The sequence below is a fragment of the Peromyscus eremicus genome, chromosome 1, assembly GCF_949786415.1.
Source record: "Peromyscus eremicus chromosome 1, PerEre_H2_v1, whole genome shotgun sequence".
In the NCBI taxonomy this organism is placed as follows: domain Eukaryota; kingdom Metazoa; phylum Chordata; class Mammalia; order Rodentia; family Cricetidae; genus Peromyscus; species Peromyscus eremicus.
Genome location: NC_081416.1, coordinates 38,920,153 through 38,991,623, shown reverse-complemented (window position 1 = coordinate 38,991,623; position 71,471 = coordinate 38,920,153). Strand labels below are relative to the sequence as shown.

The 71,471-nt window shown below is 46.0% G+C and overlaps 1 protein-coding gene and 1 long non-coding RNA gene across 2 annotated transcripts; one reads left to right on the top strand and one right to left on the bottom strand.

The window, feature by feature from the left end:
• Window positions 1-39,014: 39,014 nt before the first annotated feature.
• On the bottom strand, window positions 39,015-41,349 carry LOC131908658 (uncharacterized). The gene is made up of 2 exons (XR_009378641.1): window positions 40,508-41,349; window positions 39,015-39,241 (listed from the first exon to the last, which is right to left on the bottom strand). It is a non-coding gene; the product is annotated as an uncharacterized LOC131908658 (long non-coding RNA).
• On the top strand, window positions 40,649-65,969 carry Klf9 (KLF transcription factor 9). The gene is made up of 2 exons (XM_059259687.1): window positions 40,649-42,023; window positions 65,532-65,969. The coding sequence occupies exons 1-2, from the start codon at window positions 41,519-41,521 to the stop codon at window positions 65,759-65,761; spliced, it is 735 nt and encodes a 244-aa protein (XP_059115670.1). The 5' UTR covers window positions 40,649-41,518; the 3' UTR covers window positions 65,762-65,969.
• The last annotated feature ends 5,502 nt before the right edge of the window (window positions 65,970-71,471 follow it).

Below are 71,471 nucleotides of genomic sequence, written 5' to 3'. Positions count from 1 at the left end.
GTCTGTCCTCTTCATGATGCTCTCAGTGGCCAGGGGGCAGCTTGATGCTGGCATGATAGGCACACTTGTTTTTCCTGGGGTGTCCTGGCAAGAATAGAAAGGGCTGCCTCCTGGTTGACCAAAGGTACATGACCTGCAGGTCTTCTTTTTGTGGCTATGGATGGTTTTCAGCATGACCTTCTTGGCTTCAGAGCACGACCTTCAAAGCCTTCGTGTTGGCTTCAGCTTTGTGAGGACAGGAGCTTCTGTCTTCACTTTAGGTGCTATCTCTTGGCAAAGGGGCTGTCTCTTCCTTAAGAATTAGTAAAGCTTGTCTTAAAAAGAATCTGGTTCTGGCATCATTAAAGTGATGATGTTTAAATTGTCAAGTCAATAAGCTACTAGTTATTGCTGATTATTGTTAGTTTGCTTGCTTCTGTATTTGTTTTCCTGATGCTAGGTCTCACTATATAGCCCAGGCTGATTTGAACTTGCAATTGCTGTGCCTTGATGCCTTGACTTTTCAAGTGCAAGTCAGCTGGCTTCGTTCCTTCCTTCCTTTCTTCCTTCCTTCCTTCCTTCCTTTCTTTTTTCTTTCCTTCCTTTCTTCTTTCCTTTCCTTCCTTCCTTTCTTCCTTCCTTCCTTCCTTTCTTTTCTGTTTTTTGTTTTTTGTTTTTTGAGACAGAGTTTTGCTGTGTAACTCTGGCTGTCCTTCAATTCATTCTGTAGATCAGGCTGGCCTCAAACTCACAGAGATCAGCCTGCCTCTGCCTCCCCAGTGCTGGGATTAAAGATGCGCACCACCACCACCCAGCCAGCCCTCTTTCTTGATTCAATTTTAGGATGGCATATTTTCTAAAATATTGTCCATTCTACCAGTTTAGAAATTTAGAGACATGAGTTTGTTTGTACTCGTCATTTGCAATATTTTTTAAGACTTATTTATTTATTATATATGCAATGTTCTGTCTGCAGGTTTGCCTGCAGGCCAGAAGAGGGCATCAGATCTCATTACAGATGGTTATGAGCTGCCATGTGGTTGCTGGGAATTGAACTCAGGACCTCAGTCTATGCTCTTAACCTCTGAGCCATCTCTCCAGCCCCCATTTGCAATATTTTTAATCCCTAAGTATCTGCAGAATGATCTCAATATTGCTTGCAGCTTTTCTCTTTTATTTCTGGACTGAGCTTGCCAGAGACTTGACTATTTTATTAGATTTTCCAAGAAGTCAGCTTCTGTTTGCCACAGTTTTACAGTTTCTTAGTTTCTATTTTACTTCATTTTGGTATTATTATTATTATTTTCCTGATTGCACTCTTTTTAGATTTATACCACCATTTTTAATTACCCTCTTATCATAATACTTAACTAATTTATTTTCAAATTTTCTCAATATCTAGTAAATGAGGTGAATATGGTAATTTTTGACTGTCTAATTTTTTTATTTAAAAAAACTTTATTCGTTTTACATACCAACCACATATCCTCTCTCATCCCTCCTCCCACTCCCCCCCTCAACCCCCCCCAACCCATCCCTCATCCCCTCCTCCAAAAGGTTAAGTTCTTCCATGAGGGGACAGCAAAGTCTGGTACATTCAGTTGAGGCAGGACCAAGCCCTTCCCCACCCCACCCCAACCCCCGCCTCTCAAGGGTGAGCAAGGTGTCCGACCATAGGTAATGGGATCCAGAAAGTCACCTCATGCACCAGGGATAGATCCTGACCACACTGCCAGAGACCCCTCAAACAGACCCAGCTACACAACTGTCTCCCATATGTAGAGGGTCTAGTCCCGTCCCATGAATGTTCCACAGCTGTCAGTCTAAAGTTCGTGAGTTCCTATGAGCTTGGTTCAGTTGTCTCTGTAGATTTCCCCATCATACACTTTTTTTTTTCTGGAGCTAATGACCGAACCCAGGGCCTTGTGCTTGCTAGGCAAGCGCTCTACCACTGAGCTAAATCCCCAACCCCCAAATCATACTCTTGACCCCCCCTTGCTCATATAATTCCCCTTCCCTCTCTTCGACTGGATTCTGGGAGTCAGCCTGGTGCTTGGTTGTGGATCTCTGCATCTGCTTCCATCAGTTACTGGATGAAGGCAAATATGGTAATTTCAATGCCTATATGTCTGCTTCTATTTCATAGTTTCTTTTATCAAGTCAATATTTCCATTTTCCCTTTTAGTATTTTTTTAGAATTTTTAATTAGCATATATTAATTTTCATGCAATGGGTTTTATTATATTATTTTATACATATATAATCTATTTGAACATAATCATTCTCCACTAGCCTCTCTTGTCCTCTTCCCACTCTTTATGATTTCCTTCCTCTTCTTTTTTTTTTTTTTTTTTTTTTTGGTTTTTCAAGACAGGGTTTCTCTGTGTAGCTTTGCATCTTTCCTGGATCTTGCTCTGTAGACCAAGCTGGCCTTGAACTCACAAAGATCTGCCTGCCTCTGCCTCCCGAGTGCTGGGATTAAAGGCGTGTGCCACCACCGCCCTGCATTTCCTTCCTCTTCTCAACTAGTCCCCCTCTCTATTTTCATGGCTATTTTGTTTGTTTATTTGTTGTTTGTTTGTTTTGTAAACAGGTGACTTCAATGGGGGTAACTTAGAAGAATATGGGTAGTTGTGGAGGCCCACAAAGGTTCCTAGTAAGATCTGAGCTTGCTTCACACAGCAGAGCTGCATTAGAGGATTGTTGGATCATGTGTATGGTTACTAGGTGATTGGAAAGGTTTGCACTTGACTGTACTAGGGGGAGATCTTTGCTCCACCCCTTGGCATTCCTATATATAGCCCTTCAGAAGAGACAGTAAGGGCCAGTGAATAATCCAGGCCCACCAGAGGCTATCCTGTGTTTCTGTTTCTTTCCCCTCTATCCTTCTATCTAAATCTCTTATCCCTCTCTCCTCAAGAGTCCCTGGGGTAGAAATAAGTGGGAGCTGGTCTCTCACAAGTAGTGACTTAGTTACAGGAACATGGGCAAATTACCAGGGGCTACATACTAGAAAAACGTTTCTCCCTCTCCCAGCAACCATTAACTTCCTAAAGATTCTCAAGCAGGGGTGGGGCCTTATGAGCCCATTTCTCCCACCTTGATGGAACATTGACCGGTCCAATACTGTTCAGATGTTGTGCAGGTAGTCACAACTGCACAATGGCTACATCATACTCAGGGGACAGCATTCCATAACATTCCACCTCTTCTTCCAACTCGTACATTCTTTCTGCCTCATCTTCCATTATGTTTCCTGAGCCTCGGAGGGAATGATACAGGTGTCCCATTTAGGGCTGAACATTCAATAATCACTTATTCTTAGCATTTTGGCCAGTTCTAGGTCTTTGAAGTAGCCACCACCCACTGTAAAAAGCAGGCTCTCTAACCAAAGCTGATGGCAACACTAATGTTTAGGCATGAACATAAATATTTAAAAGGCAATTTGAGGGCGGTGGTGGCGCATGCCTTTAATCCCAGCACTTGGGAGGCAGAGGCAGGCGGATCTCTGTGAGTTCGAGGCCAGCCTGGTCTACAAAGCAAGTTCCATGAAAGGCGCAAAGCTACACAGAGAAACCCTGTCTCGAAAAACAAAAAACAAAAAACAAAAAAAACAACAACAACACACACACACACACACAAAAAAAAAAAAAAAAAACCCATGCAATTTGACTAGTACAGCGTGTCCATTTAGCAAAGCGACAACATGAACTTTCCCGGCAGGGCTTATAATTTTCCCAGTCACAGCTTTTGACCAGGCTTATAGTATCTGATATGAGTTCCCTTCTGTTTGTGGGGCTTCAAATCCAGTGAGAATGTGTTAGGTTGCATTCATAACCGTCATGCCACTATTCCACTTGCAGACTTTGTAGCTTCTTTAATTAATTAATCAACTTATCTTCTTGAAACAGAATCTCATTCTGTGTAGCCCACACTGGCCTCAAACTTACAGTAATCCTCCAGCCTCAGCCTCTTGAGGTCTAGGATTATCGGTGCGAGCCATTGCAGCTTTTTGAGTCTCTTAAACATACTTAAGTTGTTTTCAAATTAATTAATCTCTTCATTGTTGATTTTGTTGACTTTTTCTTAGTTTCGATTTCTTCAATTTTTTGCTCTCAGGCTCATCCTCTGTGAGAGTTTCTTTTACACATTTCCTCACTATTCCTAGTCTAAAAATGTTCCAACCACCAGTTTTCAACCAAGACCTGCAGGATTTCCAAACAACAATTTTATTTTATAATTTACAGTTTAGAGGAGATAGCCTGGGATAATAGCTGCATTATTGCTGTAAGTAGCTTGATTTAGATCCTGACCAAGAGTCTATCTGCTTGTATTGGCCTTATTTTTTATGCCTTATGTGACCTAGGCAATGGCTAGTTTAATTTCTTCCTGACCCCTCCTCCTTCCAAGGATGGGGAGAGGGAGTGATGCCTCCCCAGACCCTGGCGTTAAGCAGTGAACCCAGCTTTCATCCCTTGTGGTGCCTGCCCTCCTCCAGGCTCAGCTTCAAGCAAGGGAGGGTTTCTCAACTGCTTGTGTCTGGTTTTTGGACTCAGTTGGCCAGCTGTTTCAGTTCTACTCACTATTTGTCTTTCTGCTTCATTCCCAGAATGGCAAATGCTCATCCTATTTTTGAGCATGACTATGTGTACTTTATTTCCTCACTTTTTATTTTGTCTATCATTGATACCTTGGAGCAAAGATAGCAATTACGACATATACTTACAGTGCAATCATTTTTATGTTTTGTTTTGTTTTGTTTTTGTTATGTTTTATGTTTTGTTTTTTTGTCTGTGTAGCCTTTGCTGTCCTGGAACTCATTTTGTAGACCAGGCTGGCTTCAAACTCAGAGATCTGCCTGCCTCTTCCTCCCAAGTACTGGGGATTAAAAGCATGTGCCACCCTCGTCTGTCAAGAGTTTTGTTTGTTTGTTTGTTTGTTTGTTTGTTTTGCCTCGTTTCTACTTATGCTTCTGACAAAAGGAAATGGGAGTGGCAAGCTACCACCCATCATCACAGGGTGACCCACTGCTTAATGAGCCCTTGTTTGGTGGACTCACCCTCCTCAGTGGTTTGCAATTAAAGAAAGACAGAGCTGTTGGCAAGAAAAATACATGCTTAAAACGTTAAGATATAGTTCATGGGTCAATTTACCTTTGAACTTGTCATGGTGTGTATCTCAGATTATGATTATGTGGTAATGTGGCAATAATGGGGATGAGGGTTACCTTGAAAGACACCACATACATCATATTCAGCAAGTCTTCCTGGAGTGACAATACGATGAATAATTTGAGACTATAAAATTATTTGCTGGGCGGTGGTGACGCATGCCTTTAATCTCAACACTCGGGAGGCAGAGCCAGCCGGATCTTTGTGAGTTCGAGGCCAGCCTGGTCTACAGAGCGAGATCCAGGAAAGGCGCAAAGCTACACAGAGAAACTCTGTCTCGAAAAAAAAAATATTTTTACATTAAATATGTACATAAACATATATATTAAATTTATGTGAGTATATAACCCTAACAAGGTCTTCAAAGAAGTTCCTGTGTCCTTTGAATCAAATCCTTAGACTCTCAGTAGGTTCGCTCTTCTGATTGCCCAGGTATTATGGTAAACAATAGGCAGGAGTCATCATGAATGAATGAGGTGAACTACAAAGGAAAGAGACAGAATGAAAATGTTCACTACCTACTCAGCTGCTCTCTTCGATTTCTGATTTCCTGCTTTGTAACCAGGGAGGCTGGCGTCAAAGTGAGCCCCTAGTAAGGCACTCTGGAAAGCATGAGAGTTAGTCTGTCTTCTCCTCTGACATTTTTTTAGAAAAGCTGTACAAAGCCGTAAGTATACTGCATTACTGAAAGTACTCAAAGTACAGTAACTCAACTGCTAACCATTCTTTCTATTCCAACCCAAGTCTTCATAGTCTTTCTGTGACTACCACATTTTCCAAACTAAACATATATCTAACCTAATGATGAAACTGAATCTTGAAAATTGACTGTCTTGTAAAATATATGATGTATACTCAGTAGAATTGTGCCGCTGGAAGGCTCGTGATGGAGAGACAGAACTGTGTCTAGCCTTAGACAAGGGGTTTTCCTCCTGACAAAGCAGGAGATTGAGGTCTCAAAGGAGCCAATTGGACTAGTGGCCCAGCAGTGCAGCTGGAACGTTCTCATACTGGCGTTCTCAGAACTTGTCTTCTTATTTTGGTATTCCATCAACTCCTCCATCATGACATGCTTCCTTGACTCCTGGTCATCTCTCACAGAACAAGGCTTCCTACTGACAGCGGGCCTTGTTAATCATTCACTTGTCCAGTCACCCATTCATTTATCCATCTCTCCTCATTCAGCTTTCTTTTGTGTTTTCTTGTACACATTGGCAACTTTTCAAGTTAACAGCCCTTGAAAATCCATGCCACCTTATTTGCAGTTCCTTTTCCTTTTCTTTCTTTCATCACATGTTTATTTTGGCATAATAATCTTTCCACTCAAATATTCACTGACGTAGTGAGTAAGAAGTAATATGTCTTCACTGAAGTTTCAAGCAAAAATCTCACCAAGTGGGGTTGGCGAGATGTCTCAGCAGTTAGGAGCACTGGCTGCTCTTCCAGAGGACCTGGGTTCAATTCCCAGCACCCACATGGCAGCTCACAACTGTCTGTAGCTCCAGTCTCAAGGGATCTAACACTTTCTTCTCAATCCCCCCCCCCCCCAGGTATCATATGCACATGATACACAGACATACATTCTGGCAAACCACTCATACACAGAAAAATAAATAAATAAAATCTAAATCAAAAAAGCCCATCATCAATGTCTTCAACAAACAGCTCACTGCAGGGAACATCTTTTGAAACAATATAAATTGTGAACCATGTTTGGTTAACACAAACACTTTATGTCGTGTATCATCCATGGCTTTTATGTCACTATTGAGGCAAGTTCTTATTTTGTCACTCAGGATGGCTTCCAATCCCTTGTCTCAAGACCTCTTCCATCAGCCTGTGAAGTAGCTGGGACTCCAGACACACATCCCCTTGCCTAGCCTAGTGGCTCGTTCATTTTCCAAGCAACATGCTCTGTCTCCATATATTACTATGTCTTTGTCTCCCCACCTCTCTCCTCCTCCCTCCCTGCCCCCCACCTCCTGTCTTCTCTTTTGATTTTCTAAAAGTAAGGCATAATCTCTGAGTAATGAGATTGTGGCTTATTTATCTGCCTGTTTTGTGGTAGTGGGAACTGAACCGGTGTATGCTGAGCAAACACTCTGTCACTGAGCTACGGCCACAGCCCCCACGCACTTCAAAGCACTCACATGTTTAGCTTTTATGTTGACCTGGAGGTATTTTTCTCTGCTCTGCTTTATTTTTAGTTCAGTGTGAGTGTAAAAATCACCAAAAGGTTAAAAAAACTGAAAAAGGGGAGAAAGTACAAATTTGTAATGTTACAGTTTATATTAAAAAAAAAAACAAAACACTGCATTTAACTTTCAAGTTGCTGTTTATTAAGTTTGTTTTCAAAGCCTGGCATGCCCAACACTTGAAAGGCAGAGGCAGGCAGATCTACATTATTTTGAGGGCAGTCCAAGCTATATAATGAGTTCCAGGCCAGCCAGGCTACATATTATTTTTTTATTTTATTTTATTTATTTATTTATTTTTTTTTTGGTTTTTTTGAGACAGGGTTTCTCTGTGTAGCTTTGCGCCTCTCCTGGAACTCACTTGGTAGCCCAGGCTGGCCTCGAACTCACAGAGATCCGCCCGGCTCTGCCTCCCGAGTGCTGGGATTAAAGGCGTGCGCCACCACCGCCCGGCTCAGGCTACATATTAAGACCCTGGGTTTTTTTTTGTTTTTTGTTTTTTTTTAAAAAAAGACAAATTTTAAAAATTAAATTTGTTTTCATTGTTTAATTTACGTATTTTTGTTTATTCAAAAATGCTAACTATCTTTAAAATATATAGTTGTTTTAATTTCCTTTAGACTCAGCAGATGAATTTTAAGATACAAATTAGAATCATTCAGTAGAGATGAGTCTACTGTGTTCAGGGAATCTTATGAAGCACCGGGAACCTAAAGAGGAATTCGGCTCGGATCTTGCCTTGAGCTCATAACCTAATCTTCTCTAATTTTTAAACTGGGGAAACAGACTACCAGGAAAGCAATGAGACAAATGCTAAAGACACGGGGGACCTTGCCTGCAGCTGGGAGGAGCCATGGGTTTTAGATGAGTGTAGGAATTTGACGGGGAAGATTCTTTGCTTTGCCTTTGCTTAGTGTCTCCTGAAGCAATGCAAAAGAACGTGTGCTTGATTCCTTTAAGACTTGCAGAGTAACTAGCTTGCTAAGCTCCCCAGAAGTAATTTAAGGTTCTCAGTTAGTGGCTAATAATTAACATCCATCTACTAGACAACTCCACTTGATCAACCCACAGAGACCACAAACTCAACTTATTCAAAGGGAGATTCTTTATGCTTGCCTAAAAAGCCCTCTCACTACATCTTTTGAGACATGTTCCAGTCTGGCTTGGAATTCCCAGTCTTCATGTCTCAGCTTCCTGAGTATGAGTATCACAGACTAATGATGACTCGTACCTCATGTCTCTTTCCTGAGACTGAAGACAAGAGTCATTTGCCATTGCCCTTAGGGAAAGGTCATGAGTATTCAAAGAGCTAGCTTGAACTGAGTTCAGCTTTCTCTTTTTCCTTTATTCCTTGCTGTATTAGAGATCAGCCTAGGGTTTGTCTGAGGTAAGCAAGCAGGTCCTTTAAGATCTAACCTGCCCCTGCCTTCTCAGCCCCCTCCGCTCCATTGCTACCTCTCCACATTAGATTTCCTCCACAGTTCTTGCATGCAAAGTAAGCTGTCACCTCAGGAACCATGTACCGGCTGCTCCGTTTTCTTAGTGTCCGCCCTCCACCCATCTTTCCCTTGTTGCTTGGTTTAATGCTGCTGGGCTGCACTCCGGGGCTCTCCCTGATGTTTTAACAAGGTGTTATGTTTTCTTCAAGCACCCTTCAGCTCTCCTGCCAGACTACTAATCATGCCATAATGCTCCTGGTTATTTTCCTCCCTTTTCAGGCTGTAGGTCTGAGAAGGTTGGGGTTGTGCCTCTTCGGCCCACCATTCTGTCCTTGGGAACGGAAACCAGCATATCTTGACTCTCGCCAGATACACCCAGGCAGATAGCAGGGATTAAAAAAAAAAAAATCAATCTCTTCTGTTACAAGGAGTTCCAGAAAACTACCTATGGGCTCTGTGATTTAATTCAAAGAAACAGATGTCCAGAAGCACATTTTAGTTAACTGGCAGGTGTACCTGAAAGCTCCATATCTCAAAGTGAGCTTTTCTTGGTTCTTAAAGGGCTAGCTAAAGCAGTGGTTCTGAGTTGGTTCCCTTATGAGATTCCTCTGCTTCCTCTCCTGGTCACCTCCCCACTCCCCTCTATGACATAACATGCTCTAGTCCCTGCAATAGCTTACCCAGTCTACCAAGACTTTGGAATTCCTCTGCCTCTTCCCTTCCCTTACTGTTGCTGGGTAATTTAGAGCCAATCAAAGGCCATCTTCTTCCAGGAGATACGCTGGAATTAGCACCTGCAGAGCCTCACAGACTCCCAAGTGCTTAAAAAATTTGTTCTCTACACCAACATGCTAGAAGAAAGATATTAACAAGTAAATATGACGGATTTAAATACCACCGGATATACAAAAGCAAGGCAATGGTGTATAGATTTCTTGAGAACCAGTCGGCTCCCAGCCAGGTCTCTTCCTAAAGCAGTGAGACTGGAAAATGACAGATGAAAGCCTTATAACCCGACTCTCTAGGTTGAAGACCTAAGAGCCATTTGTTGACTTCTCCGCTGCTGCTTTCGGAACTATTACACGCAATGTGCGGGGGGGAAAAATCTTAGAAACTTGTCTATCAGCACCAAAATCCATTTATGGTTTCCCAGGCAACTCTCTACATTGCTAAGGCATTCAAGTTGTGATAAACTTTGAGGATAGCAATTTGGCATACGGCAGCCCTGGCATTTTCCTCTTGGCTGTCTGCTTCATCCGTGCCCCTCCGTGCTCCGGTCTGTGAGACCAGCCGCATAATTTGCAGGGTGAGTGCAAAATAAAAGTGCGAGACTCTGTTTTTAAATTAAAATTTCAAGGCGGTGACAAGGGAACATTAAACCAAGCACAGGGCTGTTTTAAGGGTGGGGCCCTGGGTGACCGCGCAAGTAGAATGCCCGTGGATGGAGCCGGAAGTTCTCCCCGCTTCCTGGGAAGCTGGACCTTGCAAATTCCTTTGCTGTCGGATTCTGGTTATGCTTCCTGGATAGGAGACCCTGACAGAGCTGCCTAGAGGGCAGAAAAGAAGAAAACGTTTTCTTCCTCTCCTGCTGCAGCTGTCTCTGAAGCTTCCCACAACAGGGAAGATCATTTTCTCACAGATTCAACAGCTGCAGCAGCCGGTGACTCCCGTTCCAGCATCCTGCAGGGATTCTAACCAGACTTCGGTCGTTTTTACAAGGGAGACATGTTCTCAGATCTTTTTAGCTGATTTCGTCTTTGTGCAAACATCGTACAATGTTCCTACACAAACCTGGGCAGTATAGCATAAGGCATACCTAGACCATACGGGACACATACATGGTACAGCCTATTGTTCCCAAGGCAACAGTGAATAAAACCCTAGATTAAATCAAGCGGAAGAGAAGGGACATCACCAGAAGACAGTAAACTCAAGATGTAGGAAGCCGTTGCTGCATCCAACTGGTTTACAGTGACTATTTTTCGATTTGGTTAAGACAGTCTCCCTGTGTATCTCCGTGTCGTAGAGCACTATATTGTGAGCACAACAGTGTGATCACAGCAGCTATGACTACCCCTCAAGAGCTGCTTAACAAGGGCAAGCTGCTCATGTTCCCTTGTAGAAGGAGAGATTGGAGAAGGTCATCACACCTTCACTTGAGATTCTTCCTACTGCCTCCTGAACACCGCCCCCCCACCCCAGATGTAGGTAATTCTGCCTCTGTGCTAAAGTAGACAGTGGTTCACTGAAGGGGGACCCTCGTGGTGCAGCTGTAGGGTGTCATCATCTGTGTTAGACTGGGACTTTCACTGCTGCTGAGGTCACCCAAGCTCCTGTCAGCAAGTCCAATAAATCTAATGGTTTGCCAAGCAGGACTTGGGCGGAATCATTTCTTTGGACTGACATTGGTGCCTGATCTGGGGTGAAAAGACCTTTGATTCCAAGTAGACTGTGTATCCAAGGCTACATTAAACTCATGATATTCTTGCCACCTCTACAGTACTGGGATTAATACAGGCACACGCTACCACAGCCAGCAACAGGAAACATTTTTCAAAATTATTTCATGTGTCTGAATTTTTGCCTGCATGCACGTCTGTGCACTGATGAGGGCATCAGATCCCCTAGAACTGGAGTTACAGATGTTTGTAGCTGCCATGTGGTGCTGGGAAGGAAACCCAGGTCCTCTGTACGAAAGGCAAATGCTCTTATTTGCTGAGCCATCTCTCCGACCCAACAGTAAACATTCCTTCATAATAAAAACACACTCTGAAATAATGACTAGACTACTGTGTAATGAATACATAAAACCACCAGCATCTTCATTTGCTACCACAGTCAAGTGGTATGTGGCATGAATAATGCTACATGCTATCCTTTTATAGCACTGGTCACACACACAGTATGTGTGCTTACATCAGAATCGCCACAGGGAGAAATTCATCGTCTTGCGATCATGTTCTTATGCTTAGAGAGGCACCAACCATAGGGACTTTTCATCTTCCTTATAATTTTTGGGACCCCTATCCATTGTTGATAGGAAGTGGCACTGTCCTTATGCAGTGTGCCACCATGGAGTCTACATTGCCACTGGTTCCAGCAGCAGGAACTGTCTTCAGCGGGACATCAATAAGTGCTTTCATGGCTCTAGTAAAACCAACTCCTCCCTATAGTCATAGGGCTAATAGCAGTTTCCTGAGGTCCCTGCCCTCAGGCTTATTTTACCTTCTTACTTTGCTCCTTCAGCTTTCCCGACAATAGCAATTATTCCTTAAATTAAGTCCCCTGGTTAAAACAATTAGTACCATTTCTAATTTCCTGATGAGACACTGGCTGACAAAATGGCTAGGTCCTTAAAATGGTGTTTCCCCACTGGCCCAGCTGTTCAATACGGAACATCACATCCCGTGGCCAGGACTGTGGAGTAGGAAGAGACATCAGAGACTAGCAGAGCCAGGGAACAGCCTAACTCCCGATCTGACAATGCAGCTGCTGTAAGAAAGGGAAGGTAAATGCCAATGGGACCAAGTGTAACAGGAAACCCAGAGATGGGGATTTTGTGTACGATTCAGGTAGTCTTTCAAGTCAATGTGTGGTAAGGACAGAAGAAGAAAACTACAGACCAATATCTCCTATGAACAAAGTATAAATTTAATTAATAAAGAATTGGTAAATAGACTCAATACGTACATTAAAAGGATAAAAACTCATGAACTGTGGGGAACAGATGATGTCCTAAGTGTTGTGTGTAGTTGACATGAGCATAACCATGTCAAGAACCCCAATGCCTTATACCCATGAGAACAGCAAAGCCTTTCCGAAGTCAGGCTCAGAGGAATGACAAAGCCTTCCTCTGGTCTCAGTGCATTTATGACCTATTGACCTTTAGCTAAAACAAGTGTGTGCAGAAGCCATTAGCCACAGCTCTCTCCTCCTGGATGATGGCAACCTGGGAATGCTGCCCTAAAGAGACCTCCTACAGAGATCAGCTAGCTTGCATCCTCTTTGTTCATGCTGTATGCAATAAACTGAGTCTCCAGGCTGCTCCACTGGAGCTCACAGCCCACTTGGTCCCACCTTTTGTATATTTGCCCATTGTTTCTTCATTTCCTGTTGTCCCAGTTAGATCTGTCCTTAAACCTCAAAGGTCTCGGCAACAATAGTTGAGCTTCCTTTTCCAAACAAATTAATAGTTAATAGTTAATAGTTAAAAAGAAACAAAAACTGCTGGGTGTAGTGGCACGTGCCTTTAGTCCCAGCATTTGGGAAGCAGAGGCAGGTAGATTTCTGAGTCCGAGGCTAATCTGGTCTACAGAGCAAGTCCTGGACAGCCGGGACTACACAGAGAAATCCTGTCTCAAAAACCAAAAAAGAAAAAAGAAAAAAGCCACTGAGTGCAGTGATTGACACTTAAAATTCCAGCACTCAGGAGGCCAAGGTCGGAGACTCTTGAGCTGAAGGACAACACGGCCCAATAGTGAGTTCCAGGCCAACCTAAGCTAAGTAGCAAGACCTTGTCTCAAAAAGAAGAAATAAATAAACACCGCATTAAAAGGATAAAGGTCAAGCAAGATGATTTCTACCAGTAAGGGAAAAGCACTTGTCAAAATCCATGACAAACACTCTCAACAAGCTAATAATAATAGGAGGGAACTTTCTCAGTATGATTGATAAAGGGCACCTACAAAAAACTACAGCTAAGCTCATACTTACTATTTATGGTTTCCTAGGCAACACACACTCTGAAGAATGGTTCAGGTTGGCAAAAGAAAAAGAAAAGAAAAAGAAAAAAAGCAGCAAACATTGTGGATAGCATTCTGAAAACACATAGCCAGGATCAGGGAGATGGCTTGGCCAGCAAAGGTGCTTGCTACCAAGTCCGATGACCTGAGGTTGATCCCTGGTATTCACTGACTAGTGGAAGGAAAGAGCACGCTCCTCCAAGTTGTCCTTTGACGTTCACATGTACACAAGAGCAAACACATATATACAAGAAAGGAAGGAAGGAAGGAAGGAAGGAAGGAAGGAAGGAAGGAAGGAAGGAAGGAAGGAAGGAAGGGAGAAAGAGAGAAAGAAAAGGAAGAAAGAATCAACGTAAGTAGTCATTTATTTACCTGCTTGCTTGCAGAGAGGTGGAAAACAAGCTACAATGCCCACTGCCTCTACACTAGTCAACACTTTACTAGAGTTGTGGCAAAGTCAACAAGGAGAGAAAAAAGAAATAAAAGGCATAAAGGCCAGGGAAGAAGAGATGTCCTTACCCAGGGCTGATGTGATCATATAAAACAAAAGTAAAATCCAACCTGGGAACAATCAGAGAGCAACTGGAGAAAAATAAGTAAGGTACACCTCATGCGTTGTACCAGAAAGATGTGTTTAATAAATGGAGGAAGCCAGAGGGACTAGTTTTCATCGGAGTGCGGAAGGCATTCTAATTATGAAATAACATCTATAAATATGATAGACTAGTGAATCCAAATATTGTAATATTTTTTATAAAAACTTTTTGGATTTTCACTTATGTGTGTGGGTATTTTGCCTGCATGTATGTCTGTGCACCACATGTATGTGGGCTGCCTAGCGAGGTCAGGACACAGTGTCAGATCCCATAGAACTGGAGTTACAGATGGTTGTAAACGACACATGGGTGCTAGGTCTTGTAGAAGACCAAACCTGGGTCCTCTACAAGAGCAGCAAGTGCTCTTAACCATTGACCCATCTCTCTAGCTCCTGTAACAACGATCTTAAAACCTCTCTATGACTAGAATTCAAAAAACAAAGTTAAAAGGCAAATAAGTTGGAAAAAATATTTGTCACTCCTGTCATGGAAAAAGACTATTACGCTGATAGAGAAAGACTCTAGAGAGGAAAAGTCTATAGAGTCTGAGGGGGGAAATGGGAAAGAAAGACATTAGAGGATGTAACAAGAGCTCTCAAACATATTCATCAACCTCCCCATAGTGAAAAGACGAAGATTAAAACTACATCAATAACATCATTTTTATCAGTCAGACAAAAGTCAAACACAGGTTTTTGTTTTTTGTTTGTTTGTTTTTGCTTGTTTTTTTGTTTTTCAAGACAGGGTTTCTCAGTGTAGCCCTGGTTGTCCTAGAACTCACTCTGTAGACCAGGCTAGCCTTGAACTCAAAGAGATCCACCACCTGCCACCAGCCAGCTCAAACACAGGGTTTTGTTTTTTGTTTTGTTTTGTTTTTTGTTGTTGTTGTTGTTGTTTTGGGGTTTTTTTGTTTTGTTTTGTTTTTTGGTTTGGTTTGGTTTTTTTCCTTGGTTTTTCGAGACAGGTTTTTTTTTTTTTGTTTTTTTTTTTTTACCTTTTTAGAGCTTTATTGGGGGAGAGGAGGGAGAGAGAGAGAGAGAGAGAGAGAGAGAGAGAGAGAGAGAGAGAGAGAGAGAGAGAGAGAGAGAGAGAACAGACGGAAGGAAAGAGAGCAGAAAGAGAAGGCTCGAGACAGGGTGTAACTTTGGAGCCTGTCCTGGAACTCACTTTGTAGACCAGGCTGGCCTCGAACTCACAGAGATCCGCCTGGCTCTACCTCCCAAGTGCTGGGATTAAAGGTGTGCACCACCACCGACTGGCTCAAACACAGTTTTAACATACTGAAGAGGAAACAAACTTAGAAGGAGAGGGGATAAGAAGGGTAATGGTGGACAATGTGATCAGAGCATGTTATATGCATGTATGAAAACATCGCAATGAAACCCATTAGTTTGAACAGTTCATACACAAAAAAGGAAAAGAGCATCTTAAAATGTAAAAACAACACAAACTGATACAAACCCTTAAGGAAGGCAATTTAATTTTTACTAAAGTTACAAATGTGATCTGAGCATGGTGGTATGCCAGCAATCCCAGAACTCTGGAGGCTGAGGCAGGAGGATTGCTAGTTTGAAGCCAACTTGGCTTACATAGAGTTTGTCTCAAAACAATACCAATGTATGTTCCCTTTAACTCAGCAGTTGAGTTTCTAGAATTCGTATGTTACAGGTATATTGCCCCAATGTGAAAGGTTGTTATAACAGCCTTTGGAATTCGAAGAGATTTGGTGTAGCTTAAATGCTGAGCAAGAGGATTTGTTGAATAAAATAATGTACATTTCTATTGGGATTCTATGGCAGCCCTTAAACCTGGGCAAACTACATATTGACCTTCATGTAGTAACTTTCAAGATTAATTACTGTGAGAAAGGTAAGAGGCAGGACTTTCGTAATAGTAGTGATCTGTGCACAGTTGGGGAGGATATGTAGATTGGCTTAGATATCAAATATCTTGAGCAGGATTAAAGATGAACAGGAGAAGGGAAAAGCATTTTAAGGAAGGAATGGGGAAAGCAGTAGAATACATGGGACGTGAAGAGGAGAAGAGGACTACTGGGAAGAAGGGGCACAAGTGTAGGAGAGAAGGGGCTTGTGGGAGAGGTGTGGGAGGGGAGGTACAGCAAAAAAAAAACTTGTATGAAAATGTCATTATAACCTCATGACTTGGGGTGTTAATTAAAGAAGAAAGCTTTCTTTCGCAAACAATGTTCTAGTTTGTTTTCTATTGCTGTGGCAATTACCATGACCAATTTGGAGAGGAAAGAGTTTATTTGACTTGCCGCATCACCGCATCAGCATCACCGAGGGAAGTCAGGCAGTAACTCAAGCAGGAACAGAAGCAGGAACCATGGAGGGATGGCACTTACCGGCTTGCTTTTCCTGCCTTGCTCAGCTTGCCTTCTTATACAACCCAGGACTGGCTGCCCAGGTGTGGCACCACCCACAGTGGCATGGACCCTCCCACACCACACTTGTGCCATATGCACACACACTCATGCCTCCAAGTGTGCGGCACACACAATAGGCAAGATAATTTAATTTTTAGATTAAGTTTTCTTTCTCATGGAGACAGCTGCTACAGCTAAACAATCCTCACACTTGATGACACAGTCCTCTGTATTTATAGGTTCCAGCTGTGGATCAAGAAGAAGGTATATGTATGTATGGTGGTGGTATGTAAATGGAAGTTTTCCTATGTCCCGCAGCCACTCTCAAATAATCACTCAGAGGCTTAATATAAATTATAAATGCTCAGTCAATAGCTCAGGCTTGTAATTAGCTAACTCTTGCATTTAAATTAACCCATATGCCACGTGGCAGTACCTTTATTAGCATAGCATGTTCATTTCCTGCTCCCTCTGCATCTGACTGGCAACTCCTGACTCCACCCTTCTCCTTCCCATCATTCTTAGTTTGATTGCCCAGCCTATACTTCCTGCCTGGCTACTGGCCAATCAGTGTTTTATTAAGCCAATTTGAATGACAAATCTTTATAGTGTATAAAAGGATTATTCTACAGCAGTGGTGCATACCTTTAATCCTAGCACTTGGGAGGCAGAGGCAGACAGATCTCCGTGGGTTCAAGGCTCTCCTGGTCTATGGAGTAAGTTCCAGGACAGCCAAGGCTACAGAGACTCTATCTCAAAACAACAACAAATCCAAACAAAAAAAAAGGTATATGTTGGTGTTTGTGTATGTACTAAACATAGACATACATTTTGTGTTATTAATTCTATAAACAACACAGTTCAATGACTTTTGCACAGATTTACATGTTATTTAGTATTATAAGTAATCTATAGATAATTTAAAATGATATGCAAAGGTCATATCATATACAAATATTATGCCACTTCATATAAGAGACTTGAACATCTAGACTTTGGTATTAGTAGAGTGTTCTGGAACCAATACCATGGATATCATAGAGCCAACTTACTGTTTCAGTGGACAGAACGTGCCAGATCCTGAGCACAGGTCACAGGTCACAGATTAGTCACATAGTGCTACAAACTCTTGCCCCTGTCACTGTGTCTCTGACAAACACACACACACACACACCTTACACCAACTACCTCCTTCTGTTTAAGAGAGTAAACAAATACCACCAGCAGTGAAGTCCAAGCCTTTTTTTTTAATCTTCTCCATCTCCCGACTTCTCCTGTTTCTAGACAGGCTCGGATTCCTCTTTCTGCTTCAGAGGACAATGTGACCTTCCTTTTCCTTCTCAGATGCTTGAGTGTTGTTCTCTCTGTACTTTAATCAATTATCTCCTTTATGCTTTTATCTTCAATTTCTTCCATTGCCTTTCCTCTGTCTTAGTTGATATCAGCCCCCAGAGTCAGAAACCTCAGCTTTGTCTAGATTCCTCTTGGTATTCTGACCTTTCCCAAGCCCCTTATTGCTGCTTCCTGACCACCTCCCTAGCATGTATTCGTCCCTGTCCCACTGCCCAGGACCTTGTTCAGGCTTTTGTAACTTTTGTTTTGTTTTTTATTTGTTTGGGTTTTGGTTTTTCGAGACAGGGTTTCTCTGTGTAGTCCTGGCTGTCCTGGAATTCATAGAGATGTGCCTGCCTCTGCCTCCTGGGTGCTGCAATTAAAGGCATGCACCACCACCGCCTGGCATGGCTTTTGTATCTTTAATCAAGATTTTTTTTTTTTTTTGAGACAGGGTTTCTCTGTGTAGCTTTGTGCCTTTCCTGGGACTCACTTGGTAGTCCAGGCTGGCCTCAAACTCACAGAGATCCGCCTGGCTCTGCCTCCCGAGTGCTGGGATTAAAGGCGTGCGCCACCACCGCCCGGCTTAATCAAGATTTTTATAATTAACTTGCAATTTGCTTCTGGCTTCCTGGCTCCGTCTGCCTCAGTTTATCCTCCATCTTATTCCACAGCAATTTTCTCCCATGAGGTTGTGGGCTACATGTCCTCAAAATTCACACATTGTATCCTTGAGATGATATTAAGAGATGGGACTTTTGGAGAGTCCCCCTCAGAAGGCAGCACCCCTGGGGACTGGACTAGGGCATTTACGAAAGGGCTTGAGGGAGGGAGCAGACTCTGCATTGTCTGTTCTTCCATTCCTTCAGCTGCGTGAGAACACAACATCTGAGGTACCAACTTGGAAGCAGAGATGTGGGCCCTCACTTGATACTGGACCTACCTACACTTTGGTCATCTACTTCCCAGCCTCAAGAACTGATGTATAAGCTCCTTTAAAAAAAAGACCCAAACTATGACACTTTGCCATAGCAGCTCATGGACCAATACAAGGCCCTTCTTGGTACAGTTATAGTCCCTACCACTCTCAGAAGGCAAGTCCAATGACTATTGTGCACATTAAATGTGTGGGGCACTGTCTGCTCCTGCAGCCTCACTCCTGCTGTGGGCCACCTACAAGATGCTTTTTTCTCAGCTTCGCATCACCCTTCACAGTCCAGCACTAAGAAAATTTCCAGGAAAAAGCTTCCCAAGAAACAAGAGCTGTGTTGTCATGATCTGAAAACATCTTCCTTCACCATACTGTGACATTTTTGGGAAGATATACTATTGCAGTCATTTGTACATCAATTATATCTGCTCATATTTTAAATTATACCAAATTGTAATGATATGGGTTTACCTTATCCTTTATGCTAGAATTGCCGTATGTAGTGATCTTATATTATTATAAACCCTATAAGGTTATAATTTTGGACTTAAATACTTAATATGTGTTTTTTGTTTGTTTGTTTTTCAAGACAAGGTTTCCCTCTATATCCCTGGTTGTCCTGGAACTCCCTCTGTAGACCAGGCTGGCCTCAAACTCAGAGATCTTCCTGTCTCTGCCTCCCTGGTGTTGGAATTAAAGACATGTACCACCATGCCTGCCTGGCCTCCTAATATGTATTTTTAAAATGTTTTAAAAGTTGTTTGAATTTACCCACATATTTATCATTGCCAAGGCTCTGCACTCTTTCCGAAAGAGCCTGATGGCTCATGCCTGTAATCCCAGTCCTCCTAAGATTAGGGAGACTGCCATGAGTTCTAGGCCAGCCAGAGCTATACAGTAAGTTCCTGGCCAGCATGAGCTAGAGAGTTAGAACCTATGGGGGGAGGGAAAAAAAGCAAGGAGTGGGGAGAAAGAAACAAATTAAAAGCCAAATAAAACAAGGACTCCCCTCTCCCCATTATACATCAGAACTCACTTTTTTTTTTCATCCTTAAAAACTTCTTCTATGGGTCAGCTGGTGGCAGATTCTCATTTTCCTTTAACGGGAACGTATTTTATTTCACCTTCATCCCTGAAGAGTATTTCCAGTAGACACAGAAATCTGGCTGACAGGAAGTTTTTCTTTCAGTCCTGTAAGATGCCACTGTTGCTTCTGATGGGAAATCTGTGCTGCTCAGATTCTGTGCCTGTGCTTACCGGATGGCTACTCCTCTGACAGCTTTAAAATCCTCCCTTTATCTTCACATTGCCAGAGTTGGGCTGTGATATGCCTACTTATTATTTTCTTTGTATTAATCCTGCTTAAGTTGCACTGAGATTTTTGCATCTGTCAACGTATGTCTTACTATACCATTCCTCCCTTATCTTCAGGGGATGTGTTCCAAGACTCCCAGGAGATGCTTGAAACCACAGATAACACCAAGTCAGACATATAATACAGACATATTATGTTTTATATATATATATAAAGATTAATTCATAAATTCAGCAAAATGAGAGATTAACCAGCAATAACTAAAGGCTAGGGATGGAGCTGAGAGACAGTGCTTGCTTAATAGCAACTAATGATAAAACAGAATATTAATGGGCTGTAGATGAAGCTTAGTGATAGAGCTTGCCTAGCTAACTATGGGTTTGGTCCTCTGGACCTCAGAAAATTGTAACAATATAACCGTGATAAAAATTATGTGATCTCTCTCTCTCTTTCCCTCTCCTGACACTCTCAAAACATTCTGTGCTGAGCCAGGTGTGGTATTGCACAACTGTCCTCTAAGTGCTTAGAAGGCCAAGGCAGGAGGACCATGAGTGTGAGGCCAGCCTAGGGTACATAGCAAGACTCTGTGTCAAAACAAATATATAGGGCTGGCAAGATGGCTCAGTGGGTAAGGGCACCTGCTGCCAAGCTTGACAACCTGAGTTCTATCCTGTAGCTGTTTTTATTTTATTTTTTTTTCAACTCTTTTGGCTTTTTGCTTCTGGGGGGGGCCCACCACCCAGCTCTCAAATAAATCACCCATGGAGGCTTATTCTTATTTATAAATGCCCGGCCTTAGCTTGGCTTGTTTCCTGCCAGCTTTTCTTAACTTTAAACTATCCCATCTACCTTTTGCCTCAGGACTTTTTCCTTTTCTTACCTTTTTTTTTTTTTTTTGGTTTTTTGAGACAGGGTTTCTCTGCGTAGCTTTGCACCTTTCCTGGAACTCACTTTGTAGACCAGGCTGGCCTCGAACTCACAGAGATCCACCTGCCTCTGTCTCCCGAGTGCTGGGATTAGAGGCGTGCGCCACCACCACCCAGCCTTTTTTTACTTCTTTAAGTCTTACTTTCACACTTACTTCACGGCTGGCTGGCTGGCTGGGTGCTAGGTGGCTGGCCCCTGATGTCCTCTTCTCTTCCTTCTCTTGTTCTTTCTTCTTTTTTCCTCCCAGATTTCTCCTTCTATTTATTCTCTCTGTCTGCCAGCTCTGTCTATCCTTTCGCCTGCCTTGCTATTGACCATCCAGCTCTTTATTAGACCATCAGGTGTTTTAGAGAGGCACAATATCATAGCTTTACAGAGTTAACCAAATGCAGCATAAAAGAATGCAACACATCTTTGCATCATTAAAGCACATGTTCCACAGCATAAACATATGTAACATATCTTAAAATAATATTCTACAACACTATCCACAGGACCCACATTGTTGAAGGAGAGAACTGACTCCTGCACACTGTCCTCTGATATCCACATAGATGCCATAATATGCATGTCCCCCAACAAATAAATAATTAAATGTGACAAAAAGTTGTAAAGAAAATCTTACTGTATTGTGTTAATATTTCTCATCTGCGACTGGCAGTAGATAACAAGGTTGGGCATATTTCTTCAAATACTCTATCTCTCTCTCTCTCTCTCTCTCTCTCTCTGTCTCTGTCTCTGTCTCTCTCTCTCTCTCTCGTTCTGATACTACACAGCACATGTGTTGGGTTTTCTAATGTTGTCCACCAAGTCCCCAAGGCTTGCTCTTTCTTATTTTGTTTTCCTTTCAAAACTTTTTTCTCTGTGTGCCTCTGAGTGCATAATTTCAACTGATCTATCATCAAGTTTATTGACACTCCATTAATCATTGTCGTCTATTGTTAGCCCTTAAAATGACTGCATCATTCCCCTCTCTCTCTCTTCCCTTCCTCCCTCCCTTCCTTTCCTTCTTTTTATCTGTGTGGTGCTGGAGATTGAACCCAGAGCCTTGTGCCTGCTCTGAAAGGACTCTACCACTGATCTACATCTCCAGGCCCTTCACGTATGCTTTCAAATTCTAGAACTTCCATTTGAGTTTTTATTTCTCTGCTGAGGTTTCCTATCCACTCAACATGAGTAGATTCTTTCTTTCCATTCATACATGTAATAGCTGCCTTAGAGGTCCTAGCTCCAGTATCTAACATCTGGTCAACCTCTATCCAGGACTATCTTTTCTGGTGGTAGCAGGCTATGATTCTCTCTTTCTCTATATGCTGAGTTTCAGATCTATTCTGGGCGTTGTAAGTAATGCATCCATCACAACCTATGTTCTCCTCTCTAGTTCTCACTCTTCTGGAATTTCTTCCTTGAGTTTCCATAAGCTAAGGGTGCTCAAACTTTGTCCTCTGACTCTTAGGACAATAAGGACAGGTGTGGTGCCTTGGGTCTATAATCCCAGCACTTGGGAGGCAGATGCAGGAGGATGTCTGTGAGTTCATAGTTAGCCTAAACTACAGAATAAAACCCTGTCTAGAAAGAAAGAAAGAAAGAAAGAAAGAAAGAAAGAAAGAAAGAAAGAAAGGAAGGAAGGAAGGAAGAAAAGAAAGACAAGATTATTTGTGTATACACATTCTGTTTGCATTTGAGCCACTTTAAGTGGGGTAGATTGGTACTGTCCTCATTGGCTTTCTATTGCTATGATAAATGCCATGACCAAAAGCAACTTGAAGAGGAAATGCTTTATTTTTTACGACAACTCCCAGGTCACTCTCTATCACTGAGGGAAGTCACTCAAGGCAAGAACCTTGAGTCAGGAACTGAAGCGGACACCATGGAGAAGTGATGCTTACCAGCTTGCTCCTCCCTTAGGCTCTTTTCTTCTGAAACACAGGACCAGAATCTGCCCAGGGGTGGCACTTCCCATAGTGGGCTGAGCGTTCCCATATCAGTCATTAATCAAGAAAATACCTCACAGATTTCCTCACTAGACAATCTGATGGAGGCATTTTTTTTTTTTTTTCAGTAGAGGGTCCTTCTTCCCAGATGACCCCGGTTTGCATCAAGTTGACAAATAACTAAACATCACAGGGATCTACCCTCACTCTCAAAGCTGCTATAAGCGAGAAGTTAATTCTTTTCTCTCTCTCTCTCTCTCTCTCTCTCTCTCTCTCTCTCTCTCTCTCTCTGTGTGTGTGTGTGTGTGTGTGTGTGTGTGTGTGTGTGTGTGTGTGTGTGTGATATTAGGGATCAAATCCATAGGCTCACAGTCTACACCCTAAATCCCTAAATTTTTAAATATTTGATTGACAAAGATCATACATGCAATGTGACAGCAATGACTAACTACACCAATCGAATGAACACATCTGTCACCACCTTAGATATCAGAGCTTCAGTCAACACCCTCTTTTCTGTGTACCTATGTGAGCTTTTTCATTGTCATTCCCCCTTCAGAGATCAACTGCCTTCTGCTACCTGCTCTGCTGTCCCCCAGCGGCCCAAGTAGTTGTGTTTTGTTGTTGCTGTTGTTTATTTGTTTTTCTATTTCATTGAGAGTTTTGTTTTATAGAGCTCTACAGGTTGTTTTGTTTAAGGCTGGTTTCAAACTGGTAATCCTCCTGCCTCAGCCTCCAATGCTGAGATTGCAGACATGAACCACATGGCAAGTTTATTTTTATATTTTATTCAGCATGTGCAGTTGATTTTGTTCCGATGTCTCGATGAGTATACAGCAGGAGCTTACTCAGCAATACCAGATACAGGGCCGACAACTGTTTCCATCTCTCTGCCTTCTGGGCATGTGGCTGAATCGTGCCTTCTATTCCCCTTAAAGGTGGGATGGCAACATATGAGATGTGAGTGGAAGTTCTGCTTTCAGTGTTCCGGATGGTGGCTCTCCCATCAACCTGGGCCCTGAATTGACGGACACGTCAACCAATCTTTGTTTTGAATGGATACTGGACAATAAACAAATGATTTTTTTTTTTATTTAAACAACTAACATTAGGGAGTCCTACATTGCCATAACTTCTTCACCTGACCTATCCTGGCTGATCCAGGCCTCGTTTTGTTTTCATTCGTATTAGTGGCTGTGGCTGCTGGGACAATGTACCACAGCTTTAGTGGATTAAAAATCAGAAAGTATCTCCGCAGTCTAAAATCGGTCTATAGGGCTGTTTTCCTTCAGAGGGTTCTTGAGGAAAGCATCCCGTTAACTTTCAGGCTTCTGGAAGCTGCCTGTGTTCCTGTCCTCTGTCTTCAGAGCCAGGTGTGGCAGCATCGCTCCAGCCTTCTCTCTCCTCATAAGAGCCTGTGATCGTATCATGCCTACTCTGTTAATCCAAGATAAACTTTCTATCTCAAGGTCCTCAACCGAGCCACATCGGAAAACTTCCTCCTGCTATGTAAGGTCATGTATTCAAAAGGCTGAGGATCTGGACGTTGGCATTTTGGGGGAGACTAAGTTTCAGCCTACCAAATCGAATGCTGCAGTCTCTAACACAGCAATTCAGACGGAGGAGGGGCCCGATAAGTGTGCATCAATTAAATAAAATCTTGCTATTAGCATTAGCACCACACGGGAGCTCATTAAAATGTAGCACTTTGGCCCACCCCAAACCTACTGAACCAGAATCTTCATTTTAACAAGCTCCCCAGGTGAGCCTCTCATTCAGTAAAGATGAGGTGTACTGGGGTGAGTCATCTAATCTAATAACAATGGCTAACACAGATTGAGCCCTTTCAACAGGCGCTGCGTGTGCTCTTCCTCACACACTCATGACCTACCTCTAACCCCACCTGCACTGAACGATTCTGTGGAGTGCAAATTTCGGGCTGATTCCTGAATGCTCTCTGCCCCTGAACCTTCTTCAAAGTCGAGAAGCCCAGAAATGGAGGGGTTGATCTTCCTGGAAGAGACTCTCCTCAGTGAGAATGTAGTGCTGGTGGAGAAGTCCCTCGGCTTCCCATTCTTGGAATGGGTAATTGTAAGAGACTTTCCCGTAGAAGGGGCCTCAACTGTGCTCCCAAATACTGGCTCTTCTCCTTCCCTGGGATCATCCGTGGAGAAGCTAGCTACATGTCTCCAGTTTAGTTTCTACGTCAAACACCAAGGCAGGACTTGTTCAGCACCATGCCCTCTGCCGAATTCCTTGTTGTTTATAGCATGTTGTACTTGCATCAATTCTATGAAGAGGTACTATTTTTACCCCTTTTTAGATGAAATTTTAAGAGCCATGTGTAGTGGCTCATGTCTGTAAACCCAGTCATTCTGAGACAGAAGAACTCCCAAGAATACACAGCCAGCCTGGTCTACATAGTGAGACTGTCTTAAAAAAAAATCACATACAAACAAAACAGTGTGGTGGTCTACAACAGGAATCCCAGCATTCAGGAGGTGGAAGCAGAAAGATCTGAAGTTCAAGGCCATTCTCAACTAGATAGCCAGTTCCAGGCTAGCCTGGGCTGTGTAAGGCCACATCTCAAAAAACAAACAACAACCCCCTAAATCCATAAATTCTAAAAGCATATAATTTTCCCAACTTCAGAGAAATAATGAGTGGTAGAACCCAACTGATAAGGGCCAACTGGCTTGATCCTAGAGCCTATTCACTCAGTATATTGCATCTCCTCAGAAAGAACACACGGTAGCTTCCAACACATAGCATTTCTCATCTTAAGACTAGAAAGGCAGGATGTGGTGGTGCACACCTTTGATCCCAGCACTTGGGAGGCAGAGGCAGGCAGAGCTGGTCTACAGAGGGAGTCCCAGGACAGCCAGGGCTACACAGAGAAACCCCATCTCGAAAAACAAAAAGACTGAAAAGAAGCAGGGCCTGGTGCACATACCTTAACCCAGTCTAGGCAGGTTAAAGTAGGAGGCCAGCCATAGCTATGTAAGGAAGCCCTGTCTCAACAAAGAGGCCGGCAAGATGGCACAGTGGACAAGGATGCTAGCCTGTTGACCTCAGCTCCATCCCCGGCACCCACATAAAGGTGGAAGGAGAGAACCAACTCCACAAAGTTGCCCTCTGACCTCCAAACGTGCTCATCATGTATACACACAACACTAATAATAAACAAAACTTTAAAACTACAAGCAAAAAGAATTAAATGACTAAAACTGAAAAGGATCAGGGCCTGGTAGGTGGGCCTGTGATCTCAGCTACTCAGAAGGCTGAAGGCAGGAGGCTTGAGAGTTCAAGGTCTACACAGGCTACATAGCAAAGTCCAAGCTAGCCTATAGATAGTGAGCGCTATTTCAAAATACGAAGAGGGCGGCTGTGGGGATGGGGAACAACTCAAACAGAAAAGTACTTTCTGTGTAAGTATGAGGACTCCATTTCGAATCCTCAGCATCCAGTAAAAAGCCACAAGCCGGGCGTGGTGGTATGTGCTGGAACCCCAGTGCTGTGGGAGAGGGATGAGGAGGTACAGGGATCCCAGCAGCTAACTGGAAAGTCAGTCTAGCCAAAACAGTGAGCTCCACAGTCAGTGAGACACTTGGACTAGAGTCCATCTCTGAAGGTCAGCAAGAGAGGGGTAGATGGAGGAGGTGGAGATACCCTGCAGAGGAAACACCAGTTGTTTGTCCATACTTCCTTCCTAATATTCCACACACCCCACTGTGACCATAGTAAAGAAATCCACTTCTAAATCCAAAAGTATTATCTAACAAGCCTTAGGGTCCTGCCCGCTTTTCCTCCCCCTTCCTTTCCTTCTTCCCTTTCGCCCACCCCTTCTCTCCTCCACTTCCCTACCCCTTTCTTTTTTCCTTCCTTCCTTCCTTCCTTCCTTCCTTCCTTCCTTCCTTCCTTCCTTCCTTCCTCCTTCTGTCCCTCCCTCCCTCCTTCCCATCCCCCCCTCTCTTTCTTTCTTTCTTTCTTTCTTTCTTTCTTTCTTTCTTTCTTTCTTTCTTTCTTTCTTTTTTAGAAAGGGTCTTGAGCAGCAGCCCAAGCTGGTCTTGAATTGGCAATCCTCCTGCCTCTGCCTCCCAATCACTGGAGTGACAGGTATGAGCCAATGTGTAGTACCTTACAATGTTTCTCAGCAAAACTGTCTTGAGCATTGCAGTCAATGTGTTTTCTTTCTTTGATATGCAATTATCAGCCAACAAAAGGCTTTGCTATGTTGCTACTCATTAAGTTTTTTTTTTTTTGTGTGTGTGTGTGTGTTTGTTTTTTGAGACAGGGTTTCTCCGTGTAGTTTTGGTGCCTGTCCCGGATCTCGCTCTATAGACCAGGCTGGCCTGGAACTCACAGAGATCCACCTGGCTCTACCTCCCAAGTGCTGGGATTAAAAGTATGGGCCACCACTGCCCGGCTCGTTAACTTTTTTTTTTAATATTTTATTTATTTACTTGTGTGAGGGTGTCGGATCCCCTGCAAGTGGATTACAGACATCTGTGAGCTGCCATGTGGGTGCTGGGAATTGAACCCAGGTCCTCTGGAAGAGCAGCCAGTGCTCTTAACCACTAGGCAATTTCTCCAGCCCTCGTTAATTTTTTTATACATTTTCCTGTGGTGATATTTTATCTGTGTACCCCAATAAAGTTTACCTGAGGATCAGAGAAAAAAGCCAGTCACTATAGTAAACATAGAGGTCAGGCAATGGTAGCACATGCCTTTAATCCTATCACTCGAAAGGCAGAGATGCGTCTGTATCTCTGTGAGTTCAAGGCCACACTGGGAACAGAGCCAGGCGTGGTGGTACATTCCTTTAATCTCAATACTAACCATAAAGGTCTGGGGGTCTGTACAGACAGACAGGAAATGACAGAGCTGGGCAGGAAGAAAAAGTGATGTAATTGGGCGGGGAGAGGAAATGAAACAGCAGAACAGAAAGGTATATAGGCATGGGTATACAGGAAGTAGGTCTCTTTGGCGGAAGATCTTCAAGTGTAAGAACATGGCTGTCTTCTTTCTGCTTTTCTGATCTCTCAGCTTTTTACCCCAATATCTGGCTCTTATTAATAATTATTTTTATTAATAAGACCATTTAGCAATTCATCTACATTTTCCAAAAACCTTCTAGAAAGGGTGGCTGAATCTCTAGAATGCTGAGACTATCTTCACCGAGTATTCCCTGGCCATGTTACAGGTCCATGGAAGCAACGTAAGTTAGCCCAATCAGACTTGCATAAGCCATGGGTGTCTTCCTCTTTATTATGACCACTGTGAATAAGAAGGCACATTATACCACTGTCCCTGATTGGCATTTCCTACCATGTGAGGAACTGGCCCAGGAGGACAAATCTGCTCAGCATCCTGAGGACTCAAATGCTCCAGCCAAGACAAACACACAGCCGTGTCCTCACTCAGCATGGCACTCTTCCTTCAGTGTTTGTGTCTGGAGCAGGAGAAATGGTCCATGTGACATGACACACCCTGCTCCCCCACACATACAGATGACATCTGGAAATGCCATTGTGTGTTTCAGCAGCTGACCACAGCAGGAAGAACTTGTTTACAGTTCTTTGCCTTACTCACAGGCAGGAGCAGGATAATGGAGTGCTCAAAACATAAGCCCTGGATGCAGGGTCCTGAGAGCAAATCCCAGCATTGCCCCGTGTGACCTTGGCTTTGTACCTTAATTTCCTCATCAATAAACATGGAGTGTCCAAATCACCAAGTGCATATTTTATCGGTGTCTGGGAAATATAAGAGTTCAAATGTTACAGGGCTTTATCCTCTGTATTTGGCTTTGGCAATGTTTGCTGGGAATGTATTATCTTCTAGGCATTGTTGTAGGAATGAAGAATATATCAATGAACAAAATCGCTTGTATTTCAGCAAGAGAGACCCAGAATTAGCAATTAATATGAAATGAGAAAACAAAGCCAAGGAGAAAAAAAAAGGACAACGAATGTTTTCTTTGGAAAAGAGAGTGTAAAACAGAGCCAGGGACAATCAGAAGGGGCAGGGTTTGCAAAGCTGGCCAGTGCAGTTTTCTCTCAGAAGGGCCATTTGAGCAGAGGCCTGAAAAGAGTGAAGGAAAGCCAGTATGGTTTGCATGTCCATAATCACAGCCTTTGGGAGGTGGAGGCAGGGAAATCATGAGGTCAAGGCTAGCCTTGGCCATTTAGAGAATCTGAGGCCAACCCGAGCCCCTGTCTCAAACAAACAAATAATAAATGAGCAAATGAATGGATGAATAACAAAAAGAACAAGGAGTTCCAGGGGGTGGGAGGACCTTGGAAGATCTTAGAGAATGGGGTTCCAGGATAATGGAATGCACCTCTGTGAAGGTTTCTAAGGCAGGAGAGCAGATGGTTAGCTCCCATGCAAGGAAGGTGAGCAGAGTGGCTGGAGTGGAGTAAGGAAGAGGGACTCAGAACGTTCAGGAAGCTAGGCCAGGCCCTACACTGTACGGGCGTGTTCCCACGGTGCAGACTGCAGCAGGTGCTCTGTAGGATATGGAGGGTTTTACAAAGAGATGTCCTTTAACCTTTGATGTCTTTTAAGGAGTCTCTGGGAGCTGGGTGGGAAGAGAGACCAGGACCAGGGGAGGCAAGGAGACTAGCTGGGAGCCCAGTGCAGTGACCGCAGCAAGGGAGGAAAGTGGCACAGTAGAGGGGAAGAAGGGTCAGGTTGTGGAGACATCAGGGGAATTTGACTAATAGAAGTTCCTGTGGGGCATGAAGGCAGGGCTAGCCAGATGTGATGATGCACACACAATCCCAGCACTCCAGAGGCTGGGACAGGTTACTGTGAGTTCTACGCCAGCCAGCGCTACCCAGTGAGACTGTCTCTAAATGGGCATCTGTCACATCAGCTTTTGGTGCAAGCCACCAAATAATACAGAGAATCACTGCAGGAAGGTGTGAGGTCTTTTTAAAAAATAATTTGACTTTTATTTTAGGTGCATCGCTGTGAGGGTGTCAGGTTTCCTGGAACTGGAGTTAGAGACAGTTGTGAGTTGCCATGTGGTGCTGGCAATTGAACCTGAGTCCTCTGGAAGATCAGCCAGTGCCTTTAACCACTGAGCCATTTCTGCTATCTATCTGTCTGTCTGTCTGTCTGTCTATCCATCTGACAAGATCTCACTATATATCCCTGGCTGGCCTGTAACTTGCTATGTAGACCAGGCTGGTCTTGTATTCAGAGAGATTCACCTGCCTCTGCCTCCCAAGTACTAGGCATGCCTGACCTCTTTTCGTTTTTTGTTTCAATCTTTTTATGTGTATGAGTGTTTTGTTACATGTATGTCTGTGCATCAAATTCATGCCTGGTACCCCCAGAGGCCAGAAGAGGATGTCAGAACCCCTCAACTGGATTTATAGTTGTGAGCTGCCATGTGGTGCTGGGAATCAAGGGTCCTCTGGAAGAGCAGCAAGTGCTCTTAACTGCAGAGCCATCTCTCTAGTCACTTTAAATAAACTTTTTGAAAGAGAGACGAATGGAGGTCACTGGAGGAGCCAGCTGAGGAACTGACCTCTCTTTGCCTTGGCTTCCAGGAGTCTGTTCTTTTTGTGATTCCTCACTGCCTCCTCCTTGTCTTCTGTGCTGTAAGGTAGCTGATAGAAATGACTTGTAGAGATTTGTCAGGATGAAAGTCATTTGTGACCTTGACAAGAGTAGTTCTGGTCCAGTGATGGGGTGAAAGTGTGACTGGTGTCAGATGGGGGGAGAACAGGAAGAGCATGCAGTGAGTGCTACCAGCCCGGGGGATGTGCAGCCAGGCAAAAACTGTAAGTAGAGATTACAGAGGAGGATGGGGCCCTTGAAAAATCACTCATGCACATGTATGTATACTCATGTATAGAGACAGGAGACTATGTAACAGGCCCCCAGACCTTAGCAAACTAATGCCATGTTAGAGGCACCAAGGCACAATTCTGACCTAAGAGCCCAGCACATAGACCCCAACATCTGCCAAAAAACAAGACGGAAGACCTAATCCATCATAGTCCACAGTTCTGGGAAAGTCTGTAAGTGTGCTAACCTTGCTTTTTGACTTCTGTAGATCTGCTTATTGCCAACGGTTCTTACTAATGGAAGTGCGCCAACCGGGATATGATTTTTTGCGCATAAAAAGCCAAGAATGATAAGCAAGTAGCTACACAGTTTAGGTAAGTTCCCCGTGTAGCCCACTGGTAGGTGAATAAAGACTTTCTATTGGCTTTCAGAGTCTGTGTTTTCAAGTAAACACATTTTTGCACTAATGTGAATGAGTCTGATGATGAGCAGGTGGGGCTAAATTTGGAAGTTATTAATAGATGGCTTTGGTATAAGTGCTTGCCTCTAAACCCTACCTGGGAAAGTCATCACACACACACACACACACTCACACAGGCTTTCATGAACCCACTCATCTATACACAATATACATATACACAATAAAAATGTTAAAAGTTTTTGTTTGTTTGTTTTTGTTTTGTTTTTCGAGACAGGGTTTCTCTGTGTAGCTTTACGCCTTTCCTAGAACTCACTCTGTAGCCCAGGCTGGCCTCGAACTCACAGAGATCCGCCTGCCCCTGCCTCCCGAGTGCTAGGATTAAAGGCGTGTGCCACCACCGCCCAGCTCAAAAATTGTTTTTTAACCTGTTTTTCATTACTATAACAAAATAAGGCAGACTTCTACAAAGAAAGGTATAGTTTGACTTAAGGTTCTGGAGATACAAGGCCTAGGAGGGTAAAGATGGTATTGAAGACATAGAGCATCAGCTGGCAAGAGACAAGGATGCTGCAATGTTGTAGGATGTCTTTCTGTACGCTGTGAATATGTGTGGTTTCCATTGCATAATAAATAAAGCTGTTTTAGCCTATGGCAAGAAAGCTTACAGCCACCTACAGAGAGAAGGGTGGAGTCTGGAGAGATGCCAGCCTGCAGCCTAAGGAGCAACAAGATGTCAGCAGACCAGTAATGCCACAGCCATGTGGCAACATATAGATCAATAGGAATGGGTTAATTTAAGATGGAAGAGCTGGCTAGCAAGAAGCTGGAGCCATAGGCCATACAGTATGTAATTATTATAAGCCTCTGAGTAATTATTTTATAAGCAGCTGCAGGACCACCGATGGGAGAGTTTCATCTGGACCTCGGTGCCAGGCAGGACCAGAGAAACTTCCAGCTACACCGGAACCTGCCTCTCACCTGCTTATAAAGCTAGCAGGATTCACTGATGGGAGTGTTGCCAATGACTGACTTTTGAGGCAAGCAACTGCCCTCTTGGGGAGCTCAGCTAAAGCCCCCTGCCAGAAGGATTATCAGTTGTGCTTTATTGCCTGCCTACACCCTGACACAGAGAGGTAGGGAAGACTGGGAGACCCTCACATGAGTATCTAACACTCCTTACCATCTCTTGTATGCATCTCTACCTTAATCCCATGTAAGGGAAGGGGTAGAGTATATAGGCCTGAGAAAACTTGTGGAGGGAAGCTCTCATCTCTGGGGCGTAAAGGGTTTCCTGGGGTGGCCAATTGGATGGGGAGGAGAGCCTGCATCCCTGTAAGTATCCACTTACCTGTGCTCTGTAAGGAAACCCTTACAATCACTGGCTATCCAGAGTAAACTTAGGCAGAAACCCACCTTGGTTTTTTGCTGGGATCTTAGTAGAAGAGTTAGACATTGCTTACATTTCCCCCTGGGGGGAGGGGCAGGGAATGAGCAACAGGGGATTCCACAGTAGCCAGAGTTTTTCTTTATGTGTGCGTGTGTGTGTGTGTGTGTGTGTGTGTGTGTGTGTGTGTGTAATGTGTATGTGGGGGCACATATGTGTACATGCATGGGGAGGCCTGAGGTGGATGTCAGGAATTACGAGCAGGTTGACCTGCCCACCATGCATTTACAGGGCTTCTGGGAATCCAAACTATTGTCTTCTTGCTCGTGCGGCAAGCATTAAAGCACAAGGAAGCAGTGAGCAGGGACATGAACCTTGGACTCCCAGATTAAATGATACATCATGCTCTACCAAGGTAGCTATCCTGGCCTATTCTTTTCCCGTCTCACAATAGGGATGAAGTTTCAAACACTCTCCTGCCCATGACAACAGACAACGGGGAGACATCCCAGAGCTGTGGGTGAGGTATGGGTGGGTATCTGAGGGACAAGTGTGGGCAGCACCTGGACAGAAAGACAGAGAGCCTGGAGGGTGCAGGAAGTGGAAGGTGAAGCCCTTTGTCAAATTGCCTGTATTTTCTCAGTGAAATAAACAGCAGGGCTTTTGGCTCAGAGTGTGGAGCGAGGAGGGTGTCTGAAGACAGAAGGTGCAATTTAGTTATTTCAGAGTGTGGGAAAGGAAAGTCCCTGGGGATATGCAAAAGGACAGTGTGGAGAGCCCACTAGAGACTCATGATCATAAATTTAGAGTGGCAACGGCATAGACTTGTTATTTTAGTTCAGCATGGCAAGTTGGAGAGAAACTGTGTTTTACCAAGAGGTCCCAGGAACCAGGTGAGGGGTGCATGCGTACAAACCATGGTGTCATGGCTGGGTAGGAAGGATGTAAGGACAAGATTAAACAGTGAAAAGGGAGATTGGAGGCCAGACCTGAGTCAAAGAATTGTTCAAATGTGGTTATTGGAATAAATAAACTAGAAGAGAAAGCAGTGTTGGTCAGGAGGTAGGGTGCAGGTCAAGAGTTCAAAACTGGCCTTGCAAAGGTCTAGGGTACCCACATAACAATTGGGGTGGTTCGGGGACTAGGGTCTCTGATGAGCCATTTACCTACCCGAATGCTACATTCATTAGCAGTGTTAACAGTGGTGGGGTGGGGGTGGAGAATTGTGAGTCAAGTGAGTGGGACTCTTGGAGCATGAAGGAGAGTGAAAGTCAGCAGAAAGGCACAAGGCGGGGCTAGCATAGCCTGGGGACAAGGTCTAAAGCTGCAGGCAGTGGGAAGTCAGACCAACTTCAGGGAAAACGCTGCTGGCTGCTGCTGCTGCTGCTGCTGCTGCTGCTGACAACAGGTTCTGAATGCCCCTCTGGAGGCTTAGTAAACCCCATCCTCTCATTGGGGGCTAAGAGGCCATCCGGGGTGAAGGATTTATTCAGGGTCCTGGAGTCAGAAGGAAACAGGCAACAGCCAGACCTTTTATTTCCTTCTCTCTGCTTCCCAAATACCAACCCAGTGTTTTGGATATTTAAAAGAACTCTTAAAATGCCCTTGTTTGCTTCTGCCTTTATACCACCAGTGCTGCTCAAGGACAGGGAGGTGGTAACCATGGCAGTGAGCAGAGGGCGGTGAAGAGGTGGTTTTTTAAAATGGGGTGAAGCTCAGGCAGGCAGCATACAGAGCTGGAACCCCTTGTCCTTCTCTTTGTTCATTCAGCTTAACTGTAAGGAAAAGCTGAATTCTTCCCTGCGGGGAAGCAAGCCTGAAAGGCTGGAAAGGGCTTGCCTCTCTCGAGGTGTGTCCCTGGGAATAGATTTGGGGAGCCACTAGGGAAAGTTGGGGCAGCTGGCATACACAGGACAGTCTGTGGTGTGGTGGCAAAGAAGCCAGCTCTCTTGCCTCCTGGGTGCAGAGTTCTTAGGATCTGTCATCAGCTGGTCTCACCACTTCTCCCCTGACAGGTGGCCGCTCATGGGGGTGGCCCAGAATTCCAGCCAAAAAGGCTTGCCAGGCCCTGCCTTCGCAGGAAGGTATGGGGGGGGGGGCAGAGGAGGGTAGAGGAGACAAGAGCGAAGGAGAGAGCTGCTGGATTAGGAGCCTCAAGTCCCCAGGCAGGGGCAGGACAGGGCAAACTAGGGGCCCACGGGCACAGGAAAGTCCCATGACTGCAGTGCTTTGCGGCAGGTTTCCCAGCTGCTCTAGGCAGGAGGGAGGCAGCCCCGGTGATGGGCGAAGGGAGGGAGGGAGAGGAGGAGGGAAGTAAACAGGAGACCACTGTGAGCCAGTTCCCGGTGTTCAGAGAACACCAGCCGCCTCCGGTCCCGGTGGGTGGCTGGATGTGTGGAAATGAAACCGGGAGTGGGAAGGAGAGTGAAGAACAAGCACGCACTTTTTGCCTGTCATCCACTCACCTCGCCTTCCCCGACCCCTGCAGCCCACGTCCCTACTGGGGTAGGGTTGGGAGGACGTGGGAGGAAGGCAGTTCGCCAAGCACCCAGCCCGAAGTACGGAGCAACTGTCGGTGAATCAGAACTGTCTCAGCCTCCTGTCACCTGCTCAATCGGAGGGGAACATGGCATCATCATCATTGGGACGTGGGACTTGCGACGGAAGGGGGTGGAGGACCCAGCGGCCAGGGTGTTAGGGTGTCTACGTCCCAACATCTAGGGGACTTCGGGGAGAATGGGTGGGACCAGGGCCTGGGTGTGCTTGGGAGGAGGGGAGGCGATGGGAGAGGGCAGGAGTGTCCTGTGGTGGGAAGCGCCGGGGAGCGGCGCCGGTACCGAGGGGCGGCTGCTGCTGCCGCCAGTGCGCGGGGTTATGCGAGGTAACCGAGCCTGGAGGAGGAGGGAGGCGGCGTGGGCCGCGGGCCGGGGTGTCTGGCGCTCGTTGGACAAAGAGATGATGAAACGTGAGCGCTATATTTACCAAGGGGGTGGAGACGGGTGGGAGGGGGTAAAAAGGACAAACTGTTCCACAACAACCACAGGAAACACAGCCCTTCTGACTCACCCAGAGGGCCGCGCCGACCCCAGCGCAAGCTTAGCCCCGAGGCAGTACCGGAGCCCCGGGCTGGGGGTTGGGGGGACGCCGGCACCGGACCGAACCCGGGTACCCGAGCTGGGGATGGGTTGGCTTATAAATAAAAGGCACACTGGGTCGAAAGGCTGCAGGCGTGTGCGCGTAGCTTTTGTGGGGCAGGGGAGGGTGCGGAAAGACGTTACTGGTTTTTTGGCCGCGTGGCCGGGTCATCGCGGGAGAGACTGTGCCCGCAGTCGCCGAGAGCACGATTCCTGCAAAGTCATCTTCACCCGCACAGCCTGGCTGGCCGGTCAGCCCGCCCCGCCCCGCCCGGGGACAGCAGCACCAGCCACCCCACCCCCACCCCCGCGCCTCGCTCGCAGCGCCCAGAGTTGGGGTGCGGTGCGGACTATGTTTAGAGGCTGATGTCATCGTGACACCCTACTCTGCAGTGTTCCCAGGGGTACCGCAGGGCAGGTTTTCCTGATCTTCGAGGATGTGGGGGTGGAAGGTGGCCTGCCTTCTCAGCACACCTCACACCCATGGTACCCCAGAGATTTAAAAAAAAAAAAAATCTCTCTAGAGTTACGAAACAGGGCGGTGCGCGCACGTGGAGGGTGCAAAGCCAGTGGCTAGCGCCCCGAGGGGCCAGCAACCCTCCCTAGTTGCTCCACCCCCAGCTCAGGTGTGGGGGGCTAATTTCAAGGTTAGCTCACGTGGGCGCGGGCGCCCGGAGCTCCTTGCACGAGTTTGGGGCGGGTTCCTCGTCCCCCAATCTAGGGCAGTTTGTTCAACTGCAGCAAAGGGAGCTTGATGTTCCAGCAGGGAAGGGATTTCTGAGAACTGGGACTGTCCTCAGATGAACCTGCCTCCTCCGGCTGCTGCTGCGGCGGCCGCCTGCGGAAGACTTTTTAAAAGGGCGATGCCAGGCCCAGACGCTCGGCGCGCGAGTGGCTGAACCGCCCGCCACTCTGCGGCCGGAGCAGAGCACCCGCCTCCGAGCGCCACGCGGGGCTGCTCTGAGCACAGGGGGCTGCGGGCTAAACTTATCCTCCTGCATATGCATGAACGGATGGCCTTTCCGCTCTGCAATGGGGAGGCCTGGAGTTTTGCGGGAGGCTGCTTAGTGGAGCGCGAGTAAAGTAGGGCGTCGTGTAAGTTTTCGCGCTTGCCGGAGCTCCCCGCCCCCTCCAGACACTGGGTGTTAACTCAACCTGGCCACAATCGGTTCGCCAGATCCGGCTTTATCGGATTGTGTTTCAGTTCAGGCACATCACTGTAATGGAGAGCCCACCCCTTCAGTCCTGTCTACGTCCTCCCTAAGCCTACCACCTTCCCTAATTCTGCTTTCAGTAAAACGAACACAACTTTCCCCAGTAGGCCCTTTATGTGCACTGGGTGGGATCGCTAAAGCTGCAGAGCCCAGGCCGGCAAAGGGAGAGGTGTGGACCCTGCCCAATGTGAGGTCTGACACGTGATCCCCTACCCCCAGCGGGCCATCTGTTCTTCTTCCTTCCCGCCGGGAGGCTGGCAAGTCTGTCCAGGCACAGTCCACGCCTCTCAGCAGGAAAAGACTGCGGAAAGCCAGAATCGGCAGAACCCTGTATCTACAGCATGTGACTTTAGGCTGAACTTCGGGCCTAGAGCAGGACGATACCTGGCTGTCCATCTGTGTTTTAAGCAGAGTGCCGGGTGATTAGCCCCACCCACCAAAATGGGGGATCCCTGCTTCGGGTCTAAATAAATCTCCAGGGAGGAATTGGCAGCATTAGCCTGGAAATACCTTACTGGGGCTTACCTAGGAAAAAGAACAGATTCTAAGCCTCCAGGCCACTTCTTACAGACCAGTGAAAGAAGTGGGTGGAGGTGAGATTATGAAATTAGGGGGAAAAATTATGTTAACTCTAGCTTTTGGGAGGTGCTAGAGTCGAAGGCTACCCTAGACCCTGTTTTTAAAAAGAATAATTTTGAAAAAAAAAATATGAGTTCTCATTAAATGCCGGATTTAAGGTTCTCCAACCTTCCCTGCCGTAACAGCGTTCTGAGAAAGCAAATCTTACTTTGTGGCTCCGGCCCCAGGATTTTTGAGACAGTCTCCTGCAGCCCACTCTGTACCCCACAGTTTCCTTCCTCTTCCTCCCCAGTACTGGGGTTATGGCATGCCCTTCCACACCCCAACCTGTCCTTTAGGAATCTTTAAAGACCCCTGCGAGGAAGGAATTTGAAAGAGTCTGTGCAGCAGTCTTAATCTAATCCTATCAGTCTGCAGATAAGGAGATGCCTCCGAGAGGTTGGGTGAGGTCACAGATCTCATCTTAGATCCAAGAGGCCTGTACCTTCAGGCACTACCTTGTACTAGATCACGTAATTATGATAATTATTTTAGGGAGCATTGTAGACAAGGCTCACTGTTCTGGCTACAGGCTCGTAAGTCATAGCCTTGAGAACTTGCATAATAAAGCATAAGCTTAGGGAGAATGTGGAGAGGCAAACAATATAAACTAGAAGCAGTTATAATCTTCGAATTCTAGTGTTCCTCTGGGTGGAGGCATTAAAGACTGACTTGGGAAAGCAGACCTCTTATATTTATGTGGCCTAATATTAACAGGATAACTTGCCAAAATTTAATTGAGACAACCGCATGCTGGCTAAATAGAATAAGCTGGTTTTAATCATAAAACTATTATAGTACATTCCAACACAGCAAGGAAAATATTGTTGAAAAATACAAGGGAGAAAATTATGACGTAGGAATTATCACTTCTTGTGCTATGTGCTATCAAACACATGCATGTTTTTTAACATGTAGCTCTCATCTAGGACAGATTCCTTTGCATTTCTGTCCCCATGCCTGTCTTGCTGCCAAGAACATAAATATCTGAGAATGAGCGGTCAGGAAAGGGGAGCATGGTGTACAACGTTAGAATTGCTGGATTTGAAACCATTCTCTGAATCAACTAGCAATTTGTTTGCAAATCTGTAAGAAATCTGCTTTCTTGATTTTCATAACTGACTCGGAGAACTCAGTCCAAACCACATGAAATCAAAGGCCACTAAAGAGAAGGCAGCAAAGAATTAAGGGAGGTTAAAGTTTACATATAAAAAAATCCTGAGGTTACTCTATTCAAATTCAGAATCATAATCTTTAAGGAAAGATACAGGCTTTTCTTTTCTTTTTTGAAAATAATGCTGATGTTAGTCTTAAAGTTTTTTGGTGGCTACTCAGACCTAGACAGAGGAGACTTTTTCACGAGTGTATCTTCTGCCAGTAGAAACACAGGTCTGGGAGACTGTGTAGGCCTAGATCATGGGGCTCCTAGAGAAAGCCACTGGCTATCTGTGCTGTGCCCTAGGAGACAGGCAGAGGCGCAAATTCTAAGAACCATGTATCCTAAGGACAGTTTATTCTAGAAAAAATGATCACAAATGAGGCAGACTCAATCCCCCCCTCCCTCCTTCCCTTTTTTTTCTTCCTTCTCCTTCTTTCTTTTCTTTCTTGAGGCAGGATCTCACTCTGGAGCCCAGGTTATCCCCAGGCTGGCCTCCTCAAATGCTCCATCCTTCTAAGTACTGGGACTTCGGGTGTGCACCATAATGGCCAGCTCCTGTGAATTCTTTCATGAAATTAAGGTTATTAGAATGAAAAAAAAAAAAATCCAAGACGGCTTCCCTGTTACATGGTTGCTCTAAAGGGTGCATGAGGGTGTTTGGGTCTGGGCCTGGCACAGAGCAAGTCTCCATGCTCTCATGGGGTTGGATACTGATGTGATCATGGTGGTAATTCTTTCTACATGTTCTTTTCCCGGGAAATGACCTTGTGTGGTGTCTTTCCTGCATCACTTTAAAAGTCAAAACAATCTACTCTAACCTTCAAACTGAGACCCAGAAGAACCCAGTGGAAGCATCCCAAATATTAAAGGTTAATCAGCAGTGGGAGTCAGGGTTAATACTGTGAAATTAGCAAAATTAACATTTCATAGAAACAAGAGCCTTTCATACTCAGGATAAGTGGATGGATTTTTCATCATCAGTGTCCCTCACAGTATGCCCCCGCTAGGGATATTGGCCCTAGTTTCTCTGCTCAGCTATCAAGACGGAAAACAACCCCAGCATTCATGACAAACCCACACTAATTGTTGATCAAGTAATGCCACAAGATTCAGCTGGTTAGGATCTCTGGCTGATTCCAGTTCTTAAGAATCTATTTAACATAGTTAATGTTTCACAGGGGCTTGGTTCTTCTAAAGCAGAGTTGGGAATCAGGAACCCTGTGGTTTCTATTGAGTTCTGCCATTATCTACCTGAAGTCTTGTTCTCCACATTTGTAAAGCAAGGGAAGGAAATGTACCCTGCAGGACCTGGGAGGAGTCCCTGAAAAGGATTTTTAAAGTCATGCAAATGAGGGGCTTCCGCTGGTCTTCCCTGGGTTAAGATGGCACTTGGGGCAGTAGGAACACTGGGTTATAGCAAAATACCAAGATGTGGTGCTTCTGTGCAAGGGCCATTGGATATGGAACTAGATCTTTTGTTAGCTATGATTTTTTTCGATGAATTTCTTATAGTTTATGTGTGGGGTGGAAGAACTTTTAGCCATGTCCAAAGTGCTGCAATCCAAACAAGAAACAATTGATGCTGTCTCTTCAGAGAGTCCTTGGATAACGTGGCCTGCCATATTGAGGGGTTGTTTAAAACTAGATTCATACTGCATTTATTAATCACTCCGTCCTCCCACCTATCTTTCAGGGTTACCACCAGCAACACAAAATGTAAAGATCTGTCCAGTTCCACTACAGCTCCGCAGGTTTACAAGTGTCGAGCGCTTGCTTTCGGAACGCCCTTCTGATTGGCTGAGCCAATGCCAGTGACATCAACCAACTTACTTTTGATTGGAAGGCTGGTTGCTGGGACTGTAGCGTTTGCAGGAAGTCACTTAACTGTTTGAGGGCTGGAAACCCGAAGCTGAAGTTCTGTTTCGTCCCTAGGGACGGGTGTAACCGCCGGGGGGAGATACGTCTCCAAGCCACGCCAGCTGGCACGTGGGCCGGGAGGCGTGGGCGCGCGCGCGGACCGGGCGGCATCCGCGGGGCTGCGCCGCCCGGCTCGGAGCAGTTTCCCTTTTAAATGTCAGCGTTCGGGGCTGGAGGGGCAGCACGCGGCGGCGGAACGGAACGGTCGGATTGGCCGCGCGCCGTAGTTCTAGACGCACCTCTCCACCGAAGGGCCCTTCTGACTGGCAGGGGGAGAAAGTAAACAGAGTTGAATCACCCTCCCCACTGGCCAATTGGAGGGGGCCTGGATTGTGACGTGATGGGATTCTGCGAAATTGTTACTGAGCTGGAGAATGCCGGAGCGGCGCGGCGCGGCAGGACCAGGGGCTCGGCGGCCGTCGGCGGACGCGGGAAGAAGTGTCTTCTAGGAGGCGCGGCGCCCGGCTCGGTCCCCGCCCCCCGCGTCCGCGTCCTCGGCTGATGCCCCGGGGCGTGAGCTCGGCGGAGAGGCGGCCGAGGGCGTGCGCCTGGCTCGCAGTTGCCTTTCCCCGCGACTCGGACGCGTTTGCAGTCGAATAAACTTGCGACCGCCACGTGTGGCATCTCTCCAAGGAGGCGGCTCAGGAGGAGGGCGCGCCCGTCGGGGAATCGCGCGGGGCGCCGGGCAGGGCGGCGGCGACAGCGGCGGAGCCGGCCGCGGCTGCTGCGTGCGGAGGCGCAGCCGGTTACGTAAAGATGAGGGGCTGAGGTCGCCTCGGCGCTCCCGCGAGTCGCGAGCTCCCGCGCCCCCGCCCCCTCGGCCTCGCCGCACCGCTCGTCGTCCGAGGCCAGGGCAGGGCGAGCCGAAGCTCCGCAGCCACCGTCAAGTTTGGCCGCACCGCCCGGGGTGCCGTCGCCCGCACCATGTCCGCGGCCGCCTACATGGACTTCGTGGCTGCCCAGTGTCTGGTTTCCATCTCCAACCGCACCGCCGTGCCGGAGCATGGGGGCGCTCCGGACGCCGAGCGGCTGCGACTACCTGAGCGCGAGGTGACCAAGGAGCACGGTGACCCGGGGGACACCTGGAAGGATTATTGCACACTGGTCACCATCGCCAAGAGCTTGTTGGACCTGAACAAGTACAGACCCATCCAGACCCCCTCGGTGTGCAGCGACAGTCTGGAGAGTCCCGATGAGGATATAGGATCCGACAGCGACGTGACCACCGAATCTGGGTCGAGTCCTTCCCACAGCCCGGAGGAGAGACAGGATTCTGGCAACACGCCCAGCCCGCTCTCCCTCCTCCACTCTGGAGTGGCTGCGAAGGGGAAACACGCCTCCGAAAAGAGGCACAAGTGCCCCTACAGTGGCTGTGGGAAAGTCTATGGAAAATCCTCCCATCTTAAAGCCCATTACAGAGTGCATACAGGTTAGCGGCGTCGCCTCTCCCCCGCTCCGGGCTTAGCTAACCTTTGGCCGGCCAGCATTCCTGGGCGCCCAGGACTCCGCACTCGGCCTAGAGGCTGCAAACATTTTTGGAGAAGATGCTGTTTAACTCTTGCACTCTCTCCTTACTTGGCCCCAACCTTTAGGAGCCCCCCGGAGCCCCCCAAACTGCCGGGCTGAGAGAGTGGCTTGCGTGGCTTGGCCGGGGAGCGGGCCCGCCCCTCCCTTGCCCGCCCCGCCCCCGGGACTCCGCACCCCGCCGCTGCGGGGCCGCCCCACCTGGGGAGACGCTGGCGGCGGGCAGTCAGATGGCGCAGCTTTTTATTCCGTTCCCTGGTGGGGTTGCAGCGGAGGGGTCGCGGCGAGGGGGGGAAGCCGCACTCTGCGTGAATCCTTTTAGGGATGACTAAGGACTCATTTAGCTGGATGGCGGCTACTTTTCAGGGCTTGCCAAGGTGGTTTTAAATTTGGCCAAGAGCCCCCTGAGAGGTTTAAAATAAAACTGCTTCAGGCTGCAGGGGAGACTGATGAAGGAATGGTTGGCGGATTAACTTGGCGACCAGTTAGCCTTCCTAAGGGACGTGATTCAGTGCTGATCTGTCCCCCATGTGACTTATTAGGTAGCACGCCTGAACCCTAAGTAGAGAGGTGTGGTCCTTGCTGGAGTTCAGGGCCTCGGGGATGAAATGTGGGGCGCTTCTGCTAGCGGTAGGCCAAGCAGCATACACCAACGTGGCTGGAAAGACATCTGCTGTGTGGAATGGGCGTTAGGGACTTAGAGGGACCTTGGTCAGCTGGCTCTGGTTGTTCCAATTAAACATGCACAGGACAAGTTGGAAAGCGTTCACATGTGGACGTGCTGTCTGATCAGCTTGGGGAAGGGTCGTTTGTAACTGCTGTTATGATCAGGCAGCAGACCCTTCCCTTCGGCCCTGAGACAGCTTAAGAAGTTGTTGGCATTGTGTGGAAAGGCGTGGAGGATTTTTGGCGTGAAGGTTTGATAATTTGTAGAAGAGACCCTGAACCTTTGGTTTCAAAATGGTGCTCTTGTTGGGGTTTTCGGCTTTGTTCGCCTTTTAAAAGAAGGACTGTGTAAACACCTCTTCTTTTTTATTTCCTTTGAAAATGAGTCTCTTGGAGGTGGCTGCCAACACCCATATAAATCTGAATTCCCTAGTGATCATGAAAAAAGAGGTGCTTTTAGGGATCCACATCTAGGTTGCCATATGAAAGGGCACCTTTGAAAGTTTGAATCCATAAGGCAGTTAGACAGGCCTGTACCCTCGGTGAGGGGTGTGACCTTTAGTAGGGCTCTGGGAGGCGAAGAGTGGTGTATGAACTCAGCGTGTTACTCACCACAGCTGTTGGGCGGGCCTGGCCTTGTCAGCCATGTTCCCCGGGTTCAGCAGCTCACATGGACACCCACTGCCACCTTGAGCAAAGGCATTTTCTCCTTCAGGAGGGCTGCCCAACGGTGTAAGTGGGGAGGCCCACAGTGCCTCCGTGGCTCAGCAGTAGATACCCAGCATTCTGGGCCATTTCGGCTGAGTGCTTTTCTCGGGTGTTTATAGAAATGGCTGCTCATGTGTGCGTGCATGCGTGCTACTCTCTGATTCTCCATAAGGCATGTCAGCTCAGCTGTTTCAGGAGAACCTTTCACACCGTTCAGAGTGGAAAAGGAAGTGAAATAAATACTCTTCCCATTTTAAATACTGCAGTCATTCTTTAGGTTCTAGTGGTGTGGTGATTGCAGGGGTCTTATTTATGTTTGGGGGGGGTGGGAGGGTGGGGGGTGGTTGGGGGAGGGGTGAAGGGTGAAGGACTCTGCCCTGCTAGTGTGGACAAAAAATCCAGCCTCTACAGATACTGCCTAAAGTGTACTGAGGAGAAAGCACATGCCAAGTTGAGTTTCAGGCACTTGGATTCAGGTTAGATCATGGTTGGGTGGGGCAAGGAGCTTCCTGATTTTCTTTCTGCTCCTTCTTAAATCCTGAAGGTGCCTGGAGACAGCCTCGGCTCTTCAGCACTGAGATCCCTCCCTGCCACACCCCCGTGTTCAGTGCTGCTCCACACATTCCCTGGAGAATCCCCCTTGCTCACTTCCTTATAGAGCCTTGTGCAGCTCGGCTGCCATAGGGCAGCTTTAGAAGTGGAATCATTTCAAGAAATGTGTCATTTAATTCCGCGGAGCTCCTTCCACGGTGTCCCGAGGAAGGACACAGTTGAGGGGGCTGAACTAGGCCCGGATTTGCCTTTCTGTCTGTTCCTTGAGATCCTAAGCAGGTCTTCAGGATTTGGGGTTTGCAAACTGGAGTATCCTGCTGCAGAATTTGCTTTGCAGATTTGTTTGCCGTGGACGGCACAGAGTTTATAAAAATTTCATTAGTTACCAGCATCTAAAAATCAGGATTCTGGCATAAGGCCAGATTTCTAGTTCTCTGGAAAAATCAGAAGATCTGGCAAATACTGAGTGGGCCCGGATCCTTGCCTAGCAACAATTGGTCTGAACTGCTTTATCTTGGGTGGACCTCATTTATTTATGTTTATTTTGGGTTTTTGGTGACAAGGTCTTGCAAAAATAGCTAATCTGGACTTGAATTTGAAATATTCCTGGACCCCCCTCGACCCCCCCCCCACCACCAACACCTCCCAAATGTTGAGGTTAGAGGCACGTATACCAGACTTATACTTTTTCCTTGTATATTCAGACTGTCTGGCAGAAGGGACTGAGATAGTGTCCATAATAGAAGTCTTCCTCCAATTTTGGAATAGAGTATATGGTGGTCTTAGGAATGCCTATACTGGCAATTCTAACTCAGGTGGAAAAGTTTCTTTCCAGGTACTCAATGGCTCTGTCACAATTCTCTGTGGCTTTGGAGTTACCTCTTTGGTAAAGGAGAGTCTAGTGGTAGTATAAGTGTGATATATAGCCAGATGTGGTAGATCTGTATAAGTTTGAGGCCAGCCTGGTCTACACAGCAAGTTACAGGCCAGCCAGGGCTACATAGTGAGACCTTGTCCCAAACAAAGAAATGTGATATGAAGCCACTTCTAGGGGTTAGCGGTACTCAGTGGCAAAGTGTATGCTTAGCATGCCCAAGACCCTGGGTTCAATTCTTAGCACCCAAACCAAAGCTCAGGGAGGCTGGATTTCAGGGCCAGAGCCAACTCTGGCTGTGGCCCCAAGCCTTAGACTGAGAGGCCCTAGTGTTGTCACCTGGTCCTTACCACTTTTTCCTCTTTTTATGAGTACTAGGAAATCCTGTCCTTAAGGAGGTGTGCTCTTTGACCTAGTCTTTCCAGGCAGCTTCCTACAATGATACGGGATAGTATTTCATACACTGCATCCTTCCTGGATGTATTTACAACTGAACCCGATTGGTGAGGAGGTAACTTGCCTATGGGAGTATTCCTCTACTATATTCCCATTTTATATATATATATATATATATCTAAGGAGACTTGAGACATTTTTCTACAAATGCCCACCCTACACCCTATGGTGTCTTAACAGTGAGAGGATAAATTATAGAGCTACTTATTTAGAGGGCCACATTGTTTCTGACTATCAAAGAGCCCATTTTTGCCCACCTGGGGATGCCGTTCACCCACCCACCCACCCTAGTGAGAATGTCTGGACTCACTTTCAAGTACCCTGCGCAGAGAAGTAGCAATGAATTGTAGGGAAGGGTGTGCAGAGCCACATACAGCTCCCCACTGAAGGGAAGATGGGTTTCTGAGTTTGCTGGGTTCTTGTGGGTTTGCTAGTGAATTCCAGATAAGGTGCACCTCTCTGGAGTTCAGGACAGGGTGGCCTTTGGTTATTTGGCCTAGTTGAAATCTCCTCTGGAGATAGAGACCCACCCTGGTGACTCTTGTTCCTAGTCTGGGAGAAAAGAAGGACCTCCTCCATCTCTTCTTACTCACCCCATCTCCTTGCCTGAGCACTGAAAAAGCAGGGTGGCCTTCTTCTGAAGCTGGCAAGCATCTCTGCTTCACAGCATGAAATGCAAATGGGGTACAATTACAAAGCACGTGGGCGTTTCCTTGGTTTCCCTCTCTGCGGAGAGTGAGTGGGCCCAGGGTTGGAGGTGGGAGGCCCCACAGGAAACAGGGTCCTCTGGATGGTGGCACCCCATTGCCTTTCAGACACAATGCTGTGAAGGGAAGAGGACTCTGGGGCTCCGTTCCTGTTGTTGATGCTTCTCCCAAGACCCCGTCATTCCGCAGTGTCTGTGGGAAACTCCCAAAGTGAACTTCCCAGGGAGAAACAGCCGAGGACATATTGGGAAAGTGGCTGACAACGATCTTCCCTAATAAGTTCATTGAGAGGAAAAGTGGGCAGATGATTCCCCAGTGCTCTCTCAGCAGCTCCTAAAACCACAGGGCTAGCTCTGCTTGGAGCCTGCTTTCAGCTAGGTTTCTGGATGCCTTCCTATCATTAGCATTGTTAGTATTGAAAAACAACACCCCAGCCCGTTGTGTTTCTTAGTCTGCTTTTTATTTTCTCTCTCTTGCCTTATCTATTCTCAGGGTTGGGGGGAGGCTTACAGCTAGAAACCGCCCCCACATCACCCTCCCACCCTTCCCTAGTGTTTCTCCAGCAAGCCCAGCGCCCACGGAGGAGCGTAAATTAATGCCTAGTAATTGGTACAAAGGCACTTTCTGTTTCTATGCGGCACATGCAAAAAGGAGAGGCAAAAAAGAAGGGGGGAAAAACCCACTGCTGTTAAAAAGGGAAAGAGAGATCCTTCCAGCAGTGGTCTTGAGTAATCCTGGCTCCCAGTCTGCCCCACTTTTTGTTGGAAGTTAGTCACAGGCCTAGGCCTAACTCAGCACTTGGTGGCAGTAGTTGCTGGTCTGAAAAGAATAGACCTTGGAGGTTGGACGTGACCTTGAAAGGTCGACTCATCCATCATTTTGTCTATAAAAGAGCATGTGCCCACCCTCTGAGATGGGTTTGGTCTGCCGAAGCATTTGGAAGAACTTGGGAGATTTGGAGGCACACTGCCAGGATACAAAAGCCCTCCTGCCTTCACTAGCATGTGACTCTGAGCTTATCCTGGAATCTTCTAGTGCCTCCAGTTTTCTGTAGAAAAACGTCAAAGCCTGTGGCTTCCAGCTTGTGTCTGTGAGTGCCCCGTTCTCCCTCCATTGTGAGTTCCTGAGGGTTTGACTCTGTAATTAACAAGGTTTTATTTTTGTTGTTGTTTTAAATCTATTCCTAAAATACTGCTTAGGGGAATTAATCGTCGAAGGGGCTTGGTGGAATGGGCCTGCCTCTGCCCTTTTGTTACCAGCCAACTCCACCAGTCCCAGGTAAAGCTCAGGGAGAGTCCTCGCTCTCCCTTCCTGGAAGGCTCCGAGAACTTCAATACCAGTTTGGTGCATTCAGGCCAAGAGTGAGTATTTGTCTTGTCTTGGCCTCAAGCAGCCTCCTCAGCAAGTGTAGGACTAATGTTAACATTAAAGAGAATGGGGTCCCCCCCTCCGGGGGGTCTTCCTGGACATTCATTTCCACTTGTGCCTAGACACTTGTGTTAGTGAGGCCTGCCTTCAAGCTCCCTTTTTTCTGATCTACTCCTCCCAGGTGTACGGGACTTTGGAAGCCTGTGGTGAGAATGAGAATCTGGACCTGGAATCCAAAGGTTTCCCACTTCATCATCCAAGGCCAGAGCTGCTGAGTCTTTGAGTGAATGAATATATTTCCTAGAGTTGGGAGATGGAACCTGAACCTCCCGAGTGCTAGGCAAGCAACCATTGCACTATATCCCTAGGCCTCTGAATTTATTTATTTATTTATTTATTTATTATTATTATTATTATTATTATTATTATTGGTTTTTTGAGACAAGGTTTCTCTGTGTAACCCTGGCTGTCCTGGAACTCACTCTGTAGAACATGCTGACCTCGAACTAAGGGATCTGACCACTTCTGCCTCTGGAGTGCTGGGATTAAAGGCATAAGCCACCACCACCCGCGCTGAATTTATTTTTAAAATGAGATTGAGAATGATCACTACTATGAACTAGAGAGTGGAATTCATCCCTGACTGACCAGACTGAGTCCTTTGAAAAAGTGAGAAGACGTCATTTAAATAGATTAAAATAAAACCATGGGAGCTTATACCATACAAAATTAATGACTAGGTTTTGAAATGCAGACAGTGCCGTGCTTTGTCTTCAGTGAAGTTTAGACATGTTTGAGAACCTCCCTCTTTGTGGAAGTGAATGAATGCTTCTGGGAGTCTGTGACAACTGGGTATGGGAACCACTGGGTAGGCACAGGGACAAATGGCCCAGGCACTAGTCTGGGGATGATGGACATTTTAGTTTTAATTATGTGAAGGTGTGTGTCTGCCTGTGTATGCATGCACACATGAGTTCAGGTGCCGACAGGGGCCAGATGTGTTCGATCCCTTGGAGAGGGAGTTAATTATACAGACGGTGGTGAGCCACTCGATGTGGTGCTGGGAACTGAACTAAGGTCCTCTGAAAGAGCAGGAAGTGCTCTTAACTACTGAACCATTTCCCCAGCCTAGACCCTAGACGATTTAGACTGGCAAGAATTATACAGATCAGTGTTGTTCAGAAAAATGGGAGAAAGGTGGGGGAACTTCACTATCTGCCCTTTCCAGGGGGCCAGCTCTAAGATTTCAGTCAGTGAAGAGGGGGCCCTGGCCCATCAGAGTAGTCTCCTCTGAGGAGCTAGAAGGTAAGGGGCTTCTAGAAGAACCTTTACCTTCAGCATGAAGGCAGGGGTACCGTGACTGGGAGCACGGGCCTTCAGCACACTCTTCATGGGCCTATCCCTGACTGCCCTACTCTCAACACAAGGACTCAGGCAAAGCTTTCATGTCCCTGAACCTCAGGTTTCTCACCTGTAAAATGGAGTTCCATAATTACATGGTATTGAAGGTATGAGGCCAAGTTCAGATGAGGCATTTAAAAGATTTAGCATGCTAATCCTAGGCTGAGAATTATTACAATTAAAGGTAAATGCTTTACATGTATATCCCAGAAGCCTTTGAGAGTCCTGGAATTTTTGTTTAAAATTCTAGGTGGACTCAGTATCATTAGGTGATTCTGAGTGACTGCTACAAGTGAAAGGTATGTCAACTGCTGATGGCCATTGTGACTTCATGTGTGCTGTCATGTGGGGTATGGAGTGTGTCCTGGGCCAGACAGCTTACCTGTGTCATAGTTAAACAGCAATCCCATGAGATAGAAATGTACAGTTTTTCTCGTTTAGCAGGAGGAGTCAGACTAGTTAGTTAACCTAGTCCAAGTCATGCTGGGAATTCCTACTGTGTTTCTAGGTTTGAAGAGTTGTCTGTGAGGGCTGTTGACCTTAACCCCGTGACTTTCTCCCGGTGAGAAGTGATTTCGGTGTTTCTTAAGTGCTCCTTTGTGTTTGTCAGGCTGTCTTTCTTTGTGTCCCAGCACTGGTGTGAAGATGGTTTTCATGAGCCTTGGTCGGGAAACTCCACACAAATCCTGACTCCCCGTGTCATCTGAAATTGTTTACTTCAAGCTGGAAAAAGAGCCCATTTTGTCATTGTTTCAATCTGCTTTTATTTTGTTTGCTTTCGTTTTTTTGTTTTGTTTTGTTTTGTTTTGTTTTTTGAGACAGGGTCTGGCCTTATAAGCTCAGGCTAGCCTGAAAGAAACTCTGTGGTCCAGGATGTCTTCAAACGCTTGGTCTTTCTGCGTCAGCTTCCAGGGTGCTCAGATGATAGGCCAGCGCCACGACAACTGCAGGGTCTGGGTTTTGGACCCATAGACAGGTTCTAAGCAAGAAAGTCCGTAGACTTGCTTAATAGAAAACAGTGTTCCACGTGGGCTGTCTCACACCTACAATCCCAGCCCCTGATAGGCGGGCGGGGGCATTAGACGGCCATGTGTTAGAGGCCAACCTAGGCTAGTTAGCAAAGCTTTAAACAAATTTCTTTTTAATTAAAAATAGAGCTCCAGGTTCAGGACGCAGGCATTCAGTGTCCTCTCTGTCCCTTCTCTCTACGGCTTTGCCACCCTGTTGCTGGCTCTGGCTTCATTCATTAGCTTTCTCTCTGAATGGTGCTAAAATGGCTGCCAAGCAACACCAGACTCACTTCCTGCCAATTCAGCAAAGCCGCACAGAAAGACTACTTCCCATTCCTAATGATTCCAGCAAACGACCCAGGCTTTAAGCCATGGTTGAGCTGAAATTGTGTGTCCCTTATGAAAACCGTCCGCGTGGCAGGACCGGGTTCCAGCTCATCCAAGCCTCTCAAGTCTGAAGGTGTGGGCTCAGCTCCTGAACTGCTAGGACTCAGAGGAAGGACTGGTTGGAATACAGGAAGATGGAATAGAGGCCAGACAAGGCCAATCGAACACCTTTGTCCACCTAGGCTTGCTAGCAGGATGCGCCAAAGGGCAGCATTTATTTCCTCTGCTCTCTGGAGCTTAGTGGAAAAGATAGGCCATGAGTGAACGGACAGGAAGGACTTTGCAGAGAACAGGTGATATCAACATGTGTTGCAAGTGCTCACACACACCCGCAGGCCCTCCTGAGGAGATGGTCAAGAGACTAAGACCAAAAACTTCACATGGAACAAGTTTACCAGCAGATCTTCAAGGGTGTTTACATGATCTCCACTCCAGATTGTCCATTTCAGTGCTTGGAGGAGTGAATCACACTCACATGAACATTTATTATCCACGGTGCTGTAGATAAGGTCTGTGTAAAGATGAGTTGTTTATGTAGTGGTTCCGATTGATATTCCAATATCCTTTCAATGTGCAGAACTCTGAACAGAAACCCCACAATAAATACAAGAAACAGAAAATAGAGCTTAAAAAACAAAACACCAATGTGACTTAAATTCCTGCGTTGCCATATTTCCCTTGTAGTTTTATAACCCTATGGTTTCAAAGACAATAGCGGAATGAAGCTGGGCGTGAAGGGCATGCCTCTAATCTGACCACTTGGGCAAGGTTAGGCAGGAGGAATGAATTCTGAGAGCATCCAAGGCCAGCCGGGCCCCTTGGCCAGATCCTGTGGGGACATGGTAGTGTCCATGTGGCTGCTTCCTGTGTGGAAAGCTCAGACCTGCACTTCCTAGCCTTTGGTGAGGAACACTAAGCCAGGGGAATCTGTGGCTCATTTTGTTGCAGGAATTCGTGACTCAAGCTGTTTCATGGGGACCCGTGTGGAGTAAGACTGTTGTCACCACAGCCATATCCTGATACCATCACTCTGTAGGCCCCAGAAGGGAGAAGAAGCTGGAGACAAGTGATGGTATGGCATCACCTGTCACTTTTAGTCCTCATTTGTCACAGCCTAGCTAGCTGGTAGAGTGGGTATAGCCAGTCAGGCTCCAGCCTTCCCGTTTCTGTTGTTGGAAAATAACGCTGTCTTGGCAGTTTAGGAGTTCTTGGTCACGTCTCTATTTAGGGCAAGTGAGTTTTTTTGTTTTTTAAAGATTGTATTCTGCAGCCCACACTGGCCTCAAACTCAAGGTAATCCTCCTGCTTTGGTCTCCCAGGTGCTAGGATTGTAGAAATGGCTTGTTAATGTATTACATTCTATTGTTTTTCTAGGGTAAAGTTTAAAACAGCCACTCTAATTTGGGGTCCTTTGCCTTTCTTCCCCTGAGTATATCTCATCTGGAATAGCAAGCTCACCTGTTGCTCTGGCATTGTGAAGGGCCGTCCATGTGCCAAGCCTTCCTGCGGCTTGGTGGTCTCCATTGGCTCTCACACAGCCACTGCATGTCCCGTCCTCACTGATAGCACAGCAGCTGCAGGAGTGAGATCCTGGGGCTCTGTGACACTGTCTTCCTCCAGTGGCACCTAGTCCTTTCTCTCCCCATTTGGAAGGGAGGAAACGCAGATCTGCATAGAGGAATGACCCACTCGGCCACAGCAGTCCAGCCCCTCAGGTGCCGTTAGTGGGGCCTACCTAGCCTGGGCTTCCACAGGCTTGTGTTCCGGAGAGGCTGAGGGAAGGCAGCTTTTCCTGAGCACTTCCAGGTGTGTCTGTAAAAAGGAGTGAAGAGCTTTGGCGCTCCCTAGAGACCTCTAACATCTATCTACACGAATGCTGTTCTTCGAATCCCATTGTGATCACAAGCCTATTGTAGGTTGAAAATAACAGAAAGTAGAAAAGGCCCATGTAAGCCTCAAACATAGCTTAGCAGCACGGCCACCCTGGACCATAGGGCTTCCCTCCTGATTGTGGCTGGCTGGGGGCTGTAGCTTGCTGCTGCCCAGCATCAGCAGAGGATACCAAGCCCAGGAAACAATCAAAATTTCAACTACAGTCTCTACCGAGGCCTGTTGCTTCTGCACTATCAGAAAGATAAACAATCTAAGGCTTAGATTCTAAGCAGAGCCATCGTAGACTCGGGGGCATGTGGACTCCAAGGTCTTGGAAGTGTTGGCAAATCCAGGGAGAATAAGCTTAAGGTGTATAGCTTTTTGTTTATTGAGACAGGGCTTCATGTAGCCCAAGTTGGCCTTAATTCCTTAGGCTGCCAAGAATGACCTTGAACTCGTGATCTGCTTGCCTCAGCCTCTCAAGTGCTGGAATTTCAGATGCGTGCCACAGCTCCAGGCTCGGTGCTCTACGTTTTACAAATGTTGCTTTGAAACTTAAAGCTGGCAGAATGGCCACTTAACTGCCTTAACAGTGCCACCCCCTGCCCCCTAACTGCATATGGAAAGAAGGGCCAGGAAGACAGTAAGCAAAATGGGGCAGGAAAGAGCCTCTGTGCTTTCAGTTCAGGCCTTGGCTCTTTTCTCACATCTCATCTCTTTGTATGCACAAAACCGGAGCAAGCATTTGAACTGGGTTTTAAACTGGTTATGCACTAATGTGCGGTATCCTTGGGCAAATCACCGGCCCCTTGTGCTGGCTGTTTCTGGAACCCGACCAGTTAGAAATCAGAGATCATAAAAGAGAATCCATGTGCCAGAGAGAGTTATTGAGCATTTGCTTCTGGTTTGATATGGAAGGCCTCCTGAGCCATCCACTCTTCACATCTCCTATGGGAGGCTGGGCAGAGGTAGGAGTCATGCCGACCTGAGAACCAGCTCATGGAAGCTGGGATCTGGTTTCTTTGGAACTAGCTGTGTGGTTATGAGGCCTTTGGAGCATGGCTAGGAGCTCCCAGCTCTAAATTCTGTAAATGACCCAAATAATGCCTTCTAGTGGCGTGTACCAAGCTGCAGACCTTTCTTGTGTTTAAAATTATCTGTTTGGGGTTCGTATTTTGCCTCTGCACTAGTTTTAGAATTTCTGAGATGAGCCCACAAGACTCAGGTCCTGCTGTGCTAAGTACCGGAAGGCTCGAGAATCTTGCCTGCCATCTTTCCTTGGGGTTTCACTGGGCCTGTGGGTTTCTCACAGATCCACCGAGTGTGGGGGTCGTGCAAGCACTAGCAGGCAGGTTTACGCCACAGATACAAGTGGCCGTCATGCATTATGCCTTGGGACACACCCACTTCCTTTAAAGAGCCTACATCGGTGCACAAGCTGCTTTCCTTCCCACAGATACTCACCCACAGTATGGGTGGTACCCACAGACGGAGCACCGACATCTCACATCAAAGCAAAAAAAAAAAAAAACAAAAACCACCAAACATGAAAGGAATAAAACCACAAAGGCTGCAGGAGGGAGGTGGAGCAGGTGGTACTGGGATGGGTAACCGTGGGGGCCAGGATTGTCCCTTCAGAGGCTGCCAGGCATCCTTGCTCATTCAGAACAATTTTGGGTGTGGCAATACTTCTGGTGAGCAGGAGACTTACGACGTCTTGATTTTTTTGAGTCCAATGTTCACGAAACGATTGACGTAGGAGACGGTGGGATTCCGTCTGAGAAGTTCACAAACTGTTAGGTTGAGTTTGCACGTGAGAGCGCTGGAGAATGGGGGTCCCTGTGCTTGTTCTGCCCCTGTGGACCCTCCAGGGGTGGAGGGAAGGTGGCGGTGGACAGCCAGGGGAGTGGGCGGGTCTGTGTGGGACCCAGCCACAGCAAGCACCGTGATGGAGGCTGTGTTCTTGGACTGGCCCTCTGCCTGGCAAGGATGGCAGTAGTTGGAGAGCCCTGAAAATGTGGGGCAGAACATGCCACTCAGGAGGAGGGATGCCTTTTGTTTGTTCTTGTTTAGGGCCATTTCTAGGTCATATATGGAACAAGGAAAGGAGGTGTGAGAAGTGTGAGACGACAGATGTGTATCCCGAAAGGGTCTCGCTTTCTAATGAGTTGTTGGACACCTAGAATACCCACTAATTTCTCCGTAGGAAGTATACATCTCTGCTCCCACAGGACACAGTGGTTTGCTTGTTTTGGGTTGGCTTTTTGTTTTGTTTAGGACATAGCCCTGGCTGGTCTGGAATTCACTGTATAGGCTAACCTTAGACTCCGAGATCCACCTGGCTTTTTTTTTTTTTTTTTTTTTTTTTGAGACAGAGTCTTACTATGTCACCTAGACTGGCCTCAAACTCTATACTCAAGTCTTAGCTACCCAAATGCTGATTTATAGGCATGTGGCACGACAACCAATCTTGGAATACTCCTTGATAATCTGTGGAATAGCTTAAGCTCAGATGCATTATTGTTTTCAGTAAATGTGTATATTCACATAGAAAACATTTATTTATTAGGTTTTTTTTGTTGTTTTTGGTTTTTTTTTTTTGTTTATTTGTTTTTTGTTTTTCAAGACAGGGTTTCTCTGTAGTTTTGGTGCTTGTCTTGGATCTCGCTCTGTAGACCAGGCTGGCCTGGAACTCACAGACATCCTCCTGCCTCTGCCTCCCTAGTGCTGGGATTAAAGGCATGCGCCACCACCGCTTGGCTCTATTTATTAGTTTTTGAAACAATGTCTTCACATTAACTCAGTTTGGCCTTGAGCTTACTGTGTAAACCAGGCTGGATTTGGATTTGTAAGCCTCCTGTTGTAGCCTGCTAAATACTAGAGTTGCAGGTATATGTCACCATGCTCTTTTAAATGTTAGATATATAACTGTCTGTCTGTCTGTCTATCTATCATCATCTGATCTGTGTTTACCTGTATCTGCACACGACAGCCCAGAAGAATGGAGGTGGCTGTTCCTTCTCTGCCTCTGCTGACCTCAAGCTCACTAGATCTCACTGTAAAGATAAACTTGAATTTCTGACCTTCCTGCCTCTATGTGCCAAGTGCTGCAATTACGAGCCTGTATTACCAGGCCTGGTTTATGTGAGATCAAACCCTAGGCTTCATACATGCTGGGAAGCCACCAGTCTACCAAGTGAGCCACACCCCCTGCTCCTTTCTTCCTTCCCCTCTCTTTCTTTTTTTATTGTTTACTTGTCTCACTAAGTAGCTCAAACTGGCCTCAAACTCATGGCAGTCCTCCTGCCTCAGTATCCCAGGTACTGGGACTGTAGATGTGAGCTACCATCCCTGGCTCCCTGGCTCATTGGTGCCTTGGTCAATATGATTTGATGACTTTGTAAGGTTGAGTTTCTTTCTTTCTTTCTTTCTTTCTTTTTCTTTCTTTCTTTGTTTCTCTCTCTCTCTCTCTCTCTCTCTCTCTCTCTCTCTCTCTCTTTTGAGGCAAGGTCTCACTGTGTAGTCTAAGCATGCCTCGATTTCCATAGCTATCTTCCCACACCAGGCTCCACAGTGTCGGGGTTAGAGGTGTGCCCCATTATTCCTAGTTATATAGTATTGCTTGATCGTTAGTACCTCTTGAAAATTTCTCATTTGCATCTTTGTCCACTTTTATTACATTAGGCTGTTATTTTGTACGAATATGTATGTATGTGCTCATGTCTGTGCAGGTGCATGTGTACACACCAGAGTGAAGGCCAGAGGTTGACCTCAAGTGCCATATTTTTAAAATTTATTCTTCTCTCATACAATATATCCTAACTGCTGGGCGGTGACTGCATACACCTTTAATCCCAGCACTCAGGAGACAGAGCCAGGCAGATCTCTGTGAGTTAGAAGCCAGCCTGGTCTACAGAGCGAGATCCAGGACAGGCACCAAAACTACACAAAGAAAAACCCTGTCTCGAACTCCCCCCCCCCAAAAAAAACCCAATATATCCCAACCAAAGTTTTCCCTTCCTCATTTAATTAATTAATTAATTAATTTTGAGGTGGGGATCTCTCTGCATATCTCTGGCTGTCCTGGTACTTACTATGTAGACCAGGCTAGCCTTGAACTCACAGAGACCTGCCTGTGTCTCACTGAACTTGGAGTTTACCAGTTCAGCTAGACGATCCAGCCAGGAAGCTTTTGACCCTCTCCTGTCTTCCTTCTGAGTGCTGGGTTTACACACTATTGCTCTACCGAGCTTTTTTTTTTTTCTTTTTCTTTAGCATATGCCAGAGATTGAACTCAGGGCTTCATAACAAGGACTGTACTATCTCCCTAGCCCAGAGGTATGTGTGTGTGTGTGGGGTGGGGGAGCTGATCAAACCCAGGGCCTCGCACATACTAGGCAAATGTTGTGTCACTGATCTACGTCCCCAGCCATCAGGATTATTTTTTTTTTAATTTTTCATATTATACTATAATTATAACGTGTCTACCTTCTCTCCCTTCAAGCCCTCTTATATGCCCCTCCCTGCTCTCCTTCAAATTCATGGTCTCTTTTTTTCACTAATTGTTACTATATGCATATATATGTATATACATGTATATTCCTAAATAAAATCTGTTTAGTCGGGGCTGGAGAGATGATTCAGCGGTTAAGAGCGCTGTTCAAGCCGGGCGGTGGTGGCGCACGCCTTTAATCCCAGCACTCGGGAGGCAGAGCCAGGCGGATCTCTGTGAGTTCGAGGCCAGCCTGGTCTCCAAAGCGAGTTCCAGGAAAGGCGCAAAACTACACAGAGAAACCCTGTCTCGAAAAACCTAAAAAAAAAAAAAAAAAAAAAAAAAAGAGCGCTGTTCAATTCCCAGCAACCTTATGGTGGCTCATGACCATCTATAATAGGATCTGATGCCCTCTTCTGGCATGCAGGCATACATGCAGAGCACTCATACATTTTATATATATATATATATATATATATATATATATATATATATATATATATATATATATATATATATGATGTGTGTGTGTGCGTGCATATGTAAACCTGTTTAGTCTGTATATTGTTACTTATATATCTTTTCAGGGCTGACCCTTTGGCCCTGGAAAACAATTGATATGCTCTTGATTTATTGTAAGTATTGTGTATGTGTAGTGTGTGTGTGTGTGTGTGTGTGTGTGTGTGTGTGTGTGTGTAGGTCAGAGGACATCTTTTAGGAGTTGGTTTTCTTCTTTCAACATGTTGAGGGTGGAGTCTCTTGTTGTCTCTATGTGCTGCATACTATAGACATGCTGGTCCTCCAGCTTCTAAGTGATTCTTTTGTCTTTACTGCCCATTTTTCTGGGGATGCTGAGAATACTCCAGAATCTATCTTTTTCTAGAGGTCAAACTACGGTGGCCCGTATTGGACAGAAAGCATTTTTAATGGCTGAGCCGTCTTGCTGATGCTCTGCTCCTTGATTTGCAGGTGTTCTTAATTGTATTATAGATTTTAATCTTTATTGTGGGCTATGATTGCATGAACTCATCGCTCAAGCTCTCGTTTCATAAAGTTTTATAATGTGCATAAAGTTTCATATCCATGTAGAACCTGAGGCAGGGGGATGGTGAATTTGAGGCCAGACTAGACGACACAGAGAAAGACCCTGTCTCAAAAACAAAACTAAGAAAACTATCCTTAAGTTTTGCCGATGGCTTTGTGTTTAGAAAGCCTTTATTCCGCCATGATTCAAACACATTGATCTGTATTTTGTTTAGTTTTTACCTTTATAGCCCATTAGAATTTCTTTAAGTAAAAAACATAAGCTAGGGTTGCAGGTTTAACTTTTTGTCTGATGTCCCTGTTACTATGAAAAAACTATGTATAGTTACTGACTTGAAATACTCCACTACCATTTACAAAATCCCTACAGAGTCTTAGGTTTACCATGTGCTGAGTCCTACACTGAACCCCGATAGATTCTTGGGTTTGTTTTCAGTTCTGCTCTGTTGCTGAGCTGGTGTCTCACAATCTTAATTATTACAGCTTTAATAATATATTTTAATGAGGAGTCTTGTAAGTACTTATTGTTCTGCATAATTTTCCTAGCAAGCCGGGCATATTTATTCTTACAAATGAACTTCAGAAATTTGTCAAGTTTAAGAAAAAGAAATTCTTACAGTGTGTGTGATGTCGAGGATGAGTTTGTGTGGAACTGTGGTGTTCCCCCTACGGTGCTTCACCCTCTAAGGACCTGAGAACTATAGTCCATCATGTGTTTTCTTTGAATCTTGTGGTTTTGTTGTGAAGGTCCTGAGCCTTCATTTTTAGGTCTATCCTGACTGCTCCTGAGCAGATCATAACAAAGCCGTGGCTCCTGCTCTTATAATGTAGATGGGCTTTTTTCCCCCCCAGTTACCTTCACTTTTCAGTCAAAAAGTTTATATCACCCTGATTTCCTCACCTAACTGCATCCACTCCCCTTTCCTGAACAGAGAGATCCATTGTAACGACAGGGCAGGTGTCCCTGACGGCTTTGGACTTTTATTTTACTACTGACCTAAGCTGAAGGAAGCTTTCAGATGTGTGTTCTTCAAACTTGCTAAATAATGTTCTTTCTGTTTTCCCGAAAGCTTTTATTAGGGAGGAACATTAAGTTTTATCAAGTGTTCTGCATCAATCAAGGTGTGCATCTGTAAGTGCACTCGCAGTAATGTATTTTCCAATACCAAATTATCCCTTTTTCCATAGTCTTTGAGTGGGTTTTTTGTTGTTGTCAAGAAACAAACCTGTTTTTCCTGAAGAAGCAAGCCTGGTTTTATGCACTTGCAGGGAGCTCTGATTCTTGATTGACACTTGTAGTGTTCTGATCTGGAAGGAAGCTTCCTTCCCTCAGATTTGTTGTTACCAGGTTGGTTGGCTTTGGCAAGAAAGAAGCAGTGAGGGCATTTGATTTCTGGATTTGTAACCTTGGCGTGACAAGGTTCGATCTCCTTTGAGCCCTCTCTGGCTAAGGAGGGGAAGGTGAGAAAAACCAGGGAGAAGGAGGTATTGAAGGCTAAGGTCTCTCTGACTTCCGGTTCAGACTTCAGTGGCAGCCTTGACTCTGAACAACCCAGGGAAGCTGCATGGGGCTGGGAAGGGCCCATGGGCAGGCTGTGTACCTGCCAAGCACTGTGCCCTCTTCTCATATATGGAATCTCAGCTCCATTCTCTTCAGGACTTTCCCAGTAAGAACGAGCTATATTTACCATCAACTGTATGAGTTGGCTTTCCGTGCCGTGACAAAATACCCGAGACATTGTCAGTTTCGAGAGGAAAGTTAATCTTGGCTTACGATTTTAGAGGGTCCGCCATGCTTTCTCGCCTGGGTTTCTTTGAACCCGTGGGGCAGTGCATCATGGTGGAAGTGTGGGGTAGTGGAGGCGGTTCACCTCATGGTAGCTGAGAAACTAGGAGAGAAGAGGGGGCCAGAGTCCCGATATGCCCTTCCAGGATATAACCCTCGATGACCTAACTTCCCCATGAGGCTCCATTTCCTAGCCGACCCATCACCTCTTAATAGCACCATCAACTGGGGACCAAGCCTTCAACACAGCAACCTCTGAGAGGCATTTGAGATCCAGTCCATTAGGACTGACTAATTGCTGGTAGCCAGGCAATTCCTTCTAAGAAGCAATACAAGCGGAGCTGGAAGGCCCAGCTCGGCCTGTCGTCTCCTGCCATGGTGGGCCTGGGAGCATTCCAGAGGCCTGGTTGTCTCCATAGAGCAAGTCTGTTGCTCAGGCTGTGCCAGGTTCAGTAGCTTTTTTGGTCAAGTTTATTTTATACTCTGAAGAGTCTGTCAGAAAGAGGTTCTTCGCTTGTGCTGAGAGGGGCGGGGAGTGTGAATGTAAATCAGGAGAATTCAGATCCTTGGTCTCTTAGCAGCTCTGATCCGGTAAGGCAGAGTTTATTGTGTTATTGCCTCTGGGTGTGTTTTCCTGAGAAGGCCAGAAACAAACTCTAGCACAGCCTGCTTTTCCCCCAGGAGAAGGGTAACTCTCATTAACACTGCAGACGGACTTAAGGATCTTCGGACTGATGCTTGCCTTGCTGTGAGTGCCATGGAGAAGAGGGCTGGCCGTTGCCCTTTGACCTCCGCACTAAGCTGAAAGAGTGAGCCTGACTTGGTTTCCCCCTTAGAGTGGGAGTGTGGCATGACCGGTCACAGTTCCTAGGCCTGTTTTCCCCTCTCAGCAAGGTCTCTGTTCCCTTCAGCCTCACGCTCCTCTCTGCATGATGGTTCTCCATTCTCCCCCTCCTCCTCTCTGCATGTGTTTGGTTTTCTTTGAGACGGGCTTTTGCAGAGCAAACCTCCTGCCTCAGGCTCCCGAGAGTCGGGTTTATAGGTGTGCCCACCATGCCTGGCTTCTGTTTTATACTGCTTAGGTGCAAACCCCGTAACACTTTGCCAACGACACCATGTCTCTGCCATTCACATGTATCCCATAATAGGTTGTGTGCACATTCTCACCAGGGCGAAGAGGAGAAAACAGTAAGTGGGTTCCCAGGCAGAGTCCGGCCTGCATATACATCACTGACTGAAACGCACATTCTAATCGGAGCCAGATATTGGGGTAAATGCTGAAAGAGCAGAAGTAAAGGAGCCAGACTCACCTCTTAACCTCCACTGACTTCTCAGACCTAAAAGGGCTGGGCTCCTGTCTCCGCCCTGCCTTATCCCTTCCTGTCTGTTGTCCACATCGACCTCCAGGCCTCTGTGGTTAGCTGATGGCTAGCTCCACCCTCTGATCTTCAGACGAGCTTTATTTGTTAGAGCACCAACAAAACATCACCACAACTGGCTGGTTTTATCATGTTGAGTCTTTGTGGCTGTCAAGAGGATATCACTCTGCAGGTGACTGGACCTTACCCCAACCCAGGAGCCAGTGAGCCAGGGATGCTGATTTCATCCCACTCTCTCTGACACAGGCGCCCTTCTCTTGTTCTTAACCTTCTGGTCTTGGTTTCTGGCAAGCCAGCTCTGGCCTGTGAGCTGTAGGTTGCTAAGCCCTGTCTGATGCTTTTCCAAAGTACTGAGTTTTTTCTTTTTCCAGAAAGTACTCCATAAGAGTCAAACCTGCTGTTTACAGCCAGCTTTGTTAACTGCTTATGAACTGTCAGCTTTGGTGTGTAAGTGAGAAGAGGCTGTTCTTGGCTCGGGGCTTGCTCTTTTCTCTGAAACACTCAGGGCCGAGGAAGCTCTCCAGTGTCAGCACCCGGATTAGGAATCACAAATGGTGACTAGCTGTATTGGAAGTGAGTGTCGTGAGAATGAACCCTGGGTACCCTTACAATTCTCTCTCTGAGTGTAAGCATGAAGGGTGGGCCTGTGGTCCCCTGCTGCTGATTCTTGACACTTTCCACTGTGACACTTCTCTGGAGCCACCTTCTTTTTTCTGTTTGGTTTTTGGAGACAGGATTTCTTTGTGAATAATAGCCTTGGCTGTACTGAAACTCACTCTGTAGACCAGGCTAACCCGGGAGGCAGAGATCCGCCTGCCTCTGCCTCATGAGTGCTGGGATTAAAGGCGTGCATCACAGTGCCCAGCATGCAGCCATCTTCTAAGTGAGGGAAGTCCCTTTCTCCTTGGCGGCTCTGCCAACAGAGGGGCCCTTGGAAACGTTTTCCCCTGGATCCAGACTCAGATCACGGGATTAACTCCTCCTTTTTCTGACTCAGTGGACTCCCAGCTACAGGTGCCAGTGAGAAAGGTAAACCACACGGTACGCTGCCAAGAAAGCCACTTCACTAACAGGCTCTGGGAAGACAAAAGCTTTACTTTAGGCCTCCTCCCCAGTTTTCCTGAGCATCATAGAGCAGCGGATAGAGGTTCCAGGGCTTTTGTCTGCTTTTTTTTTACTTGAAGCGTATTCTATGAAATCTATGTCATATTTTCCAATTATATATAATATGAATTATATATATATATATATATATATATATATATATATATATAATTTTTTTAAAGATAGGATTCATACTATGTAGCCCAGGCTGCCATGAACTCATAGTTCTCCTGCCTCCATCTCCTGGGTGCTGGGATCCTAAACCCAGCTTTTTTTTATTTTCTCTTATTTATTTATTTATTCATTTATTGATTGATTGTATTTTATTATTTATTTATTTTAGTTTTTCGAGACAAGGCAGCACTGGCTGTCCTGGAACTAGCTCTGTAGATCAAGCTACTGCCTCCGAGTGCTAGGATTAAAAGTGTGCGCCGCCGCCACCGCCGCCGCCGCCGCCGCCGCCACCACCACCACCGCCGCCGGGCTTTGTTATTATATTTTTAACATACCATTGTTTATAAAAGCATTCTCCTATAGATGCTTTTTTACAGATAGAAGGACTTTGCTGCAACCTAATTCTAGAAGAGTCCTGAAATCTGCTTCAGTGACCTAACTTCTGAGGAGGTTTTGGTCAATATTAGTGGTCTGGAAATAAATACACACACACACACACACACACACACACACACACACACACACACACACACACACACACCTTCCTGGCCCGCACCTGCAGGTTCTGCATCAGTTGATTCAATCAAATACAGATAAAAAAAATATTCAGGAAAAATGTGTTTTTACTAAACATGTATTGATCTTTTTCCCTTGTCATTAGTCCCTAAATGATGAAATTTAACAACTATTTAGCCTAGGGATCATTGAAGGTATATAAGATGTGCTTATGATATGGAAATATAAAATATACAGTATATGAAATATGCAATCTTATACAAGGGACTTGAAAGTCTTTAGAGTATGGTATCCATGTTGGGGTGGGGGGGAGTCTTGGAGCCTACCCCCCCACACTGGTACTGGGCATTCGATAAATGTTGGGCATAATAGATAATGCAGGAGTCACATAGAATGTTTTCCTTGTCACAAAAAGCTCAATCAGAGAGCATTGTTACAATCTGGATTTCACCTTGTGCTCCAAGATCTGCTGAAGGTGCAAAGCTTGTTGTTCATCAAGAGTCGGCAGCCCTGTCTTTGCTTGTTTGGGGTTTGTTCCATGCAAAGCTCTCTGGCTACCTTTGCTTCTTGACCCCCTCGGGAACCCTTTGTGCAGTATCACTCCTGGTTCTCTGCTCTCTTCTTGCTGTAAGGATTTCGCCTAAGCTTGCATGTAGCCGTGCTTTGCCCGGTTCAGTCCCCATAAGAATGAGTAGGGTGCGCAGCGTTAGACCTGGGCTCTGCTCGGAGCATAGAAAACGCCGCGGGTAGCAGGTATAGATTCCTGCAGGGGCTGGACAGTTGGCGGCTGGCTTGGCCTCCTTCTTTTTCTTCTGCGCCTCATCGGTGCAGGTGAAGAAGGGGGAGAGTGATTTTCCGATGACTCAGATGCATCGTGCTGGACAGCTCCCAGCCTCTGCAGTATCTTTCCAGCTTCCTGCAAGCCTGGGACAGGAGTGAGAAAATGATGATCGCTCCTCACACCCACCAAAGGCGTGTCTGGAGAGCTGTCTGGAAGTGGGAGCCTGTGTGTCCTGTGTGTACAAAGCAGCTGGTTTGGAACAGTGTGAAGGGCAGGCAGGTGGTCCCAGAGCAGGGTGGTGACAGGTACTTGCAAGAGCAACTGAGGTCCTTGTCTTAACCAGCATAGTCTGCTTTTGTGTTGGTATGTGTCCTTTTGGGGGTGATGACACAGCCCCATCCCCCTCGCTAGCATCTTGGTGGGTATCTCTTAATGCTACCATGAGCATGTTCTCCAAGTGGGACTTAGCTGTATTCTAAGATTGGAGCATAGAAAACCATTTGGTGTGACTCCAACCTAAGAAAGCTGACAGAGCCAGGAGGGGATGTGGGGAAAGGGCCAAGTCCTCATGACCCATTAGAGGCAGGACAGCCAAGGAGCCAGAAGCCCAGGGCTTGACATCAGGCAGACAGTGAGCGCATGGCTTCCGAGCAAGTAACTTAACCCCCGCCCCCAGATCTCCATTTTCTCATCTGTATGGTGGCCACCGGGTGGGGGACCCTGTGAGAAGCCAGTGAAACAGCGAATGGGTAGCCCTAGCTCTCCGCCTGCACTTAATGGGAGGAACATGGAGGGAGATGGCTGGTGACACAGTGACAGCTGGGTGCCAGGACACTGACTTAGATGACGGCTTTGCAGGAGGGCACCATTCACAAAAAAAAAGGAGCCCGTGCAGCTTATCCTCAGGCACGGCCAGGCTGCCTCCCCAGGTAGCGGCATCCTGTCATCAGGCTTGCTGGTGGATGCCAGGTGCCTACAGTCCTAGGGAGGTCGAAGGGAAATGCCTGTCGTGGGAGGGAAGGTGGCCTCTAAGCTCCCTGCTTTCATCTCTACAATGCCAGGAAATGTAGCAGAGGGCTCTGGCCTGATCTGAAGATCTCTCGAAACCAACAATTGTATGGGATAAAATTAGAAGGGGGTTAAAAAAAAAAAAAGACTTGAGTGATCACTGGGTACAAGTAACAAGCTTATTTGCTTAGAGGTTTTTCCTCGGCAGTTTCCCTATTGCTTAGCTTGCCAGGGATGTGAGAAGAAGGGAACACAGACATCCTGTGGCTGTGTCAACAGTCTGGAGTCTGGATGCTCACTGAGGTCTCTCTCAGGAGGACCGCTTTCCCACTGTGCTCTCATGCCCCTGTCCTGGTCCCTCCCCTCTTACAAGGACACCAGTCATGGGATGAAGTGCCACCCCCAGTGACCTCATTCCATCCCCATTACCTCTTTAAGGACTCGGGGTAGGGACCGTGCCCCTTTCCATGCCAGAATCCTTAAGGTGCAAATCCTAAACAAAAATGTGAGCCTTGAGGGTGGTGAGAGGCCTGAGCAGGGAGCACTTCTTTGTGCAAGTCTGGTGACCTGAGTTCAATCCCAGAGCCCTAAGTAAAAATGGATAAAGAGGTCTGACGCCACAAACTTGTCCCCTGACCTACATATGAGTGTCATAACACACATGCCCCTGTGCATACACATACATCATCTTTAAACTTTTTTTGAATTTTAAAAATGCAAGCATTTACGTAGAATTAATGTCTCTGCATTTGCTTACAATATCTAATACAGTGTAAATGTTGTGCATTCCATCATGAAGAAAATGACAGTTAAAAAGTCAGTACATCAGACAGTTTTTCCTTTCCAAAAATTTTTCCATCCATTATTGGTTTAATCCAGATATGGACCCCATGGATGGGGGTGTACGGGGGGGGGGGGGGGACAACTATACAGACAGCTACATTCTAAGATGTGTGTATGAGGGGTTAGGACTCCAACTGAGAGCTTGGGAGAAACACAGCAGAACCCATAAAACTCATGACAAGGGGTGTATCCTTTGTGTCATAGGGATTGTCACCCATAGATGGCCTTCGGAATGTTTTTGACATGCCCTTTAAACAGTGCTCTGTCTTGATTCCCTTCTCTTAGGTGAACGGCCCTTCCCCTGCACGTGGCCGGACTGCCTTAAAAAGTTCTCACGTTCGGATGAGCTGACCCGTCACTACCGGACCCACACTGGCGAAAAGCAGTTCCGCTGTCCGCTGTGCGAGAAGAGATTCATGAGGAGTGACCACCTCACCAAGCATGCCCGGCGTCACACCGAGTTCCACCCCAGCATGATCAAGCGATCAAAAAAGGCTCTTGCCAGCCCCTTGTGAGGTGCTCCTCATGGCAGCCAGGCAGAGATGGTCCCCGGAAGGACAGAGCTCCCAGGAAACAGACGGACACATGGAAACCCGCCCCGGCAGAGGCGCGCTGGCCACGGGAGGTCACTGCTCTTTGGTTAATATTCTGATACTCTCCCTGTACTGTTTCCAAAAAGCACATGGTAGCCTAAGATCAAAGTCAACGTTTGGTCCCTTTGCAGAGGCAGCTTGGAACCGTCTCTGACTGTTGGAGGGCAGGCAAATGCTTTTGGTATTTTCTCCTTTGTTTTTTTGGGGGGGTGGGCGGGAGGGGGTGGCAAGGCCAAGACTTGGGGTAGGGTTTTGAAGATTCACACTGGTGTACATATGTCTGACTGGGTGAGTTGACCCCTGGCCTCCCACAGTGACTCTGGGTCCCTGATGCTTGTTGACTCTCAGAATTGTTTTCTTCTCTTTTAATGTAACGACCAGTGTGCTCCAGTTTGTTTAGCAGAACCACCACTTGAATCACTTTAACTTTTGAGATTTAAAAAAAACAAAAAACAAAAAAAAAAAACCCTCCATAGCACAGCTGTCTTTTATGCAAGCAAGAGCACACCTACTCCAGCATGATCTGTCATCTAAAGACTTGAAAACAAACAAACAAAAAAAGTTACTTATAGTCAATGGATAAGCAGAGTCCGAATTTACACTAATCAAGACAAACCTTCTTGAGGTCATGATAAGTCCGGAACTTTCAAACCCTGCTTTGTATGAATCGTACTCTCTGAACATAAACTGCACTTTTATTTTCTAATACCGAGGGTGACTAAGGTAAATACATGCTTTGAGGGTAGAGGCAGACGTTCTGTTTGGCACCACGTTATAATCTGCTTACTTTTTTTTTTTTTACAGTATACACGTTTTCCTTGAGAACCCATAGCAGAGATGTGAGGGCAGAATGTATAAAACACACGCTGAGGAGGAAGAGGGGGAGGAGGAGGAAGGTAGTGTTTTAAAGATGCAAAAGTGAGCAATTTTAACTTCATGAATTTGTTTGAATTTCCCCGTCCTTTCAGAGAACGCCATCTTAATACACTCACGGCACCAGGACACAGACAGAGCACGAGCATTCAGCCCTGTCTGGTGTTAGTTGATAAATGGGTGCATAACCATCACCAGGCCTGGAAATGCCTGTTTTTTGTTTTTTTGGGGGCGGGGGTGGGGTGGGGGGGTTGAGGGGGCGGATTTCTTGGTCGCCTTCTTGTGTTCCTATGAGACTCCCACTATGAGGTGCAAGAGTTATATCCAAGGAAAGGGAGCTGAAATATGAAAAACAAAAAATGTTTGCCCCTATAAGTAGTAACTACCAAGGGAAGACACCACAGTCATTTCAGAGGCGACTCTGCAGAACAGCCCCTCATGGTGAACGCAGGTCAAAGAAACACGTGAGTGACATCACATCACCAGCTGTCTGCATCAGTAGTCCCACCACTACTTAGCTTGTATCCAGGTGTCTACAATGGCCTGAACCACTATATCCATCCTATGCCATTTACTGAAAACTTAATTTTGGCTTTTACACGGCCAGAAAAAAAAAACAAAAAACTCAGTTTTCATAGTTAAAAAAACAAACAACAACAACAACATATGAAAATACACAGAAACCTCAATTGAGGGGAGTCAGCAGTGATCGTGGGGAAATGTTTACATTTTCTTCCTTCAGAAATACCACTTTCTGATGATTTTATCTGATATTTAAAACAGGGAGCTATGGTGCACTCTAGTTTAGCCATGTGCCGCACATGGTGTGTAAACTCGGGGTTCTCACCTGTAAGGGGCTCCACATTTCACCCAGCACATGCTCACTCCATCTCAGCATCGGTGCTCCGGCAGTGGGCACGGGGCACGGCTGACTCCGACTTCCAACACAACAGCCATCACTAGCACAGTGTTTTCTGTTTATCCAACGCGGTCGCATCAGCGGTTCTATCCAGAGAACCGCTTTTAACATTAGGGACTGGGAGCAGTCCACGAGCTAAAAAGGAAAGTGTTTTCTCACGAGAAAACATGTCAGGAAAAATAAAGAACACTTTCTACCTCTGTTTCAGATTTTTGAAACGCTTATTTTAAACCAAATTTTAATTTCTGTGTCCAAAATAAGTTTTAAGGACATCTGTTCTTCCATATGAAATAGGTTAGGCTGCCTATTTCTTCCTGCGCTCATGGAAAAGGCTATGCATAGGGTACTCTGCGCGCTGCCTTTTAGTGAGTGAGGAGTTTGAGGTTGCCTAGCAACTTGCTAACTTGTATAAACTCAGCTTTCCCTCATAGAAAGAAAGGAAGGAAAACCAAGTCAGTGAAAGACAATCTTAATGTTTCGGGAGTGAATCTGTATGTGGCTCTTGTCAAACACTTAGATGGATATAAACGCAGCAACTTGTTAAAAAAAAAAAAATGCACAATATACTTCCCGGAAGAGTTGCTACTTGCCTTTTCAAGTTGTTGACAGACACACATTTGATATTCTCTTATATGTTCTAGTAACGTAACGTATAAACTCAAGGCTTTTTATTCTTTGTGATAAGTCCTGTTTTGCGTCGCAAAACAGGAACCAGCATTCTAATTAGATTTACTACACGGAGATATGGTTCAAATAGGACTACTAGAGTTCATTGAGCACTAAAACTATGAAACAATTACTTTTTATATTAAAAAGACCATGGATTTAACTTATAAAAATCCAAATGCAGGATAGTAATTTTTGTTTACTTTTTTAACCAAACTGAATTTTTTGAAAGACTACCGCAGGTGTTTAAAAAGAAAGAGAAGCCGTTTTATCTAATACTGTAAGTAGTTGTCATTCATGGAAAATATACTAGCTTTAGAGTTAAGATATCTCCTCTCCTTGGTTAGGGAAGAAGAAAGCCCTTCACCATTGTTGAATGACACCCTGGCTTTAAGCTCCACATCACGCTTCTTTTGAGAATTATATTTGGTAGTTACAATTACAGAAACCAATTAGTTTGTCAGTTTGCAAATAGATTTAGCACAGTACTCATCACTCTGGGTAGATAAGATGTTCTTTCACAGCGGATGAATGGTCTGTAACACTGTAAGATACTGATCTTTACAACTGTTTAATCAGTTTTATTTTTGTACAGTATTAGTGACCTAAGTTATTTTGCTGTCCCGTTTTTGTAAATCAAATGAAATTATAAAAGAGGATTCTGACCGTAGGTATTTTGTACATATGTATATATGTTGTCCAAATAAAAATAATAAATGATAAAGATTAAGTTGTTACAGCCATTATGTTCTTCCATAGGGTCACGGTTTGCTTTGTTAAGCTGTGTTCACAGAATCCCATGACAAGTGCAGGGGTGATTTACCCCTGTGCCTTTCAGCACGGGCCATGTTTGTTCTCCACAGACCTCTGTGGGGTGCATGGAATGGAGGCCACTGGAAACCACCGCATATTGCTGGAGGGGAATATTGATGTGTTGAGGTAACTCACGTATGAGCTAGGGACAGATCAGAAAATGTTAAAGGCTTGGCCTGAGCTCCTGCTGTGATGGGGTAAGAGCACAGAAACGGTTTTCCAAAGCCAGGCCGGAGAAGTCATGGCAAGCAAAGAAGAGTACCAAATCCTGTGTGTGTGTGTGTGTGTGTGTGTGTGTGTGTGTGTGTGTGTGTGTGCTTATGTATGGATATCTGCATAATCATTTGTATGTGCATACTCATATGTGTATACTTATATTCAAATACTTATGTGGGGTGGGGGTGCATGTTGTCTGTCTTAGAAACTCACTTGAAAAGCAAAGGCTAAAAACAAAGCTGTTAAAACACAGGCCAAAGAACACAGTCCAGTCACTAATATCAAAACAGATGAAACTAATAGAATTCAAGACAGAAATAACTGGGTCACAGAGATGATTTTTGCCAGCATCTATTACGTGAAGACATAATGGTATCCAGTCGTTCAGTTGGAACCTCAGGCTCACTCCTGCACCGTCTGGGAAGCCTCATTCCTGTCTCTGTCTCCAAACCCCACCAGCTCAGAGAGAAGCCCAGTTCTGCACTCTTGGCGGCTACTGCAGCTTCCTCCCCTGAAGTTGCCAGCTGCCCAAGTCCCTACCTAAGCGCTCAGCCTTTGACCATACTTGAGCACAAACCCAGCTTATGGCTGACACATCATCACCCCTGCCTACAACCCATAAAATCTCCCTGCTTTCATTCAGGGGCGTGGCTTCTCTGGCCTTGATCTTTGGGACTGGAGAACCCCACCCAAGAGCTGCTCTGTTCAAATACACCTGTTGTTATACTTTTCCAATCTGTCTTTATCTGGCTTACTGCATCGGTGGAGAAACTTACTATGGGGGTTGGATAGAGGGTGCAGAAAACCCATTACTAATAACTTTCTATCAAAACAAAGTAAAATTATAAGAAAGCAGGAAGAATTAATAAAAATGTACCCCCCAAAAAGTAATATGAATAATGTGTATTTCACAAAATAGCTCATGCTGCCCTGGAAATCACAGTAGCTCAGGTTAGCCTCAAGCTCACAGCAGACCCTTCACCCCAGCCCCTGGAGTAGTGAAAGATCATTTTAGATTTACACATTACTTTTAAATATCCATGAAAGTATGTAATATAAGACCACAAACAACACATAGATTATGCCTTAGATACTTTTCCATTACTATGACCAAGGTGACTTGTGGAAGAAAGTTTATCGGGAGCTTACAGTTCCAGAGGGTTAGTCCATGACCATCATGGCAGGGAGCACAGCAGCAGGCAGGCCAGCATGGTGCTGAAGTGTAGCTGAGAGCTCACATCATCCACAAGCAGGAGGCACAGAGTTAACTGGGGTTTGAATGGGCTTCTGAAACCTCAGGCACACCGTGACACTCCTCCAACAAGGCCACGCCTCTTACTACTCCCCAGACAGTCCCATCAATGAGCCTGGGGAGGGGGCGGGGGGGGGGCATTCTCATTCAAACCACTCCCACCAATCACCGGGCAACGAAGGGAATAATGAACAGAATCAACCAAGATTTTAGGGCTAAAAGTGTTTAGAAGGCAGAGGCAGGAAAGTTATGAGTTCAAGGCCAGTAAGGGGTGGGGAAGTGAGAGGGTATGGGGAAGTGGGTAGGGGGAGAGGGAGGAGAGAAGACAAGATGACTGACATCCTTAAAAACTCTTACATCACGCCAGGTGTAGTGGCCAACTGGGGAGATAGGGACAGGCGATCTCTGAGTTCAAAGCCAGCCTGGTCTATGTAACAAGTTCCAGGCCAGCCAGGTATACACAGTGAGACTTGGGGTTTTTGTTTGTTTAAGTTTTAAGGACTGGAGAGATGGCTCAGTAGTTAGAGTATATACTACTTTCACAGTACTCGTTCAGTTCCCAACACCCACAGCCAGCCGCTCATAACCACCTGTAACTCCAGCTTCAGCCAGAGGAACTCTGGCTTCCAGGGGCACCTGCACACACGTGCACATACCCCAACCCAGGCACACATACACATAATTAAAAATAATAGTAAATCTTTAAAACATTTTAGGTCAAAGAAAAATCGATGTATAGAGTTGAAGGCTATAAAAAATAGAAAAAAGAAATCCAAAAATACCCTAAATAGAGAAAAATTCAGAGTCTCATTGTGGTGGTTTGAGTGGGAATGGACTCATAGGCTCATGCAGTTGAATACTTGGTCCCCAGGTGGTAGAACTGTTTGAGAAGG

Excerpts from the sequence above, each read along its gene's own strand:
- Klf9 (XM_059259687.1), top strand. The coding sequence starts at position 41,519 with ATGTCCGCGGCCGCCTACATGGACTTCGTGGCTGCCCAGTGTCTGGTT. Across the intron at positions 42,024-65,531 it reads CCATTACAGAGTGCATACAG|GTGAACGGCCCTTCCCCTGC; the intron begins GTTAGCGGCGTC and ends CCCTTCTCTTAG.